The following is a 72,089-nucleotide window of genomic DNA, read 5'->3' as shown; positions in this document are numbered from 1 at the left end:
CTCCTAGACACACAGTCACACACACCCTCCTAGACACACAGTGACAAACACCCTCCTAGACACACAGTCACACACACCCTCCTAGACACACAGTGACACACACCCTCCTAGACACACAGTGACACACACCCTCCTAGACACACAGTCACACACACCCTCCTAGACACACAGTCACACACACCCTCCTAGACACACAGTCACACACACCCTCCTAGACACACAGTCACACACACCCTCCTAGACACACAGTCACACACCCTCCTAGACACACAGTCACACACACCCTCCTGGACACATAGTCACACACACCCTCCTAGACACACAGTCACACACACCCTCCTAGACACACAGTCACACACACCCTCCTAGACACACAGTCACACACACCCTCCTAGACATACAGTCACAAACACCCTTCTAGACACTGTCAAACACACCCTCCTAGACACACAGTCACACACACCCTTCTAGATACAGTCACACACCCCCTCCTAAACACACAGTCACACACCCCCTCCTAGACACACAGTCACACACACCCTCCTAGACACAAAGTCACACACCCTCCTAGACACACAGTCACACACACCCTCCTAGACACACAGTCACACACCCTCCTAGACACATAGTCACACACACCCTCCTAGACACACAGTGACAAACACCCTCCTAGACACACAGTCACACACACCATCCTAGACACTTAATCACACACACCATCCTAGACACACAGTTACACACACCCTCCTAGACACTTAGACACACACACCCTCCTAGACACACACTCACACACACCCTCCTAGACACACAGTCACACACCCTACTAGACACACAGTCAAACACCCTCCTAGACACAGTGTCACACACCCTCCTAGACACACAGTCACAAACACCCTCCTAGACACACAGTCACACACCCTCCTAGACACAAAGTCACACACACCCTCCTAGACACATAGTCACACACACCCTTCTTGACACACAGTCACACACACCCTCCTTGACACAAAGTCACACACCCTCCTAGACACACAGTCACACACCCTCCTAGACACAGTGTCACACACCCTCCTAGACACACAGTCACAATCACCCTCCTAGACACACAGTCACACACCCTCCTAGACACAAAGTCACACACACCCTCCTAGACACATAGTCACACACACCCTTCTTGACACACAGTCAAACACAACCTTCTAGATACAGTCACACACCCCCTCCTAGACACATAGTCACACACACCCTTCTTGACACACAGTCACACACACCCTCCTTGACACAAAGTCACACACCCTCCTAGACACACAGTCACACACCCTCCTAGACACACAGTCACACACACCCTCCTAGACACAAAGTCACACACACCCTTCTAGATACAGTCACACACCCCCTCCTAGACACACAGTCACACAACCTCCTAGACACACAGTCACACACACACTCCTAGACACACAGTGACACACACCCTCCTAGACACACAGTCACACACACCCTCCTAGACACACAGTCACACACCCTCCTAGACACACAGTCACACACACCCTCCTAGACACACAGTGACACACACCCTCCTAGACACAGAGTCAAACACCCTCCTAGACACACAGTCACACACACCCTCCTAGACACACAGTCACACACCCTCCTAGACACACAGTAACAAACACCCTCCTAGACACAGAGTCACACACACCCTCCTAGACGCACAGTCACACACACCCTCCTAGACACACAGTCACACACACCCTCCTAAACACACAGTCACAAACACCCTTCTAGACACTGTCAAACACAACCTCCTAGACACACAGTCACACACACCCTCCTAGACACAGAGTCAAACACCCTCCTAGACACACAGTCAAACACACCCTCCTAGACACACAGTCACACACACCCTCCTAGACACACAGTCACAAACACCCTTCTAGACAATGTCAAACACAACCTCCTAGACACACAGTCACACACACCCTCCTAGACACAGAGTCAAACACCCTCCTAGACACACAGTCAAACACACCCTCCTAGACACACAGTCACACACCCTCCTAGACACACAGTAACAAACACCCTCCTAGACACACAGTCACACACACCCTCCTAGACACACAGTCACACACACCCTCCTAGACACACAGTCACAAACACCCTTCTAGACACTGTCAAACACAACCTCCTAGACACACAGTCACACACACCCTTCTTTACACACAGTCACACACACCCTCCTAGACACACAGTCCCACACACCCTCCTAGACACACAGTCACACACACCCTCCTAGACACACAGTCACAAACACCCTTCTAGACACTGTCAAACACAACCTCCTAGAGACACAGTCACACACACCCTCCTTGACACACAGTCACACACACCCTCATAGACACACAGTCACACACACCCTCATAGACACACAGTCACACACACCCTCCTAGACACACAGTCCCACACACCCTCCTAGACACACAGTCACACACACCCTCCTAGACACACAGTCACAAACACCCTTCTAGACACTGTCAAAAACAACCTCCTAGACACACAGTCACACACACCGTCCTTGACACAGAGTCACACACACCCTCCTAGACACACAGTCACACACCCTCCTAGACACACAGTCCGACACACCCTCCTAGACACACAGTCACACACACCCTCCTAGAAACACAGTCACACATCCTCCTAGACTTACAGTCCCACACACCCTCCTAGACACACAGTCACACACATCCTCCTGGACACACAGTCACAAACACCCTTCTAGACAAACAGTCACACACACCCTCCTAGACACTGTCAAACACAACCTCCTAGACACACAGTCACACACACCTTCCTAGACACACAGTCACACACACCCTCCTAGACACACAGTCACACACACACTCCTAGACACTGTCAAACACAACCTCCTAGACACACAGTCACACACACCTTCCTAGATACACAGTCACACACACCCTCCTAGACACACAGTCACAAACATCCTTCTAGACACTGTCAAACACAACCTCCTAGACACACAGTCACACACACCCTCCTAGACACACAGTCACACACACCCTCCTAGACACACAGTCACACACCCTCCTAGACACACAATCACAAACACCCTCCTAGACACAGTCAAACACACCCTCCTAGACACACAGTCACACACCCTCCTAGACACACAGTAACAAACACCCTCCTAGACAGACAGTCACACACACCCTCCTAGACACACAGTCACACACACCCTCCTAGACACACAGTCACAAACACCCTTCTAGACACTGTCAAACACAACCTCCTAGACACACAGTCACACACACCCTTCTTGACACACAGTCACACACACCCTCCTAGACACACAGTCACACACACCCTCCTAGACACACAGTCACACACACCCTCCTAGACACACAGTCACAAACACCCTTCTAGACACTGTCAAACACAACCTCCTAGACACACAGTCACACACACCCTCCTTGACACACAGTCACACACACCCTCCTAGACACACAGTCACACACACCCTCCTAGACACACAGTCACACACACCCTCTTAGACACACAGTCACACACCCTCCTAGACACACAGTCACACACACCCTCCTAGACACACAGTCACACACACCCTCCTAGACACACAGTCACACACCCTCCTAGACACACAGTCCGACACACCCTCCTAGACACACAGTCACACACAACCTCCTAGACACACAGTCACACACCCTCCTAGACACACAGTCCCACACACCCTCCTAGACACACAGTCACACACACCCTCATAGACACACAGTCACAAACACCCTTCTAGACACACAGTCACACACACCCTCCTAGACACTGTCAAACACAACCTCCTAGACACACAGTCACACACACCTTCCTAGACACACAGTCACACACACCCTCCTATACACACAGTCACATACACCCTCCTAGACACTGTCAAACACAAACTCCTAGACACACAGTCACACACACCTTCCTAGACACACAGTCACACACACCCTCCTAGACACACAGTCACACACACCCTCCTAGACACTGTCAAACACAACCTCCTAGACACACAGTCACACACACCTTCCTAGACACACAGTCACACACACCTTCCTAGACACACAGTCACACACACCCTCCTAGACACACAGTCACACACCCTCCTAGACACACAGTCCAACACACCCTGAAAGACACACAGTCACACACACCCTCCTAGACACACAGTCACAAACACCCTTCTAGACACACAGTCACACACACCCTCCTAGACACTGTCAAACACAACCTCCTAGACACACAGTCACACACACCTTCCTAGACACACAGTCACACACACCCTCCTAGACACACAGTCATACACCCTCCTAGACACTGTCAAACACAACCTCCTAGACACACAGTCACACACACCTTCCTAGACACTGTCAAACACAACCTCCTAGACACACAGTCACACACATCTTCCTAGACACACAGTCACACACACGTTCCTACACACACAGTCACACACCCTCCTAGACACACAGTCACACAAACCCTCCTAGACACACAGTCACACACCCTCCTAGACACACAGCCACACACACCCTCCTAAACACACAGTCACACACCCTCCTAGACACACAGTGACACACACCCTCCTAGACACACAGTCACACACCCTCCTAGACACACAGTGACACACACCCTCCTAAGGACACAATCACACACACCCTCCTAGACACACAGTGACACACACCCTCCTAGACACACAATCACACACACCCTCCTAGACACACAATCACACACACCCTCCTAGACACACAGTCACACACACCCTCCTGGACACACAGTCACACACACCCTCCTAGACACACAGTCACACACACCCTCCTAGACACACAGTCACACACACACTCCTAGACACACAGTCACACACACCTTCCTAGACACACAGTCACATACACCCTCCTAGAAATACAGTCACACACACCCTCCTAGACACACAGTCACACACCCTCCTAGACACTGTCAAACACAACCTCCTAGACACACAGTCACACACACCTTCCTAGACACACAGTCACACACACCCTCCTAGACACACAGTCACTCACCCTCCTAGACACACAGTCACACACACCCTCCTAGACACACAGTCACACACCCTCCTAGACACACAGTGACACACACCCTCCTAGACACACAGTCACACACCCTCCTAGACACACAGTGACACACACCCTCCTAGACACACAATCACACACACCCTCCTAGACACACAATCACACACACCCTCCTAGACACACAATCACACACAACCTCCTAGACACGCAGTCACACACACCCTCCTAGACACACAGTCACACACACCCTCCTAGACACACAGTCACACACACCCTCCTAGACACACAGTCACACACACCCTCCTAGACACACAGTCACACACACCCTCCTAGACACACAGTCACACACACCTTCTTAGACACACAGTCACACACACCCTCCTAGACACACAGTCACACCCCCTCCTAGACACACAGTCACACACCCTCCTAGACACACAGTCACACACCCTCCTAGACACACAGTCACACACACCCTCCTAGACACACAGTCACACACCCTCCTAGACACACAGTCACACACACCCTCCTAGACACACAGTCACACACCCTCCTAGACACACAGTCACACACACCCTCCTAGACACACAGTCACACACACCCTCCTAGACACACAGTCACACACACCCTCCTTGACAATACTCAACTTTTTTCTTTGTCTCTCGCTTTCTGACACATACACTCTGTCTCTCTTTTGCTTTCTCTCTCACACGCACACACACACACACACACACACACACACACACACACACACACACACACACACACACACACACACACACACACACACACACACACACACACACACACACACACACACACAGACACAGACCCCACAGGAATATATTACAGTAACAATCAAATACACAACACCCAGCCACAAACAGGTCCCTACAATGATGAGATATTGGACACTTAAATAATATTAGGCTGTGATATTGAGTTATCGAGGGCCATATTGTGGCCTATCTATCAGAGACACACACACACTTATGTGCACACACACACACACACACAAGCAAACACATGCAAACACACACCCATGCAAACACACAGACACACCACACACACACATATGTACACACACGCACACACACACAAACACACATATGTGCACACACACAAACACACACACACATACACACAATCAAACACATACAACCACACAGACACACCATACACACACACACACACACACACACACACAGACACACACAGACACACAGACACAGACGCAGACACAGACACACACACACGCAGAGTGATGGGAGCCCAGGGCAGTCTCTGGCTAATACACCTCTTCATCACTTTACCTGTCATCTAAGTTGAAATGAGATTCCAGCCATGTAAAGGAGTTCCAGGAACAATCTCCCAGTTTCCCACAATAAGTTACCATTAGGGCCAATACAGGAGTATGACATTGCCAGATACACTGGTGCCTTTTTCATTTCAAACAATACAGTTTATAAGTCCTCCGTTTCTGTTAAAATATGATAGCAGAAGCTTCTAGGATCTGACTTCAAGTTGTATGCTGGAGTGTATTCACAGTAGGAAACAAACAGAAGCAAACGGGACGAAATGGGGAGGGACTTACCTGAATTTGTCCAATCAGAAATGGTTGTTTTTGTTTTTCTACGGTGTGCTGAAATCAATACATGCCAGGTGAATTTAGCCAGTCCAACAATGTTCTGATGATGATTCTCCTGTCCATTAAGTGGTGTAGTTTTAGGGTTATTTAGATGATGGATGGATGACTCTATATGTAGACAACCACATCGATGGAGAGCAATTACTCTTGTGCAGATTTAATGATGAACTGACCACAGTTACAGCCATAACTCAACCACTTCCTGTTTTTGCTCAAACAATTATTAGCAACAAATGAGTTGCTAGGTAGATAATGAATTAACATTACAATTTACAACCATCCCAGTTCTGCAGATTTTGCTGCAAAGAGACAGAATGATTAGATCATTTGTTTTGGTACTGTCCATATGTAGCTTGTTTTTGGTCGCAGGTCCAGGAATGGCTGAAGAATTGCAACATTTACCTGGAGCTAACTCCACAAATAGCACTGCTGGGTGATTTGAAAAGTCAAAGTCAATCGATCAATAATATAATAATACTTTTAGCAGCAATGAAAAAATCTTTAATTTACAAAATGTAGAAACTATGAGAATAGAAAAGGTTCAGAACTTTTGTGAAACATCACAGCTAAAAAATATATAGCAAATAGAAATAAAAAATTGATGGTGTTAAGAGATGGATGGGAGGGGTTGAGTGGAGCTGAAGGGTGGGACTAAAAACAACAAGATAACTAATGTAAGATGTACTGTGTCCGTAAAATGTACATAGTATGTATAAGCTGGAAGAAGAAGGCTAAGTGTTGTTGTCGATTAGTTTACTCCAATTAGGGGAGGGGTGGTAGGGTTATGGGAAAATAATAATGGAAAATATATTTTAACAAGATATATATATACAGTACCAGTTAAAAGTTTGGACACACCTACTCATTCAAGGGTTTTTCTTTATTTTTACTATTTTCTACATTGTAGAATCATAGTGAAGACATCAAAACTATGAAATAACACAAATTGAAAAATGTAGTAACCAAAAAACAAATAAAATATACATTAAACAAATCAAAATATATTTTATATTTGAGATTCTTCAAATAGCCACCCCTTGCCTTGATGACAGCTTTGCACACTCTTGGCATTCTCTCAACCAGCTTCACCTGGAATGCTTTTCCAACAGTCCACATATGCTTAGCACTTGTTGGCTGAGTTTCCTTCACTCTGCCGTCCGACTCAGCCCAAACCATCTCAATTGGGTTGAGGTCGGGGGATTGTGGAGGCCAGGTCATCTGATGCAGCACTCCATCACTCTCCTTCTTGGTAAAATAGCCCTTACACAGCTTGGAGGTGTGTTGGGTCATTGTCCTGTTGAAATACAAATGATAGTCCCACTAAGCACAAACCAGATGGGATGGCGTATCGCTGCAGATTGCTGTGGTAGCCATGCTGGTTAAATGTGCCTTGAATTCTAAATAAATCACAGACAGTGTCACCAGCAAAGCACCCCCACACCATAACACCTCCTCCTCCATGCTTTACGGGGGGAAATACACATGCGGAGATCATCCGTTCACCCACACCGCGTCTCACAAAGACGCAGCGGTTGGAACCAAAAATCTCAAATTTGGACTCCAGACCAAAGGACAAATTTCCACCGGTCTAATGTCCATTGCTCGTGTTTCTTGGCCTAAGCAGCTCTCTTCTTATTATTGGTGTCCTTTAGCAGTGGTTTCTTTGCAGCAATTCGACGATGAAGGCCTGATTCACACAGTCCCTTCTGAACAGTTGATGTTGAGATGTGTCTGTGACTTGAATTCTGTGAAGCGTTTATTTGGGCTGCAATTTCTGAGGCTGGTAAATCTAATGAACTTATCCTCTGCAGCAGAGGTAAGTCTGGGTCTTCCATTCCTGTGGCGGTCCTCATGAGAGCCAGTTTCATCATAGCGCTTGATGGTTTTTGCGACTGCACTTGAAGAAACTTTCAAAGTTCTTGAAATTTTCTGAATTGACTGACCTTCATGTCTTAAAGTAATGATGGACTGCTGTTTCTCTTTGCTTATTTGAGCTGTTCTTGCCATAATATGGGCTTGGTCTTTTACCAAATAGGGCTATCTTCTGTATAGCCCCCCTACCTTGTCTCAACACAACTGATTGGCTCAACACATTAAGAAGAAAAGAAAATCCACAAATTAACTTTTAAGTAGGTACCCCTGCTAATTGAAATGCATTCCAGGTGACTATCTCATGAAGCTGGTTGAGAGAATGCCAACAGTGTGTAAAGCTGTCATCAAGGCAAAGGGTGGCTATTTGAAGAATCTAAAATCTAAAATATATTTTTATTCTACAATGTAAAAAATCGTAAAAATAAAGAAAAACCCTTGAAAGAGTAGGTGTGTCCAAGCTTTTGACTGGTAGTGTATATACACTGCTCAAAAAAATAAAGGGAACACTTAAACAACACATCCTAGATCTGAATGAATGAAATAATCTTATTAAATACTTTTTTCTTTACATAGTTGAATGTGCTGACAACAAAATCACACAAAAATTATCAATGGAAATCAAATGTATCAACCCATGGAGGTCTAGATTTGGAGTCACCCTCAAAATTAAAGTGGAAAACCACACTACAGGCTGATCCAACTTTGATGTAATGTCCTTAAAACAAGTCAAAATGAAGCTCAGTAGTGTGTGTGGCCTCCACGTGCCTGTATGACCTCCCTACAACGCCTGGGCATGCTCCTGATGAGGTGGCGGATGGTCTCCTGAGGGATCTCCTCCCAGACCTGGACTAAAGCATCCACCAACTCCTGGACAGTCTGTGGTGCAACGTGGCGTTGGTGGATGGAGCGAGACATGATGTCCCAGATGTGCTCAATTGGATTCAAGTCTGGGGAACGGGCGGGCCAGTCCATAGCATCAATGCCTTCCTCTTGCAGGAACTGCTGACACACTCCAGCCACATGAGGTCTAGCATTGTCTTGCATTAGGAGGAACCCAGGGCAAACCGCACCAGCATATGGTCTCACAAGGGGTCTGAGGATCTCATCTCGGTACCTAATGGCAGTCAGGCTACCTCTGGCGAGCACATGGAGGGCTGTGCGGCCCCCCAAAGAAATGCCGCCCCACACCATGACTGACCCACCGCCAAACCAGTCATGCTTGAGGATGTTGCAGGCAGCAGAACGTTCTCCACGGTGTCTCCAGACTCTGTCACGTCTGTCACATGTGCTCAGTGTGAACCTGCTTTCATCTGTGAAGAGCACAGGGCGCCAGTGGCGAATTTGCCAATCTTGGTGTTCTCTGGCAAATGCCAAACGTCCTGCACGGTGTTGGGATGTAAAAACAACCCCCACCTGTGGACGTCGGGCCCTCATACCACCCTCATGGAGTCTGTTTTTGACCGTTTGAGCAGACACATGCACATTTGTGGCCTGCTGGAGGTCATTTTGCAGGGCTCTGGCAGTGCTCCACCTGCTCCTCCTTGCACAAAGGCGGAGGTAGCGGTCCTGCTGCTGGGTTGTTGCCCTCCTACGGCCTCCTCCACGTCTCCTGATGTACTGGCCTGTCTCCTGGTAGCGCCTCCATGCTCTGGACACTACGCTGACAGACACAGCAAACCTTCTTGCCACAGCTCGCATTGATGTGCCATCCTGGATGAGCTGCACTACCTGAGCCACTTGTGTGGGTTGTAGACTCCGTCTCATGCTACCACTAGAGTGAAAGCACCGCCAGCATTCAAAAGTGACCTAAACGTCAGCCAGGAAGCATAGGAACTGAGAAGTGGTCTGTGGTCACCACCTGCAGAACCACTTCTTTATTGGGGGTGTCTTGCTAATTGCCTATCATTTCCACCTGTTGTCTATTCCATTTGCACAATAGCATGTGAAATGTATTGTCAATCAGTGTTGCTTCCTAAGTGGACAGTTTGATTTCACAGAAGTGTGATTGACTTGGAGTTATATTGTGTTGTTTAAGTGTTCCCTTTATTTTTTTGAGCAGTGTACATTCACACTAAGAGTGGGGGAAAAAAGTATTTAGTCAGCCACCAATTGTGCAAGTTCTCCCACTTAAAAAGATGAGAGAGGCCTGTAATTTTCCTCATAGGTACACGTCAACTATGAAAGACAAAATGAGGAAAAAAATACAGAAAATCACATTGTAGGATTTTTTATGAATTTATTTGCAAATTATGGTGGAAAATAAGTATTTGGTCACCTACAAACAAGCAAGATTTCTGACTCTCACAGACCTGTAACTTCTTCTTTAAGAGGCTCCTCTGTCCTCCACTCGTTACCTGTATTAATGGCACCTGTTTGAACTTGTTATCAGTATAAAAGGCACCTGTCCACAACCTCAAACAGTCACACTCCAAACTCCACTATGGCCAAGACCAAAGAACTGTCAAAGGACACCAGAAACAAAATTGTAGACCTGCACCAGGCTGGGAAGACTGAATCTGCAATAGGTAAGCAACTGTGGGAGCAATTATTAGGAAATGGAAGACATACAAGACCACTGATAATCTCCCTCGATCTGGGGCTCCACGCAAGATCTCACCCCGTGGGGTCAAAATGATCACAAGAACGGTGAGCAAAAATCCCAGAACCACACGAGGGGACCTAGTGAATGACCTGCAGAGAGTTGGGACCAAAGTAACAAATCCTACCATCAGTAACACACTACGCCGCCAGGGACTCAAATCCTGCAGTGCCAGACGTGTCCCCCTGCTTAAGCCAGTACATGTCCAGGCCCGTCTGAAGTTTGCTAGAGTCCATTTGGATGATCCAGAAGAGGATTGGGAGAATGTCATATGGTCAGATGAAACCAAAATAGAACCTTTTGGTAAAAACTCAACTCGTCGTGTTTGGAGGACAAAGAATGCTGAGTTGCATCCAAAGAACACCATACCTACTGTGAAGCATGGGGGTGGAAACATCATGCTTTGGGGCAGTTTTTCTGCAAAGGGACCAGGACAACTGATCCGTGTAAAGGAAAGAATGAATGGGGCCATGTATCGTGAGATTTTGAGTGAAAACCTCCTTCCATCAGCAAGGGCATTGAAGATGAAACGTGGCTGGGTCTTTCAGCATGACAATGATCCCAAACACACCGCCCGGGCAACGAAGGAGTGGCTTCGTAAGAAGCATTTCAAGGTCCTGGAGTGGCCTAGCCAGTCTCCAGATCTCAACCCCATAGAAAATCTTTGGAGGGAGTTGAAAGTCTGTGTTGCCCAGCGACAGCCCCAAAACATCACTGCTCTAGAGGAGATCTGCATGGAGGAATGGGCCAAAATACCAGCAACAGTGTGTGAAAACCTTGTGAAGACTTACAGAAAACATTTGACCTGTGTCATTGCCAACAAAGGGTATATAACAAAGTATTGAGAAACTTTTGTTATTGACCAAATACTTATTTTCCACCATAATTTGCAAATAAATTCATAAAAAATCCTACAATGTGATTTCATGGATTTTTTTTCCTCATTTTGTCTGTCATAGTTGACGTGTACCTATGATGAAAATTACAGGCCTCTCTCATCTTTTTAAGTGGGAGAACTTGCACAATTGGTGGCTGACTAAATACTTTTTTTCCCCACTGTAAGTATTCAGACCCTTTACTCAGTACTTTGTTGAAGCACCTTTAGCAGCGATTACAGCCTTGAGTGTTCTTGGGTATGACGCTACAAGCTTGGCACACCTGTATTTTGGGGAGTTTCTCCCATTCTTCTCTTTGCAGATACCCTCAAACTCTGTCAGTTTGGATGAGGAGCGTCGCTGAACAGCTATTTTCAGGTCTCTCCAGAGATGTTCGATCGGGTTCAAGTCCGGGCTCTGGCTGGGCCACTCAAGGACATTCAGACTTGTCCCGAAGCCACTCGTGCATTGTCTTGGCTGTGTGCTTAGGGTCGTTGTCCTGTTGGAAGGTGAACCTTCATCCCAGTCTGAGGTCCTGAGTGCTCTGGAGCAGGTTTTCATCAAGGATCTCTCTGTACTTTGCTCCGTTCATCTTTCCCTCGATCCTGACTAGTATCCCAGTCCCTGTCGCTGAAAAACATCCCCACAGCATGATGCTGCCACCACCATGCTTCACCGTAGGGATGGTGCCAGGTTTCCTCCAGACGTGACGCTTGGCATTCAGGCCAAAGAATTCAATCTTGGTTTCATCAGACTAGAGAATGTTGTTTCTCATGGTCTGAGAGTCTTTTAGGTGCCTTTTGGCAAACTCCAAGCGGGCTGTCATGTGCCTTTTACTGAGGAGTGACTTCCGTCTGGCCACTCTACCATAAAGGCCTGTTTGGTGGAGTGCTGCAGAGATGGTTGTCCTTCTGGAAGATTCTCCCATCTCCACAGAGGAACTCTGGAGCTCTGTCAGAGTGACCATCGGGTTCTTGGTCACCTCCCTGACCATGGCCCTTCTCCCCCGATTGCTCAGTTTGGCCAGGCAGCCAGCTCTAGGAAGAGTCTTGGTGGTTCCAAACTTCTTCCATTTAAGAATGATGGAGGCCACTGTGTTCTTGGGGACCTTCAATGCTGCAGAAATTTTTTTGTTCCCTTCCCCAGATCTGTGCCTAACACACTCCTGTCTCAGAGCTCTAAGTATTTTATTTTATTTTATTATATTTTGGGTAAAATTTCTAAAAACCTGTTTTGGCGTTGTCAATATGGAGTATTGTGTGTAGATTGATGAGGGAACAATCTATTTCATCCATTCTAGAAAAAGGCTGTAACGTAACAAAATGTGGAAAAAGTGAAGGGGTCTGAATACTTTCCAAATGCACTGTATATACAAAAAATATATATGGGGGATTGGAAATGATGCAGACAATTACATTGATGGAAGCTACAATCTGTCAGCAATTTTAAAGCTGATCTACCCCTTAAAAAATTTAATAATAATAATAATAATAATAATAATAATAATAATAATTACAATTCACAACAACTGATTCTCCACATTTTAGAACAAGTGATTTAGTAAATAATAACACCTGTCATAAAAGAATCATACAGTAGTTGGAGTTGTCTTACACTGCACCAAATCAAATCAAGCTATATTTAGACATGGAATGCAACGCAATGTGCTTCACAGGAAAAAACGAATAAAAACAATGAAAATAAAAACTTAAATATTTACTACACAACAAAAATAAGAGGATAAAAAACATAAGAATAGCAATAAAAACTGAATGACTAAAAAGCACCCTAAGGAAAAGCAAAGCTAAAAAGGTCTGTTAAAAGATCTCTTTTAAATATGTACACAGTTTCGGCCCCCCTCAGGTTCTCTTGCAGGCTATTCCAGAGGCTGGGGGCATAATAACTAAAGGCTGTCTCTCCATGCCTCTTTGTCCTAGGCTTTGGGATAGTTAAAAGGCCAGTGCGAGAGGACCTGAGGGACCTACTGGGTACATAACTTAAAAGCATGTCTGACATGTATTCGGTTGCACAATCATGGATTGATTTAAAAACCAATAGAAGAATCTTAAAGTTAATTCTAAACCTACAGGCAGCCAGTGCAGAAACCTTAAAAACGTTGTGTGCTCTCCACAATATTCCTAGAGAAGATATTCATATTATATAGTTTAATTCCTGTTTAATTGGTTTTCTCTGACTGTGCAGGTTGTCTGACATTTTGGACGTGTTCCTCTGCTCAGACGTTGCTGACGCATGCCAGATCTTACGCTTAGATAAGTATTTAACGTATCAGCTAACCACATCATATGTTATAGCAATCTGGTGTCCGACAGCACAGTCGATGATGTGGCACGAAACCCTTGGTTGATGCATCCAACATCTGAGCAGGGGAACTCAATCATTGATGTGGTTCATGAGATCTTAAAGGGGTAGTTCTCTCGAAAGCTATATTTTAGTGTTTTGTTCATTAGTCCACTGTTAATACAATCCCCCAAAATTGTGAAAGTCAGCAGTCATGTTTTCAGTACAGAGCGGAAACTGTGATGATGCATTTTGCATCATTGAGTGAACTATCCCTTTAAACACTTCTCCAGGCATTGATAACCTGAGTAGAATCTCTTTCTGTCTAGAACATACCGAATATGTCTTGTGTCTATATACAGTGGGGGAAAAAAGTATTTAGTCAGCCACCAATTGTGCAAGTTCTCCCACTTAAAAAGATGAGAGTGGCCTGTAATTTTCATCATAGGTACAAGTCAATTATGACAGACAAATTGAGAATTTTTTTATCCAGACAATCACATTGTAGGATTTTTAATGAATTTATTTACAAATTATGGTGGAAAATAAGTATCTGGTCACCTACAAACAAGCAAGATTTCTGACTCTCACAGACCTGTAACTTCTTCTTTAAGAGGCTCCTCTGTCCTCCACTCGTTACCTGTATTAATGGCACCTGTTTGAACTTGTTATCAGTATAAAAGACACCTGTCCACAACCTCAAACAGTCACACTCCGAACTCCACTATGGCCAAGACCAAAGAGCTGTCAAAGGACACCAGAAACAAAATTGTAGACCTGCACCAGGCTGGGAAGACTGAATCTGCAATAGGTAAGCAGCTTGGTTTGAAGAAATAAACTGTGGGAGCAATTATTAGGAAATGGAAGACATACAAGACCACTGATAATCTCCCTCGATCTGGGGCTCACCCCGTGGGGTCAAAATGATCACAAGAACGGTGAGCAAAAATCCCAGAACCACACGGGGGGACCTAGTGAATGACCTGCAGAGAGCTGGGACCAAAGTAACAAAGCCTACCATCGGTAACACACTACGCCGCCAGGGACTCAAATCCTGCAGTGCGAGACGTGTCCCCCTGCTTAAGCCAGTACATGTCCAGGCCCGTCTGAAGTTTGCTAGAGTGCATTTGGATGATCCAGAAGAGGATTGGGAGAATGTCATATGGTCCGATGAAACCAAAATATAACTTTTTGGTAAAAACTCAACTCGTCGTGTTTGGAGGACAAAGAATGCTGAGTTGCACCCAAAGAACACCATACCTACTGTGAAGCATGGGGGTGGAAACATCATGCTTTGGGGCAGTTTTTCTGCAAAGGGACCAGGACGACTGATCCGTGTAAAGGAAAGAATGAAGGGGCCATGTATCGTGAGATTTTGAGTGAAAACCTCCTTCCATCAGCAAGGGCATTGAAGATGAAACGTGGCTGGGTCTTTCAGCATGACAATGATCCCAAACACACCGCCCGGGCAACGAAGGAGTGGCTTCGTAAGAAGCATTTCAAGGTCCTGGAGTGGCCTAGCCAGTCTCCAGATCTCAACCCCATAGAAAATCTTTGTTGGGAGTTGAAAGTCTGTGTTGCCCAGCGACAGCCCCAAAACATCACTGCTCTAGAGGAGATCTGCATGGAGGAATGGGCCAAAATACCAGCAACAGTGTGTGAAAACCTTGTGAAGACTTACAGAAAATGTTTGACCTGTGTCATTGCCAACAAAGGGTATATAACAAAGTATTGAGAAACTTTTGTTATTGACCAAATACTTATTTTCCACCATCATTTGCAAATAAATTCATTAAAAATCCTACAATGTGATTTTCTGGATTTTTTTCCCTCATTTTGTCTGTCATAGTTGACGTGTACCTATGATGAAAATTACAGGCCTCTCTCATCTTTTTAAGTGGGAGAACTTGCACAATTGGTGGCTGACTAAATACTTTTTTTCCCCACTGTAACTGTACCCCCTGTACAGCAGTGGAGGCTCATCAGAAGAGGAAGGGGAGAACCCCCTTAAAAAAAGTTATTATTTTTAGATAAAACTATACTTATATATTCACGTCACAAAAGTACCTGATTAAAACACATTGTTTTGCAATGAAGGTCTACAGTAGTCTCACCAGCACCCTCTAGGGTAACAACATGGTTTAGCCGGAGGGCTGCTATTTTCCGTCCTCATTTGGCAACATTGATCTCAATATAAAACCTAGGAGGCTCGTGCTCCTCACCCCCTTCCATAGACCTACATGGTAATTATGAAGACTTCCGGAGGACGTCCTCCAACAAGTATGAACTGACATGTTGTCCATCCAATCAAAGGATCAGAGAATGAACCTTGTACTACGCATGTGTGATTTAGAAGCTTGATGAGTTGGTGACATTGTTGGATAGATTGAGATAGTGAATAGTGATAACTGAGCATTTTTAGAATAGTATTACATTCAAATTAGTTCATTAAAACTACAGGAAACGGAGGAAGTAGATTATATATTGTTTTCTTGGTTTTAGAACTATCTCAACACTTACATCACAAGAAAGAGAAGAAAGATTTTTTTAATGGGTGTTCATTTTTTGTGGAATTGAAAAAAGTAATAATTTAATACAGTTGAAATGTTTACAAATTAGATGAGTGGGAATGAAAGCAACTTCCGAAAATGAAAACTCGGATTATAGTGATATTATGTCTGATCTTGCAAACAATGTAAAGTATGTTTAGAAAGGTTTAATCTAGAGCCAAACATGTTGATTTTTCATCCAAGGATATCCTGCTATTGCCACAATTGTTGAATTATGCAAGAAAACGTGACAACAAAATTGTCCGTGCCAGAAAAAATGTTTTACGTGCTAAAATTCATTTAATACCTGATGGATTATAAAAATGCAAAATGTTTGGAGTATTTTCAACCATTGTCCAATGTTGCATTTATAAAAATTGTTTTGAATTTTCTTTAACAATTTCGATGACCGTTGCTACTACCAGAGTGCCGTTTTCTCCGCCAGAATGGACAGCTAATGCTAATGACAATGTAGTGGATTTTTTTGTTGAATAACCCATTTCATTGCCCACATCAGATTCAAGGTTCTGAGAAGAAACTAAATCAATCAAGAAATTGACCACGGTCTGCGTATTCAATCTGCGCAACACAATGAGAAGGTAAGAAGAAACAGGGATGTTCTCAAGCAGCTGAGTGTGTCAGTCGGAGAGGAGATTCATTCGGTTATTGCCTTCTGCATTTTTGGGCATGTACAGTGGGGAAAAAAAGTGTTTAGTCAGCCACCAATTGTGCAAGTTCTCCCACTTAAAAAGATGAGAGAGGCCTGTAATTTTCATCATAGGTACACGTCAACTATGACAGACAAAATGAGAAAATGTTTTTCCAGAAAATCACATTATAGGATTTTTAATGAATTTATTTGCAAATTATGGTGGAAAATAAGTATTTGGTCAATAACAAAAGTTTCTCAATACTTTGTTATATACCCTTTGTTGGCAATGACACAGGTCAAACGTTTTCTGTAAGTCTTCACAAGGTTTTCACACACTGTTGCTGGTATTTTGGCCCATTCCTCCATGCAGATCTCCTCTAGAGCAGTGATGTTTTGGGGCTGTCGCTGGGCAACACGGACTTTCAACTCCCCTCCAAAGATTTTCTATGGGGTTGAGATCTGGAGACTGGCTAGGCCACTCCAGGACCTTGAAATGCTTCTTACGAAGCCACTCCTTCGTTGCCCGGGCGGTGTGTTTGGGATCATTGTCATGCTGAAAGACCCAGCCACGTTTCATCTTCAATGCCCTTGCTGATGGAAGGAGGTTTTCACTCAAAATCTCACGATACATGGCCCCATTCATTCTTTCCTTTACACGGATCAGTCGTCCTGGTCCTTTTGCAGAAAAACAGCCCCAAAGCATGATGTTTCCACCCCCATGCTTCACAGTAGGTATGGTGTTCTTTGGATGCAACTCAGCATTCTTTGTCCTCCAAACACGACGAGTTGAGTTTTTACCAAAAAGTTCTATTTTGGTTTCATCTGACCATATGACATTCTCCCAATCCTCTTCTGGATCATCCAAATGCACTCTAGCAAACTTCAGACGGGCCTGGACATGTACTGGCTTAAGCAGGGGGACACGTCTGGCACTGCAGGATTTGAGTCCCTGGCGGCGTAGTGTGTTACTGATGGTAGGCTTTGTTACTTTGGTCCCAGCTCTCTGCAGGTCATTCACTAGGTCCCCCCGTGTGGTTCTGGGATTTTTGCTCACCGTTCTTGTGATCATTTTGACCCCACAGGGTGAGATCTTGCATGGAGCCCCAGATCGAGGGAGATTATCAGTGGTCTTATATGTCTTCCATTTCCTAATAATTGCTCCCACAGTTGATTTCTTCAAACCAAGCTGCTTACCTATTGCAGATTCAGTCTTCCCAGCCTGGTGCAGGTCTACAATTTTGCTTCTGGTGTCCTTTGACAGCTCTTTGGTCTTGGCCATAGTGGAGTTTGGAGTGTGACTGTTTGAGGTTGTGGACAGGTGTCTTTTATACTGATAACAAGTTCAAACAGGTGCCATTAATACAGGTAACGAGTGGAGGACAGAGGAGCCTCTTAAAAAAAGAAGTTACAGGTCTGTGAGAGCCAGAAATCTTGCTTGTTTGTAGGTGACCAAATACTTATTTTCCACCATAATTTGCAAATAAATTCATAAAAAATCCTACAATGTTGTTTTCTGGAATTTCTTTTCTCAATTTGTCTGTCATAGTTGACGTGTACCTATGATGAAAATTACAGGCCTCTCTCATCTTTTTAAGTGGGAGAACTTGCACAATTGGTGGCTGACTAAATACTTTTTTTTTTTTTACTGTAAGAGTTGTCTTTTAGGGGGCACGATGAGAGGGAAAGTTCCGCTAACAAGGGCAACTACAAAGAGCTTGCAGAGGTAATTGCACATTACGATGCTTTACTTGTTGAGCATATGGAAGTTTCTACTGTCTTCTTCGGGATGTCGAAATCAATTTAGAATGATTTGATAGCTTCCATTTCATCATCCATTAATGGAGATGTTGACGCATAATTTTTTTCCGCATGGCAAATGGATGAAACCACAGACATCAGCTGTCGCTAGCGGTTGTCCGTTATCAACAGGTATGTGGATGATCAGGGCTTTATTCAGGAACGTTTCGTGAATCTTGGGCTACTTTGATGTGTCAAGTGGGCGAGATGCACAGTCTGTATTTGACTGGAGATGTCTGAGTTTAACTTCATGGAAAAAAAATTGTTGCCCAAACCTATGATGGCCTATGATCCCCTCCTGTTCCCTGATTAAGAGGTGATGACCACTCCACTCCACTACCAGTATCAACTCTCTCCTGACATGAACTGAAGCCATGTCTGATGTGCCCTCTCATCCACTGACACGTTGAATGTTTCCTCTGCAAGCACTGTGAGTAGCCCATGTCAATTTTCTCTCATTAGTGTATGTAGAGTCAATCACACACACACAAACACAATCCCATTATTGTTACATTTACATCAATGTGATTTTAATCCTTGCTTGGACTAACTTGTTCTTAGCTCCTTTGACTAACTGTGTTGTGTTATTGTTTTGTGTCTTCCCAGTCAAATCCTGTCCTGCCCTCATGGTGAGCCTGTCCTGCACTGAAGCCTCTGAACACCTCAACCCCTGTCCTGCACTGAAGTCAAGCCTCTGAACACCGCAACTCATGCCTCATACCTTCATTCAATCACTGCTGTGATCCCTTCCCAGCACTGTGTAAGTAGTCCTCTCATTCCCATTCCCCATAATGTTTGACCTTAAATGTCTTTATTAAATGTTTTATGTTAAAATAATTTGTCTTTGATGATTTTTTAAAACACTGTCGTCTATACCGTTGGTCTCCCATCCTCCTCAATTTTCCAAGTCACCAGCCTCCACTGCTGAACAGTATACGTAAGAGACAGGCATTGATTAGCTAGCTGTGTCTTCTGTAAGTGAGAAAAAGACAGTGATTGGCGAGCACGGCCTTCTCTTTGTGGGGTAGAGGTTCTGGTTGGGTGAACCCTCTCTGTTCAAATCTGTTAAGGTGTAAAGTTGCCTCTACTCTTTCATTCAAAATGTGTGTGTGTGTGTGTGTGAATTATCAGCTATAGAGGTCATCAGGGGCAGAGGGGGAGAGATAAGTGTTATAAGCCAAGCCCCCCCTCTCTCTCCCCCTCTCTCTCTTGGTCTCTCTTTCTCTCTCTATCTCCCTCTCTCAATCCCCCCCCCCTCTCTCTGTCTCTCTGTTTCTCTGTCACACACTCAGACATCTCGCCTTCCTGAGCTCTCTCAGAGACCCGTATGAGTGTGTCAGTCGGAGAGCAGACTCAAGCGGTTATTGCCTGTGTTTTTATCAGCCCAGCTGGTATCTGCAGTGCTGTGTAACTGCAGAGTGGTGCTCGTCACTGCATCGTAATATCCCCCTGCAACCCTCTCTCTGCCTCTCTAACTGCTCTCTGAAGCCTAACCAGACCAGACCTGGGTTCAAATACTATTCAAAATAATTTGAAATACTTTATCTGTGCTCGATTGAGCTTGCCTGGCTAAATGGACCAATAGAACCATCCCAGAACTGCAAACCCTGCCCATCATGGCACTCCAGGCAGGCTAGAGCAAACGCTCAAAGTATTTGAAGGATTTTGAATATAATTTGAACCCAGGGGTGCAGTCCCACAGCTCTGCAGTCTACCCACGGTGAGCGAGAGGGGGTTGGTACTGTACTGTTTTAGTGGCTGACGGGTTAGAGGGTAAAAGTGATGGACTGATCATTCGTTCCCCAGAGGCTGCGATCAGTGTCACGGATCATCAGTCAAATGTCACATTACCTCCTGAGTGTTGCTGTTGGCGATCAATACGATATGTACAATTACAGCAGAATTCATCCAGAAGAGCGTGTGTGTGTGTCTGAGCGTTTGTCTGTGTGTGTGTGTGTGTGTGTGTGTGTGTGTGTGTGTGTGTGTGTGTGTGTGTGTGTGTTTGTAGGTGGATTGTGTTAAATGGCTGTGCGGTTGGTAATTACAGAGGTGTAACCTGTAGAACCTTAACTGTGTGATAATCACCAACGAGTGGCAAATTAAATGTCACCATGACTGTCAACCGCAGCAGGAACACTCTGTACCTCATTGCCCTGTACACATTAGGGGTGAACATTCTCTGAGTCGCTATTCCCCCCAGGGGTGTGTGCTTAGCCCCCTCCTGAACTCCCTGTTCACCCATGGCTGTGTGGCCACGCACGACTGCAACACCATCATCAAGTTTGCTGACGACACAATGGTGGTCAGCCTGATCACCAACGTCCAACAGGGAGGAGGTCAGAGACCTGGCAGTGTGGTGCCAGGACAACAACCTCTCCCTCAACGTCAGCAAGACCAAGAAGCTGATCGTGGACTTCAGGAAACAGGGGCGGGTGCACACCTATAGCCATATCAAGGGGGCCGCAGTGGAGAGGGTCAAGAGCTTCCAGTTCCTCGGAGTCCACATCACTGAGGACTTATCATGGTCTTCTCACACCAGCACAATCGTGAAGAAGGCTCAGCAGTGTGTTTTCTCCCTCAGGAGGCTGAAACTATTTGGCATGGTCCCTCAGATCCTCAGGAACTTTTACAGCTGCTCCATCGAGAGCATCCTGACTGGTTGTATCACCATCTGGTATGGCAACTGCACTGCCCTCAACCAGAAGGCCCTACAGAGGATGGTGCGGACGGTCCAGCACATCACTGGGGGTGATCTCCCAGCCATCCAGGACAAACATGCCAGGCGTCGTCTAAGAAAGGCCTGAAAGATTGCTCTAGGATGCCCACAGGCCTCACAAGACTCGTCTGAAGGTCCCCCGGTACCAGTTGAAAAATGAATGGAAGTATATATGTGACTCGTTTCAGGAAACTAGGCATATGTCGAACGTCACTACTTCACAGGAGAGGCATTTGAATGTAAACATGTATTTTTTTATCAAAATGTTTTTTGTGTGTCAGAAATGCCTTCTGGAACATGTGAACTTTCATGTGCCTTAATAATAAACTTGTATGCCATCTGTAAACACGAATACAATTATTAAATTACGAGCCTAGTTGGTTTAGCCACGGAAAACAGGAACCTTCCCGCTAGCCATGACTGGCTGAGATAAAGGATGGGCTGGACATGCCGAGAGATGAGTTCGGATTGGTCTGCCATGTAGCAGGCTTCTGTCTATAACATGAGCTGCTCAGTATGTGTAGGTAATCCTTTCTAACACAGCTTTTTTGAAAGATATCACGAAGCACTGCAAAAGTGTTGCTAATGCTCTCCACTTTCTGGAGGACGATCGTGCCATGCTGACTCTCTCTGACTCTGAAAATGAATCAGACGATGAGGAAATCCCTGATTTAGGTAAAATCATTTTCAGTGAACCAGACATTGTAGAGTCTTCTGAAATGGCGATCAACAGTGTTGTCACGGAAGAAGTTGACCGAGTTTTGAAATCAATGGAATGTCCGGTGGAAGCAGAGTATGATAGCTAAGGAGATGGAGAAAATTCTGGCATTTGATTGGAAATATGCAGAGGGAGTCGAAAAGAGAACACAAAGAAGGATGTTGTATAAAACACCTGTCTCCGGATTACATCTTCAAACTAAGGGCAACCATGGCATCAGTGACAAAGAGGGAGAAGCGTTCATCCATGTATACGGGTAAGAGATTCTAGCTAGTTACATTTTCAGATATTATACGTTTCTTATTTTGTCAGAAGGTTGTTTTCATTGCAAGTTAAAGCGTACTGTTAGCTAGCTAGCTAATGTTAGCTGGCTGGCTCGCTAGCTAATGTTACATGTATGATCTGTGTAGTAATGTTATGTGTATCTCAGAAAGCCATTTGCATTGCTAGTCATAGCCTAATGTTAGCTAGCTAGCTACCATTGAACCTAGTTGGTTAGCTTTAGCTACCTGTAGATTCATGCATGGTAATAATGTTACGAGTTGGGATTATGGTTAATTGTTTAGTGTTGGGTTCTATTTTTCTCATAATTGGATCTGTATGTGATGAATAACTTAGAAGGAATGCATTAATGATAAGCATAGGTTTGTACTATACTGATATAAATTGTTTCACATAACAGGCTGTGATTCATGTAAGGAACGTTAGGGGGTAGGACAGATAAGACTTGTATTTCTTACAGATACGAACACTCTCTCTTTGTTGTCTGTGAAACCGTCCTTGAACGTAGGTACATAGAGTACAGATTGGAAGGGTGTCTTTTGGGTGCTGACTCTACAGGTTATTATGATAGCAACTTATGCCTGGGAACGGTGGAGCGCCAAGGGGTGGAGCGCCAAGGGGTTGGGACCAACCCGTGCGCCAACGGATTGGCTGAGTAAAGTCTAAACCACACTCAGTCCTTTACTCTGATTGGCCAACAGAAGAGGTGGGAACTCTCTGTCAGAGTATTTGAGAAAGAACCTGTAAACAATGGTTTAGTTCTCTGAGTGCCCTGCGTGGTATTTCAGCGGACCCGTATATACGAACCTTCATACTTATCATACATACATTTTGCATATAATAAATTAAGCTTGGATTGAAGATCTCTTGATTCTTATTCCAATACCAGATTTGAATTACGCAATTTCTAACATTAGCTAGCTAGCTAGCTACATGTCTAAACAAAAAACTCCACTATACAAGTAACCATTTCACAGTACCATTTACACCTTCTGTATCCTGTGCATATGACAAATAAACATTGATTTTATTTGATATAGTATGTGTTTACCAGAGACGGTAATATGAAGAACAACATGACCTGCACCAAAGTCAAATTAGGATATAACGTTAGGCAAAGAAGAAAGTGTCCAAGTTCTAAAATTCTCCGGTAGAATGCCTTGCTTTCATTTCGTCACACTCACAACCATAAGCTAGTTTCTGTAATTAGCTCGCCATTAACTTGTAAATAATGATCAAATTAGCTAAAGTTAAGACGTTGTCGGGTATATGATATGGTCATTATTTGAACTGGCTAGCTAGCTAACAAGCTAGAAATGAACCAAGACATGGTTTAGAAAGTTGCTTTTAGTTGCCTGGTTTGCTACATTGACATATACTAAATTCATTTTTAAACAGATGGGTTTATTTGTGTTAAAATACACCAGTTATGCTATTTTGGACCACCAGAATGCTGATGTCATGCAGCCTGTTGTTTTTGTGTTTATACTTTTTCATAATGACAACAGAATGTTCATGATGTCACTGCGACAACTGTCTACAGACATGTAGATAGACGTAGTATAAACCAGCCTTTAGTCTTGAAATCTTTGGTTGTTTAGTACACTACCGTACACACTCTGTTTAGCACATGACCTCACATGTGAATCTTTAAAGAGATGGGTGGGGCTAAGGCTTAAGGGTGTAGACAAAGAAGAGCTCTACAGTAGGTGTACCAAAATATTCAAGGGACATTTTCTCAAAAGTGGGTTTACAAGTGTATCAACTTTCAAAGCAGAATTACTTTCTCATTGTTCCTCAACTGTAGCGTATGATATACCATTTTCTAGCTCTGAGTCTCTACTTTTATCCAATGTAAAAAAAAAAAAACATTTCAAATTGTGCTACATAAGACCGAATCGAGCCAGTCGGTCACATATGGAGACTGTTTAGGGACATAAATAAGGGGTTAAATACATGTAAAAAAAAATACATATATCCCTCAGATATAGGATAGACACTTCAGAACAAACATCCTTTATTTTTTTTGGGGGGGGGACTATCTGTGCAATGTAGTGAATCTCTTATTCAATGCGTTTGTATGGGTTAATAGCAGTAAGGCCAAATAAAATGTTTAATCAAATTATTTTTTCATATAATTTTTTTATACTTCAAGGGGTCTTAAAATTAAAAAACAAATAGCAAAATTATCCTTGGTATGACCTTAAAACAATTCCAGTATGGCTTAGTAGTTAATTCATTAATTCAAGTTACTGCACTGTTGGGTAGAGCATGCAATAACTTTTCACAATTTCCCCACCGTGGGGAAAAACACAGGGGAGTTCTCATAGATCGCCAGCAAAAAAGCCTCCATTTACAGTTGAAGTCGGAAGTTTACATACACCTTAGCCAAATACATTTAAACTCAGTTTTTCACAATTCCTGACAATTCATCCTAGTAAAAATTCCTTGTCTCAGGTCAGTTAGGATCACCACTTTATTTTAAGAATGTGAAATGTCAGAATAATAGTAGAGATAATTATTTATTTCAGCTGAGTGGTGACAGTGGGTGAATGTCACCCAATTCCCTACATAGTGCATTACGTTTTACCAGAACTTTATGGGCCCTGGTCAAAAGTAGTGCACTGTATTGACGCCTTGATAAGTTCCTTTCCTGAGGATGGCTTACCCTTCTCAGTTTTGGGGGATTTCAACCTCCCTACGTCTACATTTGACTCATTTCTCTCTGCCTCCTTCTTTCCACTCCTCTCCTCTTTTGACCTCACCCTCTCACCGTCCCCCCCTACTCACAAGGCAGGCAATACGCTTGACTTCATCTTTACTAGATGTTGCTCTTCTACTAATCTCATTGCAACTCCCCTCCATGTCTCCGACCACTACTTTGTATCCTTTTCTCTCTCGCTCTCCTCCAACACTACTCACTCTGCCCCTACACAGATGGTAACGTGCCGCCGCAACCTTCGCTCTCTCTCCCACTACTCTCTCCTCTTCCATCCTATCATCTCTTCCCTCTGCTCAATCCTTCTCCCTCCAATCTCCTGATTCTGCCTCCTCAACCCTCCTCTCCTCCCTTTCTGCATCCTTTGACTCCCTGTGTCCCCTATCCTCCCGGCCGGCTCGGTCCTCCCCTCCAGCTCCGTGGCTTGATGACTCATTGCGAGCTCACAGAACAGAGCTCCGGGCAGCTGAGCAGAAATGGAAGAAAACTATACTCCCTGCCGACCTGGCATCTTTTCACTCCCTCCTCTCTACATTTTCTTCATCTGTTTCTGCTGCTAAGGCCACTTTCTACCACTCTAAATTCCAAGCATCTGCCTCTAACCCTAGGAAGCTCTTTGCCACATTCTCCTCACTGCTGAATCCTCCCCCCTCCTCCCTCTCTGTGGATGACTTCGTCAACCACTTTGAAAAAGAAGGTTGACGACATCCGATCCTCGTTTGTTAAGTCTAATGACACTGCTGGTCCTGCTCACACTGCCCTACCCTATGCTTTGACTTCTTTCTCCCCTCTCTCTCCAGATAAAATCTTGCGACTAGTGACTGCAGGCCGCCCAACAACCTGCCCGCTTGACCCCATCCCCTCCTCTCTTCTCCAGACCATCTCCGGTGACCTTCTCCCTTACCTCACCTCGCTGATCAACTCATCCTTGACCGCTGGCTATGTCCCTTCCGTCTTCAAGAGAGCGAGAGTTGCACCCCTTCTCAAAAAACCAACACTCGATCCCACTGATGTCAACAACTACAGACCAGTATCCCTTCTTTTTTTTCTTTCCAAAACTATTGAGCGTGCCGTCTTTAGCCAACTCTCTTGCTATCTCTCTCAGAATGACCTTCTTGATCCAAACCAGTCAGGTTTCAGGACTGGTCATTCAACTGAGACTGCTCTTCTCTGTGTCACGGAGGCTCTCCGCACTGCTAAAGCTAACTCTCTCTCCTCTGCTCTTGTCCTTCTAGACCTGTCTGCTGCCTTTGATACTGTGAACCATCAGATCCTCCTCTCCACCCTCTCCGAGCTGGGCATCTCCGGCGCGGCTCACTCCTGGATTGCGTCCTACCTGACCGGTCGCTCCTACCAAGTGGCGTGGCGAGAAGCTGTCTCCGCACCACGTGCTCTCACCACTGGTGTCCCCCAGGGCTCAGTTCTAGGCCCTCTCCTTTTCTCCCTATACACCAAGTCACTTGGCTCTGTCATATCCTCACATGGCCTCTCCTATCATTGCTACGCTGACGATACACAACTAATCTTCTCCTTTCCCCCTTCTGATAACCAGGTGGTGAATCGCATCTCTGCATGTCTGGCAGACATATCAGTATGGATGACGGATCACCACCTCAAGCTGAACCCTGGCAAGACGGAGCTGCTCTTCCTCCCGGGGAAGGACTGCCCGTTCCATGATCTCGCCATCACGGTTGACAACTCCGTTGTGTCCTCCTCCCAGAGTGCGAAGAGCCTTGGCGTGACTCTGGACAACACCCTGTCGTTCTCCGCTAACATCAAGGCGGTGACCTGATCCTGCAGGTTCATGCTCTACAACATTCGGAGAGTACGACCCTGCCTTACACAGGAAGCGGCACAGGTCCTAATCCAGGCACTTGTCATCTCCCGTCTGGATTACTGCAACTCGCTGTTGGCTGGGCTCCCTGCCTGTGCCATTAAACCCCTACAACTCATCCAGAATGCCGCAGCCCGTCTGGTGTTCAACCTTCCCAAGTTCTCTCACGTCACCCCCCTCCTCCGCACACTCCACTGGCTTCCAGTTGAAGCTCGCATCCGTTACAAGACCATGGTGCTTGCCTATGGAGCAGTGAGGGGAATTGCACCTCCGTACCTTCAGGCTCTGATCAGTCCCTACACCCAAACGAGGGCATTGCGTTCATCCACCTCTGGCCTGCTGGCTCCCCTTCCTCTGCGGAAGCATAGTTCCCGCTCAGCCCAGTCAAAACTGTTCGCTGCTCTGGCACCCCAATGGTGGAACAAGCTCCCTCACGACGCCAGGACAGCGGAGTCACTCACCACCTTCCGGAGACATTTGAAACCCCACCTCTTTAAGGAATACCTGGGATAGGATAAAGTAATCCTTCTACCCCCAAAAAAAAATATATATATATATATATATATATATTGTAAAGTGGTTATCCCACTGGCTATAGGGTGAATGCACCAATTTGTAAGTCGCTCTGGATAAGAGCGTCTGCTAAATGACGTAAATGTGCCCTTGAGCAAGGCACTTAACCCTAATTGCTCCTGTAAGTCGCTCTGGATAAGAGCGTCTGCTAAATGACTTAAATGTAAATGTAAATGTATTGAGAGTAGGGTGTCATTTGGGACACATTCAGTGAGTGTCTTTGACCTCCTTGTTTGAAGTATCATGCGATAGTTGAACCATGAACAATCAGATTCATTTAGGATATGACAACTCTTTGAGGATTCTGGTATGTACTTTGTGATATTGTGATATTAATTGGGTGTTACAACACCTTGAAAACATCTTGATTTGCACAATACGCAGATAAGTGCCAAGAACAGACTGAATTTGTGCACTTTATGATACAACCATGAACCTTGGTACACTTATTCTATTCATCATTAGGAACATTATAAAATAAAAAATAAGGATCAGGATTTGACTTTACACATGTATCACAATATATTAGTGAAAATTAATACAACTTCTACTGTGTTCTTTTGTATAAAGTGTGAACGTGTGAAGAAAATTGACAGAGACGAACAAGACCAAACAGACATCTTTGATTATTAGAGGATATCTTTATCTTATTCTCAGTAATAAAATATCAGAGGGGAATAAACCTTCTCAACATGCCTTCTCACAGGAAATCACCAAATACATACATTACATTCATTTAAATTCATTAGTTAAAGCTGCAATATGTAACTTTTTGGGTGACCCGACCAAATTCACATAGAAATCTAAGTTATAGATCTGTCATTGTCATTGAACGCAAGTCTGAGAAGCTGTAGATCTGTTTTATATGCACTATTTCTATGCTTCCCGTTCTTAAGATTCATTTTTGCTTGTTTCACCTTCGGTTCTGTACACCAGCTTCAAACAGCTAAAAATACAATATTTTTTGGTTATGGAAAGTATATTTCACAGCGGTTTAGATGGGACAATGACTCTCTACATAATGACTGCTTGTTTTGTCACATAAACTGACATTAGGCGAACTATTCAAATTTTTGTGAACAGGAAATGGCAGAGTGATTTCCGCATATTGCACCTTCAATACATTACATTCAATCAATACACTTCTTATGAAGCGCTGCCATGGAGAAATGGTAGCCTGGTCTCAGATCTGTTTATGCTGTCTTGACAACTCCTATGGTCATTGGTTTGAGTTGGCAATACAGCACCAACAGATCTGGTAACAGGCTACGAGATCAGCTGATTTTAAAAAGAGCCTGACATGTAGAAAACACACAATGGAAAAGCTATCAGTAGACAGCCATACTGTAAGCAGAGTGAAATACATTCTCAGATATGCAACTTTAGTAATACTGTTCTGTATATGCACTTGTCATCAACATCAAGGAGTATAAATAAGCTATTTAATAATTTAGAGTACAGAGATATTTTGCTTTATTTACTATACAGATTTTTTGTCTTAACTGACTTGATATTTTATGCACTTTTGAATGCTCTTGCACTTGGACAGATGCGTACTCACGTGGATGCACACAAAGACTTACGCACGCATACAAACACACATGCAAACGCACACACACAAACATACCCACATACCCTGAGAGAGAGAATTAAAGAGTAGAGGAAAATAAAATATTATATTCTTTCATGATATTTTTGTACAGTGGGGGGAAAAAAGTATTTAGTCAGCCACCAATTGTGCAAGTTCTCCCACTTAAAAAGATGAGAGAGGCCTGTAATTTTCATCATAGGTACACGTCAACTATGACAGACAAATTGAGAAAAGAAATTCCAGAAAACAACATTGTAGGATTTTTTATGAATTTATTTGCAAATTATGGTGGAAAATAAGTATTTGGTCACCTACAAACAAGCAAGATTTCTGGCTCTCACAGACCTGTAACTTCTTCTTTAAGAGGCTCCTCTGTCCTCCACTCGTTACCTGTATTAATGGCACCTGTTTGAACTTGTTATCAGTATAAAAGACACCTGTCCACAACCTCAAACAGTCACACTCCAAACTCCACTATGGCCAAGACCAAAGAGCTGTCAAAGGACACCAGAAACAAAATTGTAGACCTGCACCAGGCTGGGAAGACTGAATCTGCAATAGGTAAGCAGCTTGGTTTGAAGAAATCAACTGTGGGAGCAATTATTAGGAAATGGAAGACATACAAGACCACTGATAATCTCCCTCGATCTGGGGCTCCACGCAAGATCTCACCCTGTGGGGTCAAAATGATCACAAGAACGGTGAGCAAAAATCCCAGAACCACACGGGGGGACCTAGTGAATGACCTGCAGAGAGCTGGGACCAAAGTAACAAAGCCTACCATCAGTAACACACTACGCCGTCAGGGACTCAAATCCTGCAGTGCCAGACGTGTCCCCCTGCTTAAGCCAGTACATGTCCAGGCCCGTCTGAAGTTTGCTAGAGTCCATTTGGATGATCCAGAAGAGGATTGGGAGAATGTCATATGGTCAGATGAAACCAAAATTGAACTTTTTGGTAAAAACTCAACTCATCGTGTTTGGAGGACAAAGAATGCTGAGTTGCATCCAAAGAACACCATACCTACTGTGAAGCATGGGGGTGGAAACATCATGCTTTGGGGCTGTTTTTCTGCAAAGGGACCAGGACGACTGATCCGTGTAAAGGAAAGAATGAATGGGTCCATGTATCGTGAGATTCTGAGTGAAAACCTCCTTCCATCAGCAAGGGCATTGAAGATGAAACGTGGCTGGGTCTTTCAGCATGACAATGATCCCAAACACACCGCCCGGGCAACGAAGGAGTGGCTTCGTAAGAAGCATTTCAAGGTCCTCGAGTGGCCTAGCCAGTCTCCAGATCTCAACCCCATATAAAATCTTGAGTTGAAAGTCTGTGTTGCCCAGCGACAGCCCCAAAACATCACTGCTCTAGAGGAGATCTGCATGGAGGAATGGGCCAAAATACCAGCAACAGTGTGTGAAAACCTTGTGAAGACTTACAGAAAACGTTTGACCTGTGTCATTGCCAACAAAGGGTATATATATTGAGAAACTTTTGTTATTGACCAAATACTTATTTTCCACCATAATTAGCAAATAAATTCATTAAAAATCCTACAATGTGATTTTCTGGATTTATTTCCTCATTTTGTCTGTCATAGTTGACGTGTACCTATGATGAAAATTACAGGCCTCTCTCATCTTTTTAAGTGGGAGAACTTGCACAATTGGTGGCTGACTAAATACTTTTTTCCCCCACTGTATTTGCCCTTTTTTTATACACAGGTTTACAGTATCTGTGTGAGAAAAGCATGAAGCCTCCAGAGATGAGTTTCCTATTATGGTTAGCCGGTTATGAGTTATTGGTGTCACCAACAGTGGGCATACCACAGCAACTACCACTCCCTCCCACCTGCTTCAGAGTCTCTCACTTGGCAAATGGAAAGGACACCTGGGTCGTATTCATTGGGGCATTTTAAAACAAAGTCAAAGTAGTCTCAACCTGTTTCAGTCTGTTTTCTTCCATTTGAAATTAATAAGATCCTGCATATGACTCGTATCCTGAATCTGTTTTCCAACCACAGCTCAGACAAGGACTGCACCCCTCTGGGTGTTTTCAGTAGTAGCTTACTAATTCAAAAATCAAATTACTGTAATCAGTCTAATTAACGTTGGTGGGAACATTTGACGAGGGTTATAAATTAATGTCACACTAACAATGTTGGGATGCTTTCAATAAAGAAAATCCATTATTGCTTAGATATACTCCCATTGCATTTTCTGGGATAGTTATGAAGTCCTGTTTGACATTTTATTACTGATTGTCACTTGACATTCAGTGACATAAGCTGTCAGGATATCTTATATAATTTGTTATGTCATGTTTATGACAATATGACAATGTTATGACACGGTAACTGGTCAAATAAAATGGTACTGCACTGTCTGTTGTGGTATTGATGCATATTGCTCATCATGACCAATGGACAACCAAAAAATAGCATTAACATGACCAATGGACAACCACAAAACAACATTAACATGACCAATGGACAACCACAAATCAACATTACCATGACCAATGGACAACCACCAAAAAACAACATTAACATGACCAATGGACAACCAAAAAACAACGTTAACATGACTAACCAAAAAAACAACATTAACATGGACAACCACCAAAAAACAACATTAATATGACCAATGAAAAACCAACATTTTTGTTTATTAATTAACATGACCAATGGACAACCACAAAAAAATAAACATTAATTAACATGACCAATAGACAACCAAAAAAAAAAACATTAACAACTTCAGATGGGATACGTTGCCCCCAGAGACACAGCATTACAGTGATGAACTGAGAGGTGATTGGCCAGGGTTCAAGTCAAGGCAGAGCGCATGCTGGGTCATTATTGACTATTGACAGTGTCTCAGCTGAGGTCACCTATCTTCATTGTATAGCTCTAATAACCTACCTCCCTTCCATACTCTGAAGGTTCCTTACTGGGGAGTAGTTATTTTTAATGAATGTGTGTGTGTGTGTGTGTGTGTGTGTGTGTGTGTGTGTGTGTGTGTGTGTGTGTGTGTGTGTGTGTGTGTGTGTGTGTGTGTGTGTGTGTGTGTGTGTGTGTGTGTGTGTGTGTGTGTGTGTGTGTGTGTGTGTGTGTGTGTGTGTGTGTGTGTGTGTGTGTGTGTGTGTGTGTGTGTGTGTGTGTGTGTGTGTGCGTGTGTCTGTGTGTGTGTGTGTGTAATTGTAAAGATAATTGCTAAAGCCTGTAATAAGAGTGATGTTGACAGGTTAACAGGTTAGTAAACAACCTGTTTTTGATGGTTGTTTAGATGGGGGTGTGAAGCTCTGGCCCTCTATGGGGGTTAGTGTGCCCAGAAAGCTCTCACAGTCTCACGTCAGAATTAGATGTTCATCCATGTTTCTCAAACGTCAAATTTTGAAGTGTTTATTGTTCCAAGGTTAAGTCTAGGCATTAACTTAAGGATTCTTAAGGTTAGGCATTAATTCCGAATGGTTAAGGTAAGGTTTAAGGTTTGGGATAGGCTTATTTTTTAAAATCAAAAACAACTTTCTATCCCTGGATTCGAACATGCAACCTTTGGAACCGGAGGCAGATGCTTGAAGGTAACAGAGCTCATTGTTGCCCCTAGTGGCCGGTTTCCATGTCATCTCCCGACATCCTCAGACATGGATGAATGTCAAATACTGACTTGTATCACGGGTGACCTGCCTGAGTGTGCCGCCGCCCAGAGGCCAGTGGACAACTTTGAGAGGGTAACAGCCTACAATGAGATATCAAATATGAGAGATGGAGCTATATTTCTACCATTCATCAGATATAGAATGCATTTAATACACGATTTATGAAGCCAGGTCATGCTGATTCCCTCAAGGGAGATGTTATGTGTATTTTGCCCTCTGGCTTAGTTTCACCCAATGTGGATAGATGAATACACGTTTTGCCTGAGGACTAAGGTCCACAAAGTGTTTGTGCATTGATCTGTGTGTGTGTGTGTGCGCGTGTGCGCGTGTGTGGATGTTCAGTGGACAAAAAAAGAACAGAGATGTGTTTTATACAACAAGCTCTCACAGTCTTACTGCAGAATCCAACGATTATCCATAAACATCAGATTTAGAAAGTTACGTTTATGCATTAATTCCAAATGGTTAAGTTTAGGGTTAAGGTTGGGATAGGGTTAAAACAAAAATAACTCCACTGTTAAGTTTAGGCATTAATTCTGAATGGTTAAGGTAATTGTTAAGGTTTGGGATAAGCTTAAAACCTAGCAGTTGGATTAAACACGCGACTCCCGGAGCTCGAGTTTATGGCCATCCGCCATCCCCATCCACAATGCCCTAGCAAAACCCAAGCCTACATGATGGTAATAGCGCTCACCATTGCCCCTAGCGGATGGTTTTGAAGTCTTCTACCGACTTCCTGCTTACCTGGACAGACATCGAATTATGCAGTGAATCGTGAGCAACCTGGCTGGTTTTATAGGTTGTTGTTTCTGGGCAGGACAGAACACAGTTGAATGAGTTATCATGGCTTCATAGATTCATAGTTCCTCAGTCATCTGGTTTCTCACCCTCGTGCCAGGCAGACAGAGGAGGGTAGAAGAGAGAATAGGAGAATACAGCCTTGAGTGTGACAGCGAGAATAAACTGGCTTTTTACTGTTCTAATTACATTGTTAACCCGTTTATAATACCAATAAGGCACCTCAGGGCTTTGTGGTATATGGCCAATATACCATGGCTAAGGGGCTAAGGGCTGTGTCCAGGCACTCCACGTTGCGTCATGCGTAAGAACAGCCCTTTAGCCGTGATATATTGGCCATATACCACACCTCCTCTGGCGTTATTGATTAATTAACTCTCTCGTTTACTCTCTATCTCTCTCTTTCTAGCTGCCTGTCTTTCTCTCCCTCTCTTTCTCTCTCACATACATACAGACAGACAGACAGAGAGAGAGAGAGAGAGAGAGGGAGAGAGAGAGAGAGAGAGAGAGATGCACACACGCATGCACACACACACACACACACACACACAGACACAAACACACACACACACACAAACTTTATCTAGTCAGTAATATAAAGTTAAGGGGCTTTGGAGCTACACAAGTACATTAATTCTGATATGACTAAGACAGTCATCAAAGACAACCAACACTTCATTGAAGACTCTTTAAATGGTAGAAATGTCCTCCTTCTAAGATTTTGGAATCCATGGCTACAAGATTACCGATCCTATGGAACTACTACGACAAAGTATTGTAATTTTTTTGCATCTACAACTGTCTCCTTCAATCCTGGTCCTGGAGACATACAAAGTGTGCAGGTTTTTATTTTAACCCAGCACTAACACACCACTCAAATTGCTTGATGATCAGTTGATTCGCAGAATCAAGTGTGTTAGTACTGGGCTAGAACAAAAATCGGCACACCATGTGTGTCTTCAAGATCGGTATTAAGGAACACTGATCTAACAGTAACAGTCAAGTCTACCATAATCCTTCACCATGACAACAACAAGCAGCTCCTACTTATCCTTAACAACACCTGTGAGACTGCTCCTGACTGGATGGTTATCTTTCCCAATCCCTTCCATCTCTGATGAATTCACTCACTGAGAACATCTTAACATCCACAGATCAGTTTTTTAATAAAAATACCCTTGTAATATCTAACGCACCTCTGAGACCCACTATATATTAACAGGAAATGTCAGCTGTGTTTCAAAATGCGTCAGGGTACAGGGTAGTGATTGCGAACCAAATCAGCTAAGGCCACCACTAAGGACAAGGACGTCTGATACTTGAGAGTCAATGCCTAGGATGCCTCTTCAAAGATGAGGGGTTTCTCTCGCTGAGAGTCTCTGTGATGAACTCTTTGACTGGAGAGGGCTCCCCTTGGATGATGGCCATCTGTTCAGATTCAGAGCCTCCCTTATCCTCCCACCGTCCCTCCCCCATCACCTCCTCCCCATCCGTCGACAGCAGTACAACAGAGACGGTACTAAAAACATCCCAATGTCAAAGTGAGGTTGATATGTCACAGAGGAATTCTTCAGTTGTCACTCTCTATTCCCATTTACAAATGGCTGGCTATAAAACCCGGTAATAAGCAGCCGCCATGATGCTCGTTTATCAGGCCCTGATCAAAGTCAAAGCGCATCGTCAGACACTGTCTGAGCAGTAATACAGTCAAAGAGACAGGCAGTTATCCAAGCTGAATGATCAGTCTGTTAGATTGCTTTTCCGCATGAACGAGTGGAGAGATGGTTCTCAACACTGTCGCTGGGTTGTGAGTTCTGTTCTGCTGTTGGAGCTCAGCAACATTCCTACTTGATTTCTTGACTTTTCTTCTTCTTCTTGTTCTCGAACATTCATTCTCTCACTTTAGATAGATAGATTGTTGCGTATCCATAAACCAACCACATACCTTTCTGTCTCCTCTTCTCAGACACTCCTCTAACTCTTCTCTCCTCCACCTCTCCTCTCCTCCACCTCTCCTCTCCTCCACCTCTCGTCACCTCTCCTCTAACTCTCATTTCCTCTCCTCCACCTCTCCAGTCCTCCACTCTAAATGTCTGTTGACATTTGAAAAGCTCAAAGAGTCCCAGAACCGGGTCGTCATCAAGGCCGGTCATCAGGGAAACCCTCCACCCTTCCCCCCTCACGAGGAGATGCAGATGGGCTTGCCGTTCTTATCGTACTGGTAGACCAGCATCTTGATGCAGTGGGAGTTGGCTGGGGAGATCCAGGGGCTACTGGTGATAGAGAAGTTGTGGCCAGCATAGAATGGCGGCGGCTGCTTCCGGCATCGGAACAGCGTCCGGAGAACCGTGGCCGCCATGGTCCGGAAACGCTTGCTGATGAAACAGTAGAGAAAGAAGTTGACCCCGGTGTTGAGGAGAGCTAGCATGTTCGCCACATCGGTTAGGAGGTGCAGGAGGCGGGCAGGACCTGGGGACGCCGGCGGTGCCGTGTACAGGTGGTAGAGGATCATGACGGTGCGTGGTGCCCAGAGGACGGCGAACACGGAGGTGATGGCGAGCAGGATGGCGGTGGTCTTGCCCGTGGAGTAGCCGCGCAGGCGGAAGCAGCTGCGACGGCGCTGGAGCTTCCTGACGATCATGGCATTGAGGGAGAAGAAGACGGAGCAGGGGAGGAGATAGACGGTCGCGCAGTGCACCCAGACTAGCACATGCTGCGCAGCACTACTACTACTCCCCCCTCCTCCACTTCCTGTACCACCTCCAGGTAAACCATGCCACAGCTCAGGCCACCAGTAGTAAGGCGCCGCAGACACCAAACACCCCATATAGACTCCCATGATGACCCGCCGTGTGCGGGCCGGGTAGGAAACGCTATGATACTTCAACGGGTGACAGACTGCAATGTAACGGTCAACGGTCAAGGGGACCGTGATCCAGATCGAGGTGTGGATGGAGGAGAACTCCAGGACCTGGACCGCCTTGTTGAGGGAGGGGGGGAGGGGCACGCCCAAAATGAAGTCCTCCAAAATGAAGTCGACGAAGACGATGAGCAGGAGGACCAGGATGTCAGCGGCGGCGAGCGCCAGGAGGTAGTTATAGGAGGACTTCTGACGCCGTAACACCAGCTGGGAGAGGATGATGACTGTGAGTATGTTGGCTGGATGAGGGGGAAGGTTATGACGCAAGGGAACAGGTTGGGGAGATGAGGGAGGGAGGGGGGGAAGTGGGAGGGGTGAGGGGATGAAGGTGACACAAGGGAATAGGTTGGGGAGATGAGGGAGGGAGGGGGAGGAAGTGGGCGGGGTGAGGGGATGAAGGTGACACAAGGGAATAGGTTGAGGAGATGAGGGAGGGAGGAAGTGGGATGGGTGAGGTGATGAAGGTAGCACAAGGGAATAGGTTGGGGAGATGAGGGAGGGAGGGAGGGGGAGGAAGTGGGAGGGGTGAGGTGATGAAGGTGACACAAGGGAATAGGTTGGGGAGATGAGGGAGGGAGGAAGTGGGAGGGGTGAGGTGATGAAGGTAGCACAAGGGAATAGGTTGGGGAGATGAGGGAGGGAGGGAAGGGGAGGAAGTGGGAGGGGTGAGGTGATGAAGGAACGGATGTGAGGGGGGAGAGTATGAACCAAGGGTCAGATATATGGGGAGATGAATGGAGACAGAGAGAGAAAGGAGAGGAAAGTGATTGGGAAATTACATAAGAGGAAAAGCATGGAAGTGGAGAAGAAAGCATGATGAGAGGTTGAGATTGAAAGTGGTGGGAAAACAGGTTATGACAAAGGAAAATGAAAGAGAGAGGAAGGAAGAGAGTTAGTTTTACTTGGGAGGCCATTGACAAGGAGAAACACTCATTCAGCCAATCATAAACAACACACACTCTACCTACATAGAACACACCCACACACACCCACACGTGTACATGCACATACACGCACACACATACACACACACACACACACTTTTTGCACCTGTCTACACAAAGTTTAATTTTCACTTCCTTCTACTGGCATAAAGAGAACCAAATAACAACCCTTTACATAACCCTAACAAGTGTTGTGTTCGAGACCACTTAAAGCGAGATCGATTCAAGACCAAGACTGGAGCAAATTGAGTCAGAGTCCGAGCGAGACCGAGTCAAGACCGAGACCGGGAGGAAAATAAGGGGTCCGCGACCGAGTCAAGACTGAGACCAGAAAAATGTGAGTCCAATTCAAGGCTATGATTGTAATTTTGACAAATCACAACCATAATAAGAGTTCAAAATGTCCAGTATTTCTGTGTTCATTTTTCAGAACAACATATGGATTATTTAGACATTCAGAATAGTGAAAAAAACTAAAATGGTCTAAGTCCACAACAATGTTTGAACCACATCAATCTGATTGTGTGGACCTGTCAGGGCTTGGCTCCCCAGTGGGTGGGCCTCTGCCAACCATGCCGATCCATGTCTACACCCCTGATGCAAACAGCACATTATGAAAATTGCGCATCACAAATAGCCTACTGACCAACACTTTTTCAATATCTGGTTTGCATAACCATTGTTGCCTTAGTTCCCATTTACTGGTAGATATCATACATTCAAACGTCTTTCCTACCCTACTGGCTACTGGCTACTGATGTCATTCTTCTCTGAGCTGCTCCATGCCAAAACCAGTCGAGAGCTGCACACTCTTGTTGCCTGCAGATGATATTCCACAGAAACTAGGCTATGTGTGCAGCACGCATGTGAATATATTTCACATGCTTTGCAATTGTGTAGACTACTTTGTGCATGATTTCTCCATTGTACTACATAATTGATCAGTCGTATCAGTAGGGATTTAGAAGCTTATACCTGCATATAGCCTCCACTACACCACTGGCCCTTTGTGTTTTACAAAAAAGTGCGATCTCCTACATGAGTGCGCTGGTATTACAGTTGCTGTCCTTTCAGAATCACAAACCTGTCACACACTGAAGGCCTATAGGTTCGCCACTGCGCAAACATGTCTATAATAGATATAAAGGCTGTTAAGATATTCATGTTTCAAGAAAATACTGTATATATTTGGCCTGGCGAAGAGGTTTTATGACTGAATGGAAGCTGATAATTATGAGTTTTTTACTCTGCTGGTCTCGGCTGGTCTCTGGAAGAAATTACGAGTCCTCACTCTCCGAGACCGAGTCAAGACCGAGTACAAATGTTTCAGACACCAAGACAAGACCAAGACACTCAATATGTGGTCTCGAGACCGGACTCGGGTACTACAACACTGACCCTAACCCCTTTCTAAAGACTAATAATTTGCTCAGTAGAATATTTCCTGTAACAATATTTCCCTCCCCCTCTCCTATCCTGTCTCCTCTCTCTCTCTCTCTCTCTCTCTCTCGCTCTCTCTCTCTCTCTCTCTCTCTCTCTCTCTCTCTCTCTCTCTCTGTCATCTCCTCCCCCCTTCCCTCCCTCCTCCCTTCAACCTCATCCCTCTCTCCCTCCCTCAATCCATCTCTCCGCCCATCCTTCCCTCCTCCCCTCTACCTGCTGAGTTGCACGGTGGCACTTGCCTCTGCCTCGGGTCCATTAGTTAGCTCGATTAAATAATAATATACGGCGCCACAACAAAACCAGGGAACAATGACAGCGCACCGTCATGGCCTTGCTGAGTCGTTGAGGCTCCGGCTGGCCCAGATAAACAGTCCAAGGACACCATCCTCTCTGTCTCTCTCAATCTCTCTCTCTCTCTCTCTCTCTCTATCTCTCTCTCTCTCTCTCTCTCTCTCTCTCTCTCTCTCTCTCTCTCTCTCTCTCTCTCTCTCTCTCTCTCTCTCTCTCTCTCTCTCTCTCTCTCTCTACCCCACTGCCTTTTCCTCCCCCTCTTGATTCTTCCTCCTCTCCTCATGCCTTCACTTTTTTTTTTATCTTCCTTGCTTCTTCCTCCATCTTTTATCTCCCTTTTCACTCCTCCTTCCCTCCCCATTCGCCTCTTTCTCCTCTCTCTACCTCCCTCTCTCACATTCCTTCTTTCCTCTCTCCTTCCATCCCTCCCTCCTGGCCTTGCTGGAGCATGGGGAATGACTCAGGGGACATAGAGGGACCACCACAGTTTTCTATCATTTCCTCCCAGTCTCCCTCTTAAGGGTCGTGCTGGGCCATGGTGAATTGCTCATGAGCAAGATGTGGGGGATAATCACAGTTTTCTATAACTTCGGCCCCCTCCCTCTCTACCTCTCTCCCTCCATCCATCCATCCCTCCCCTCTTCCAGAAGGGGGACGTGGTGGTGACAATCACAGTACCACTGCCAGTAGTAGGAGAAACGTGTACACAAAGGGGTCTATGTGATTTAGCCTGCTGTTACCCAGGCAAAACCAACTGTGTGTATGTGTATGTCCATGTGTGTGATTGCTTGTGTGTCAACAAGTTCAATGGTCATGCATGTATACATGTGTAAGTACATGTGTTGTGTGCATGTGTGGGTGTGGGGAAACTGCAATGTACCTCATGATGGTGAGTATAAAAGTGTACACTTTTAGGAGAAAAGTGGAGATTTGGGAAGTAGCCTTAGTCGTAAAGAAAACATGTGCAAGCACAGCTGTCAAGATCTGTGCTTTTGTAACCAAGCGAAATCTGTTGATTAAATCACGTTTCCCTTTAGAGCCAAAATGGCTGATTCCTATGATGTGAGTTGAAGGCAACCAGGTGACATTCATCCCTCTTTGTTCTCTTGCTGTAGATAAAGCTGCTGTGTCTGTCTATGACATTTCTGACAATGATTTGCATTGTTATGTCACAGAGACATCAATGCACTTAGCACCTGTCACAGGGAATCCAGCTAGATGAAAGGGGTCTGTGGTGCCACCATCGCCTCCTCTCTCTCTGTCTCTCTTTCTTCCTCCTCCCCCCACCTCTCTCTCTCTCTCTCTCTCTATCTCTCTCTCTCTCTCTCTCTCTCTCTCTCTCTCTCCGCTCTCTCTCTCTCAATTCAATTCAATTTCAATTTAAGGGCTTTATTGGCATGGGAAACGTGTGTTAACATTGCCAAAGCAAGTGAAGTAGATAGTAAACAAAAGTGAAATAAACAATAAATATTAACAGTAAACATTACACTCAGAAGTTTCAAAAGAATAAAGACATTTCAAATGTCATATTATGTATATATACAGTGTTGTAACAATGTGCAAATAGTTAAAGTACAAATGGGAAAATAAATAAACATAAATATGGGTTGTATTTACAATGGTGTTTGTTCTTCACTGGTTGCCCTTTTCTTGTGGCAACAGGTCACAAATCTTGCAGCTGTGATGGCACACTGTGGTTTTTCACCCAGTAGATAAGGGAGTTTATCAAAATTGGGTTTGTTTTCGAATTCTTTGTGGATCGCTGTAATCTGAGGGAAATATGTGTCTCTAATATGGTCATACATTTGGCAGGAGGTTAGGAAGTGCAGCTCAGTTTCCACCTCATTTTGTGGGCAGTGTGCACATAGCCTGTCTTCTCTTGAGAGCCAGGTCTGCCTACGGCGGCCTTTCTCAATAGCAAGGCTATGCTCACTGAGTCTGTACATAGTCAAAGCTTTCCTTAAGTTTGGGTCAGTCACAGTGGTCAGGTATTCTGCCACTGTGCACTCTCTGTTTAGGACCAAATAGCATTCTAGTTTGCTCTGTTTTTTTGTTTGTTCTTTCCAATGTGTCAAGTAATTCTCTTTTTGTTTTCTCATGATTTGGTTGGGTCTAGTTGTGTTGTTGTTGTTGTTTTCCTGGGGCTGTGTGGGGTCTGTTTGTGTTTGTGAACAGAGCCCCAGGACAAGCTTACTTAGTGGACTCTTCTCCAAGTTCATCTCTCTGTAGGTGATGGCTTTGTTATGGAAGGTTTGGGAATCGCTTCCTTTTAAGTGGTTATAGAATTTAACGTCTCTTTTCTGGATTTTGATAATTAGCGGGTATTGGCCTAATACTGCTCTGCATGCATTATTTGATGTTTTACATTGTACACGGAGGATGTTTTTGCAGAATTCTGCATGCAGAGTCTCAATTTGGTGTTTGTCCCATTTTGTGAATTCTTGGTTGGTGAGCGGACCCCAGACCCCAATGGGTTCTATAACTGATTCAAGTATTTTTAGCCAGATCCTAATTGGTATGTCACATTTTATGTTCCTTTTGATGGCATAGAAGGCCCTTCTTGCCTTGTCTCTCAGATCGTTCACAGCTTTGTGGAAGTTACCTGTGGCGCTGATGTTTAGGCCGAGGTATGTATTGTTTTTTGTGTGCTCTAGGGCAACGGTGTCTAGATGGAATTTGTATTTGTGGTCCTGGCAACTGGACCTTTTTTGGAACACCATCATTTTTGTCTTACTGAGATTTACTGTCAGGGCCCAGGTCTGACAGAATCTGTGCAGAAGATCTAGGTGCTGCTGTAGGCCCTCCTTGGTTGGTGACAGAAGCACCAGATCGTCAGCAAACAGAAGACATTTGACTTCAGATTCTAGTAGGGTGAGGCCGGGTGCTGCAGACTGTTCTCTCTCTCTCTCTCCTCTCTCTCTCCCCCTCTTTCTTTCTCCCAGTCTGTCTGGTAATAGATGTGGGATTAGATTAAAGATGGCAGCTCAGAGTCTGGTCCATCACACTTCACACCTCTCTGCTATCAGCTGATTACTAATGACAAAGCAGGCTCCAGATAATGACTAAAGATGTCCTTGTCAGACGCAGGCGGAGATGCCCAGGCTCACGGGCGTGCGGGCACACTTACGCGCACACTCACACACACACAACAATAGTAGGCTTGATTACCAACTATGACGAGACAGCCTACAGGGAAGACGTGAGGGCTCTGGGAGTGTGGTGCCAGGAAAATAACCTCTCACTCAACGTCAACAAAACAAAGGAGATGATCATGCACTTCAGGAAACAGCAGAGGGTGCACCCCAGTGGAGAAGGTGGAAAGCTTCAAGTTCCTTGGCGTACACATCACTGACAAACTGAAATGGACCACCCACACAGACAGTGTGGTGAATAAGGCGCAACAGAGCCTCTTCAACCTCAGGAGGCTAAATACATTTGGCTTGGCACCTACAACCCTCACAAACTTTTACAGATTCACAATTGAGAGCATCCTGTCGGGCTGTATCACCGCCTGGTACGGCAACTGCACCGCCCGCAATCGCAAGGCTCTCCAGAGGGTGGTGCGGTCTGCCCAACGCATTACCGGGGACAGGTAATGGTGGATCAAAGCTGGGAAAGAGAAACTGAAAAACAGCTTCTATCTCAAGGCCATCAGACTGTTAAACAGCCATCACTAGCACATTAGAGGCTGCTGCCTATAGACATAGACTAGAAATCACTGGCCACTTTAAGAAATGGAACACTAGCCACTTTAATAATGTTTACATATCTTGAATTACTCATCTCATCTGTATATACTGTATTCTATACTATTCTACTGTATCTTAATCGATGCCGCTCTGACATCGCTCATCCATATATGTATATATTCTTAATTAATTCCTTACTTAGATTTGTGTGTATTGGGTATATGTTGTGAAATTGTTAGATATTACTTGTTAGATATTGTAGGCGGCAGGTAGCTTAGTGGTTAAGAGCATTGTGCCAGTAACCGAAAGGTCGCTGGTTCAAATCCCAGAGCCAACTAGGTGAAAAATCTGTCGATGTGCCCTTGAGCAAGGCACTTAACCCTATTTGCTCCTGTAAGTCGCTCTGGATAAGAGCGTCTGCTAAATGACCTATTATTATTATTATATTACTGCACTGTCGGAGCTAGAAGCACAAGCATTTCGCTTCACCCGCAATAACATCTGCTAAACACATGTATGTGACCAATAAAATTTGATTTGATTTGACACACACACAAACAGTTTGCTTTGCAGCATTTCAGGTTTTCTCTCCTCTCTCAGTGTAACGGGATAATCCAGTAGACGATCCCATCCTGTGTGCTGCTGGTCACTCACCACTGAGCCTCCCGGACACTCAGCTAGCAGCTCAATTGGTTTGTTATTGAACTTTACTTGATTGTGCTATTGATTGTTGTTCGTCCCTTTCCACTTACAGAGTGAAAAGTTAACTTTGTGAGTGTCTCTCGCTCTACTATTACATTTACATTTACGTAATTTAGCAGACACTCTTATCCAGAGCGACTTACAAATTGGTGCATTCACCTTATAGCCAGTGGGATAACCACTTTACAATATGTTTTTTTTGTGTTTTTTTTCTTTGGGGTGGGGTAAGGGGGGGTAGAAGGATTACTTTATCCTATCCCAGGTATTCCTTAAAGAGGTGGGGTTTCAAGTATCTCCGGAAGGTGGTGAGTGACTCCGCTGTCCTGGCGTCGTGAGGGAGCTTGTTCCACCATAGGGGTGCCAGAGCAGCGAACAGTTTTGACTGGGCTGAGCGGGAACTGTGCTTCCGCAGAGGTAGGGGGGCCAGCAGGCCAGAGGTGGATGAACGCAATGCCCTCGTTTGGGTGTAGGGACTGATCAGAGCCTGAAGGTACGGAGGTGCTGTTCCCTTCACAGCTCCGTAGGCAAGCACCATGGTCTTGTAGCAGATCCGAGCTTCAACTGGAAGCCAGTGGAGTGTGCGGAGGAGCGGGGTGACGTGAGAGAACTTGGGAAGGTTGAACACCAGACGGGCTGCGGCATTCTAGATGAGTTGTAGGGGTTTAATGGCACAGGCAGGGAGCCCAGCCAACAGCGAGTTGCAGTAATCCAGACGGGAGATGACAAGTGCCTGGATTAGGACCTGTGCTGCTTCTGTGTAAAGCAGGGTCGTACTCTCCGAATGTTGTAGAGCATGAACCTACAGGATCGGGTCACCGCCTTAATGTTAGCGGAGAACGACAGGGTGTTGTCCAGGGTCACTCCAAGGCTCTTCACACTCTGGAAGGAGGACACAATGGAGTTGTCAACCGTGATGGCGAGATCATGGAACGGGCAGTCCTTCCCCGGGAGGAAGAGCAGCTCCATCTTGCCGAGGTTCAGCTTGAGGTGGTGATCCATCATCCACACTGATATGTCTGCCAGACATGCAGAGATGCGATTCGCCACCTGGTTATCAGAAGGGGGAAAGGAGAAGATTAGTTGTGTGTCGTCTGCGTAGCAATGATAGGAGAGGCCATGTGAGGATATGACAGAGCCAAGTGACTTGGTGTATAGCGAGAACAAGAGAGGGCCTAGAACTGAGCCCTGGGGGACACCAGTGGTGAGAGCACGTGGTGCGGAGACAGATTCTCGCCATGCCACTTGGTAGGAGCGACCAGTCAGGTAGGACGCAATCCAAGAGTGAGCCGCGCCGGAGATGCCCAGCTCGGAGAGGGTGGAGAGGAAAATCTGATGGTTCACAGTATCAAAGGCAGCAGACAGGTCTAGAAGGACAAGAGCAGAGGAGAGAGAGTTAGCTTTAGCAGTGCGGAGAGCCTCCGTGACACAGAGAAGAGCAGTCTCAGTTGAATGACCAGTCTTGAAACCTGACTGGTTTGGATCATGAAGGTCATTCTGTGAGAGATAGCAAGAGAGTTGGCTAAAGATGGCACGCTCAAGAGTTTTGGAGAGAAAAGAAAGAAGGGATACTAGTCTGTAGTTGTTGACATCAGAGGGATCGAGTGTTGGTTTTTTGAGAAGGGGTGCAACTCTCGCTCTCTTGAAGACGGAAGGGACATAGCCAGCGGTCAAGGATGAGTTGATGAGCGAGGTGAGGTAAGGGAGAAGGTCACCGGAGATGGTCTGGAGAAGAGAGGAGGGGATAGGGTCAAGCGGGCAGGTTGTTGGGCGGCCGGCCGTCACAAGTCGCAAGATTTCATCTGGATCCAAGATTACTATCTCATCCTATCACTCTGTGTATGTGTGTGTACTGTAGATCAGTTGGTAGAGCATGGCGCTTGCAACGCCAGGGTTGTGGGTTCGTTTCCCACGGGGGGCCAGTATGAAAATGTATGCACTCACTAACTGTAAGTCGCTCTGGATAAGAGCGTCTGCTAAATGACTAAAATGTAAATGTACTGTATAAAATGTATGTCTCTCTCTTTGTCTGTCTGTCTCTCTCTCTCTCTCTCTCTCTCTCTGTACATCTGCAGGTGTACCTGAGAGCATAACCAAGTGTTTTCTCTCTCTGCTCGTTTATGTTTATCAAAGTGTGTCGCTAAGCCTTGAGCCACCTGGGGAGAGACATTAGAAGAGCGCAGCAAATCCCACACAATGGATTCCTCACATAATAATCCTCTAACCTCTCCATCTATCTCCTTCTCTTCCTCTCTCTCTCTATCCAGCCCTCTTTCTCTTTCTCCATCCACCTCTAAAGAGGGATGACCATATGTGGAATTGAAATGGGGTGTTTATCTGTATTCAGTTTTTCAGTGGTCGTGGTATTATTCAGTGAAAAGCTTTGCACTCCCTAGTGAGACAGGGCCTTGAAGGGACGGACAAAGGGAATCCGATGTGCGCTTGACATTTCCATTTAGCCACAGCAAGCCTCCACTGGACGGTCCATTCATTTCAATTGACTGCTGCTCTCTGTCTCTGTCTGTGGTTGCGTCCCAAATGGCACCCTATTCCCTGTATAGTGCACTACTTTTGAATGGGGCCCTGATCAAAATAAGTTCCCTATGTAGGGAATAGGGTGCCATTTGGGATGCAGCTGTGTCTGTGGAGCTGGTTCTGGGCAGCAGGGTTAGGCAGGCAGGCTGGTTCTACTCGACATGAAGCTCGGATGGTCCAGGAGGGACCCATCTCTACCAGGGGAGGACTGGATGATGACGGACTGAAAATAAAACAGACAACAACCACAAAATGATTCCCCTGTGCTTTCTTTCTCTCTCTCTCTCCCACTGTGTCTCTTTCTGTGGTGCTCTCTCTCTCTCTCTCTCTTTCTCTCTCTCTGTCTCAAATTCATATTTAAAAAGCTTTATTGGTATAATTGCCTCTCTCTCTCTCCCCCCTCTGCCCCCCTCTCTCCCATCTCCCCTGATGTGTAACCATGACGTGAGGAGGAATAGGCTGGAGAGGAGGAGGAGGGCAGAATGACCTGTGGGGGAGAGAGAGAGAGAGAGAGAGAGAGAGAGAGAGAGAGAGAGAGAGAGAGAGAGAGAGAGAGGAGAGAGAGAGAGAGAGAGCGAGAGAGAGGGGAGGGATGGGGTAGAGAGAGAGCAAGGGCACACTAGAGGAGTGAGTAAGGAGAAGTGAGTGAGTCGAAAGAGGGAAAAGCAGACAGGAAGGAGGAGGTGAGGGGAGAGGGAGAAAGAATGAGCATAGATTATTTGGATGTGAGGAGAAGACAGGAAGGCAGTGAGAGTGAGGGAGCGGAGGAAGGAGGAGGGAGGAGGAGTGGTTATGTTTCCCTTGTGTGAACAGACTATAGTCTACACAAAGAAAATATCAAATTGGGGGGAAGACGAGATGACAGGTGGGAGTAGTGTGTGTGTGTGTGTGTGTGTGTGTGTGTGTGTGTGTTTTTTTGTACTCTGCTACTTCTCCAATATAACAGGGGTCGAGGCCAATGACATTGTTGTGGGGGGGACGACAAACACACACGCTCTAATACACACACATACATTGATGCACACACTGACATGCACACACACACACACACACTGAGACACATCGTGCTCCCCGAGGTGTGTAATGACGCTGAGTCATCCCCCCTAAAAAAGGAGGTGTAGAAACAAGCCCCCTTGCTCCGCTGGAGGAGAAGACAGGAGAGGCACAGTTTAACCCCATAGAAAGAAGAGGTAAACACATTAGGTGCTGCGACACTATGACTGTGTCCCAAATAGCACCCTATTTCATGCAGAGTCTTCCGTCAGACAGATGCCACAATCTACACCCCGGGCCTGGTATTACTATACAGAAAAACAGGGTAAAAATTAGAAAGGAAAAAGGAACGATGAAAAGAAGAGAAATTAAATGAGAGAAAAGACTTGCAATTATGTTTTTTGGGGGATGAGGAAATTGAAGTTGGACTCAGGCTGCATATCTGAGGGAGTCAGCTTAATCAGTCTCGTGGACGTGTTGTGAGAGAGAGAGCGAGAGAGAGAGAGAGATTGAGAGAGAGAGAGAGAGAGAGAGAGAGAAGGAGAGAGAAAGTGAGAAGGAGAGGGAGAGAGAGAAGGAGAGGGAGAGAGAGGAATATAGGAGGACAGAGAGAGAAATAAGAGAGGGAGAGAGAGAAATAGGAAGTAGATAGTGATAAATAGAGGACGATAGAGAGAGAGGACTAGGAAGTAGATAGTAATAAATAGAGGACGATAGAGAGAGAGGACTAGGAAGTAGATAGTGATAAATAGAGGACGATAGAGAGAGAGGACTAGGAAGTAGATAGTGATAAATAGAGGACAATAGAGAGAGAGGACTAGGAAGTAGATAGTGATAAATAGAGGACGATAGAGAGAGAGGACTAGGAAGTAGATAGTGATAAATAGAGGACGATAGAGAGAGAGGACTAGGAAGTAGATAGTGATAAATAGAGGACGATAGAGACAAGGGGAGGGGCAGAATAGAGAGAAGGTTAGAAAGAAAGTACGAGAGAAAGTTGAAGGAGTCTAAGATCAGGTAGGGAAAGGTTTGGTGAGAGGTTGATTGAGAGCGAAGGGAAGAGGAGAGGCGGAGAGAGTTAAATGGAGAGAGAGAAGGCGTGAATGAAAAAGAGAGTTAGTGATGGAGGAGGTATGGGAGTGGGAGGAAAAGGGAGGCATGGTTGAAATATCAAAAGGCAGTTTCAAAGGTCACACTCACTTTGTACCTTATGACAAACATTTGCCCTTTTGTCTTCTCAAAGAGTCTGATTAGACCGAGCAACCAATCCATTCACACTATTTAAGTTGTACATCTACGATCCAATCTTGGCTATACACTTAGACAGAAAGGGGCTACCTAGAACCATAAAGGGTTCTGCGGTTCTTCGGCTGTCCCTATAGAAGAAACACTTTTTGCTTCCAGGTACAACCCTTTTTCTAAGAATATTCTTTGTACCCGCTCTACAAAGACAGATTTTGAGTTTATTTATTTATTTATCTTATCTCCTGTGAACTAAAACTTAATCATACAATGTTGTGTGCTTTCATAGATCAATACATTCGTAAAGGGAGATATGGAGGGGGAGAATATAAACATTTTAGAGTAGAAGAGAGAGGGTGAAGACAGTTAGAGATGCTGAATGAAAAAGAGAGAGTGTAAACTAGAATGAGAGAGAGAGCTAGGATAGTGAGAGAGAGAGAGAGAGAGAGAGAGAGAGAGAGAGAGAGCCTCACCCTACTAGAATCTGAAGTCAAATGTCTTCTGTTTGCTGATGATCTGGTGCTTCTGTCACCAACCAAGGAGGGCCTACAGCAGCACCTAGATCTTCTGCACAGATTCTGTCAGACCTGGGCCCTGACAGTAAATCTCAGTAAGACAAAAATAATGGTGTTCCAAAAAAGGTCCAGTTGCCAGGACCACAAATACAAATTCCATCTAGACACCGTTGCCCTAGAGCACACAAAAAACTATACATACCTCGGCCTAAACATCAGCGCCACAGGTAACTTCCACAAAGCTGTGAACGATCTGAGAGACAAGGCAAGAAGGGCCTTCTATGCCATCAAAAGGAACATAAAATGTGACATACCAATTAGGATCTGGCTAAAAATACTTGAATCAGTTATAGAACCCATTGCCCTTTATGGTTCTGAGGTCTGGGGTCCGCTCACCAACCAAGAATTCACAAAATGGGACAAACACCAAATTGAGACTCTGCATGCAGAATTCTGCAAAAACATCCTCCGTGTACAACGTAAAACACCAAATAATGCATGCAGAGCAGAATTAGGCCAATACCCGCTAATTATCAAAATCCAGAAAAGAGACGTTAAATTCTATAACCACTTAAAAGGAAGCGATTCCCAAACCTTCCATAACAAAGCCATCACCTACAGAGAGATGAACTTGGAGAAGAGTCCCCTAAGTAAGCTTGTCCTGGGCCTATGTTCACAAACACAAACAGACCCCACACAGCCCCAAGACAACAACAACAGCAACAACAACACAATTAGACCCAACCAAATCATGAGAAAACAAAAAGAGAATTACTTGACACATTGGAAAGAACAAACAAAAAAACAGAGCAAACTAGAATGCTATTTGGCCCTAAACAGAGACTACACAGTGGCAGAATACCTGACCACTGTGACTGACCCAAACTTAAGGAAAGCTTTGACTATGTACAGACTCAGTGAGCATAGCCTTGCTATTGAGAAAGGCCGCCGTAGGCAGACCTGGCTCTCAAGAGAAGACAGGCTATGTGCACACTGCCCACAAAATGAGGTGGAAACTGAGCTGCACTTCCTAACCTCCTGCCAAATGTATGACCATATTAGAGACACATATTTCCCTCAGATTACAGCGATCCACAAAGAATTCGAAAACAAACCCAATTTTGATAAACTCCCTTATCTACTGGGTGAAAAACCACAGTGTGCCATCACAGCTGCAAGATTTGTGACCTGTTGCCACAAGAAAAGGGCAACCAGTGAAGAACAAACACCATTGTAAATACAACCCATATTTATGTTTATTTATTTTCCCATTTGTACTTTAACTATTTGCACATTGTTACAACACTGTATATATACATAATATGACATTTGAAATGTCTTTATTCTTTTGAAACTTCTGAGTGTAATGTTTACTGTTAATATTTATTGTTTATTTCACTTTTGTTTACTGTCTACTTCCCTTGCTTTGGCAATGTTAACACACGTTTCCCATGCCAATAAAGCCCTTAAATTGAAATTGAATTGAGAGAGAGAGAGAGAGAGAGAGAGAGAGAGAGAGAGAGAGAGAGAGAGAGAGAGAGAGAGAGAGAGAGAGAGAGAGAGAGAGAGAGATAGAGAGAGAGAGAGAGAGAGAGAGAGAGAGCTCAAAGACATTGCTCCTGCATTTTTAACAAAAAATATAGATTTAGAGTTAGATAAAGTAGGATTTTTTGGCAGGGACATATACAGGATGCTACCCTCCACAACATAACCTTCATTCCAAACCAAAACTCCAAACCTAGAACCTGATTTTGGACGGAATTACCTGGAAATCTTTCTACTACCAAGGATTACTATTCTCAAACTATACAGCAAATGCTCTGGCAAACAAACAGAAACCTGAAAACACCATCCAACCTGGAACTGAGTGAGTAATGTTTAGTATGAAGCTATTTTTCACTTTCAAAAACCAAGAAGAAAAATACATTACAATGATATATTTTATTTTATAAGGACTGAATGCTAAGGCTACCAAGCTTAAGATTGCTACAAAGAGATACAATTTCAATTAGCACTGACGTGTGAAGTCAGAGGTGTCAAAGCCCTTGAGACCAACAATGGCAGGAGAGTCGTACAGTCTACCCCAACTAAATGGAGAGGCCTTAGAAGCACCCCCCACTGTTCAGAGGTCATTAAAATACAGTACCCTCTGAATGTAAAAAACGACAAGACACGAAAAGAGTACAAATTGAAACTTCTTTTGGGGAAGCACGAGACACTTTTTGCTGATTTGTATAAAAATGGGAACATAAGCAACCTTATCTTCCACACAGACCATCCCCTGGCATGGCACAGTGCTAAACTAGCACACTACCCATCTGTTAAGAGGGGGGGTGTTAGTGACGGGTGGAAACTCAGGATACTGGACAAAGAGGACTCTGAGTCGTCTAATATTAATCTCTATAAATCTGGAACCGTTTTGGTTCAAGGCAACACCAAACAGTTCCAGCTGGACTTTCACCTAATCAAAGAAATAGCTCAGCAGGAGAAGCTCTCCCTTGAGAAAGATACCCCTACCCCGAGCGGGTCAGACCAGACCTCTTCATTAAATAACCCCACAGAGCAACCCCAAGCAGAAAGTCAACTTCCCAGCACAGAGTACTACTCCCTCATTGAAATGAAGGATAAATTCACCCAGCTGGAGGTAAGGCAGGTGGAGCTGGAACAGCAGGTGAACACACTCCAGTCAGCACAGACCCAGACAACAGTCCAGCACAACAACACCCCCTTAACTAGACCTGGAGAGCTGCAGGTAGAGAGAGACATGTCTGCACTCTGGATTGTGGTGAGACAACATCAACAGGAGAAAGAGCAGGAGCAGGAGAAGAACAGAGCACTAGAGGAGAGGATCAGAGTGATGGAGGAGAAGGTGAGAATGATGACGGGTGACATAGAACAACCCATTAGAGAGCTGGCCACCCCCGCAGAGAAGCCAGCAGAACAGCCCACCTCAGATCCTGGCCAAAGTCTCGACACCGCAGCAGAACAGTACACCCAAGACCCTGACCATAGCCTCGACATCACACCCAGACAAACAAATGAAGAACCCCAAGCCCAGGGGATCCCAACCCCTCTGAGCAACCCCCCAGTCAGACACCCTGATAGCCCTCATGACAACCCCCCCACACCCACTGAGGACATACACAAGCCACAGATTGTACTCCTTATGGACTCAAACGGGAAATACATACAAGAAAATAAACTTTTCCCAAAACACACAGTGTCTAAACTCTGGTGTCCAAACACCCAGCGCGCCCTAGACCTTCTGTCTGAGGACCGACTAGGATCACCCAGTCACATAATAATACACACAGGCACAAATGACCTGAGAACACAGCAGGAAAGGGTGGCCACATCACTCAAGGGAGTGATAGAAAAAGCTTCTTCTACTTTCCCCAACGCACAAGTGGTTATCTCAACCCTGTTACCACGAAAAGACTTCCACCCTGCTACCATACAGCGGGTAAACGCAAGTATTTCCCGTGACTGTGCATCCAGACCAAAGCACCATCAACCACATCTACACCCACACCCCCACCAATTAACTCCCCCCCCCCAAGTCAACCATGCCCACACCCCATTTAGGCCCCCTCAGATCAGACCTATGCCCCTCCTACCCACCCCAAGCCCCCCACTCCCACAAAGAGGGCCTCAACATGAAAGTCACACATACGCCCAGGCCGTGAGCAGGCAAACAGGCCCAACACCCACTCTTACACTAGCCCAAGCCAATGGCATGTACCAGATGCTCAGCAGGCTCTGCTCACAATTACTGGCCTGAGGCCAAACCACACAACCAACAACATTAGACACTTTATGGAACACAAAGCCTTCACTCTTTCATCCTGGAATATCCAAGGCCTGAGGTCATCTGCCTTTGGCCTAAAGAGCAGGAATCTGGACTTCACCAAAGAAATCGGAAATACAGACATTGTCATCCTACAAGAAACATGGTATAGAGGAGACGGACCCACTGGTTGCCCTCTAGGTTACAGAAAGCTGGTAGTCCCATCCACCAAACTACCAGGTGTGAAACAGGGAAGGGACTCCGGGGGTATGCTAATTTGGTATAGAGCAGACCTAACTCACTCTATTAAATTAATCAAAACAGGAACATTTTACATTTGGTTAGAAATTCAAAAGGAAATTATCTCAACTGAGAAAAATGTCCTCCTGTATGCTACCTATATCCCCCCACTAGAATCCCCATACTTTAATGAAGACAGTTTCTCCATCCTGGAGGGGGAAATCAATCATTTCCAGACCCAGGGACATGTACTAGTCTGTGGCGACCTAAATGCCAGAACTGGACAAGAACCTGACACCCTCAGCACACAGGGGGACAAACACCTACCTGGAGGTGACAGCATTCCCTCCCCCATATGCCCCCCTAGGCACAACTACGACAACATAACCAACAAAAACGGGTCACGACTACTGCAGCTCTGTCGCACACTGGGTATGTACATAGTCAATGGTAGGCTTCGAGGGGACTCCTATGGTAGGTACACCTATAGCTCATCTCTTGGCAGTAGTACTGTAGACTACTTTATCACTGACCTCAACCCAGAGTCTCTCAGAGCGTTCACAGTCAGCCCACTGACACCCCTATCAGACCACAGCAAAATCACAGTCTACTTGAACAGAGCAATACTCAATCATGAGGAATCAAAGCCAAAGGAACTGAATAATATTAAGAAATGCTATAGATGGAAGGAAAGTAGTGTTGAAACCTACCAAAAAACAATTAGGAAACAACAAATTCAATCCATTCTAGACAACTTCCTGGACAAAATGTTCCACTGTAATAGTGAAGGTGTAAACTTGGCAGTAGAAAACCTAAACAGTATATTTGACCTCTCAGCTTCCCTATCAAATCTAAAAATCTCTAACAGAAAACCAAATAAAAGTAATAACAGTGATAAATGGTTTGATGAAGAATGCAAAAACCTAAGAAAGAAATTGAGAAACCTATCCAACCAAAAACATAGAGACCCAGAAAACCTGAGCCTACGCCTTCACTATGGTGAATCACTAAAACAATACAGAAATACACTACGGAAAAAGAAGGAACAGCATGTCAGAAATCAGCTCAATGTAATTGAAGAATCCATAGACTCTAACCACTTCTGGGAAAATTGGAAAACAATAAACAAACAACAACACGAAGAGCTATCTATCCAAAACGGAGAAGTATGGGTAAACCACTTCTCCAATCTTTTTGGCCCTATAACAGAGAACAAACAGCAAAAAAATATACATGATCAAATGCAAATCTTAGAATCAACTATTAAAGACTACCAGAACCCACTGGATTCTCCAATTACATTGAATGAACTACAGGACAAAATACAAACCCTCCAACCCAAAAAGTCCTGTGGTGTTGATGGTATCCTCAATGAAATGATAAAATATACAGACCACAAATTTCAATTAGCTATACTTAAACTCTTTAACATCATCCTTAGCTCTGGCATCTTACCCAATATTTGGAACCAAGGACTGATCACCCCAATCCACAAAAGTGGAGACAAATTTGACCCCAATAACTACCGTGGGATATGCGTCAACAGCAACCTTGGGAAAATCCTCTGCATTATCATTAACAGCAGACTAGTTCATTTCCTCAGTGAAAACAATGTACTGAGCAAATGTCAAATTGGCTTTTACCAAATTACCGTACAACAGACCACGTATTCACCCTGCACACCCTAATTGACAAACAAACAAACCAAAACAAAGGCAAAGTCTTCTCATGCTTTGTTGATTTCAAAAAAGCTTTTGACTCAATTTGGCATGAGGGTCTGCTATACAAATTGATGGAAAGTGGGGTTGGGGGAAAAACATACGACATTATAAAATCCATGTACACAAACAACAAGTGTGCGGTTAAAATTGACAAAAAACACACACATTTCTTTCCACAGGGCCGTGGGGTGAGACAGGGATGCAGTTTAAGCCCCACCCTCTTCAACATATATATCAACGAATTGGCGAGGGCACTAGAACAGTCTGCAGCACCCGGCCTCACCCTACTAGAATCTGTTGTCAAATGTCTTCTGTTTGCTGATGATCTGGTGCTTCTGTCACCAACCAAGGAGGGCCTACAGCAGCACTTAGATCTTCTGCACAGATTCTGTCAGACCTGGGCCCTGACAGTAAATCTCAGTAAGACAAAAATAATGGTGTTCCAAAAAAGGTCCAGTTGCCAGGACCACAAATACAAATTCCATCTAGACACCGTTGCCCTAGAGCACACAAAAAACTATACATACCTCGGCCTAAACATCAGCGCCACAGGTAACTTCCACAAAGCTGTGAATGATCTGAGAGACAAGGCAAGAAGGGCCTTCTATGCCATCAAAAGGAACATAAAATTTGACATACCAATTAGGATCTGGCTAAAAATACTTGAATCAGTTATAGAACCCATTGCCCTTTATGGTTCTGAGGTCTGGGGTCCGCTCACCAACCAAGAATTCACAAAATGGGACAAACACCAAATTGAGACTCTGCATGCAGAATTCTGCAAAAACATCCTCCGTGTACAACGTAAAACACCAAATAATGCATGCAGAGCAGAATTAGGCCAATACCCGCTAATTATCAAAATCCAGAAAAGAGACGTTAAATTCTATAACCACTTAAAAGGAAGCAATTCCCAAACCTTCCATAACAAAGCCATCACCTACAGAGAGATGAACTTGGAGAAGAGTCCCCTAAGTAAGCTTGTCCTGGGCCTATGTTCACAAACACAAACAGACCCCACACAGCCCCAAGACAACAACAACAGCAACAACAACACAATTAGATCCAACCAAATCATGAGAAAACAAAAAGAGAATTACTTGACACATTGGAAAGAACAAACAAAAAAACAGAGCAAACTAGAATGCTATTTGGCCCTAAACAGAGAGTACACAGTGGCAGAATACCTGACCACTGTGACTGATCCAAACTTAAGGAAAGCTTTGACTATGTACAGACTCAGTGAGCATAGCCTTGCTATTGAGAAAGGCCGCCGTAGGCAGACCTGGCTCTCAAGAGAAGACAGGCTATGTGCACACTGCCCACAAAATGAGGTGGAAACTGAGCTGCACTTCCTAACCTCCTGCCAAATGTATGACCATATTAGAGACACATATTTCCCTCAGATTACAGCGATCCACAAAGAATTCGAAAACAAACCCAATTTTGATAAACTCCCTTATCTACTGGGTGAAAAACCACAGTGTGCCATCACAGCTGCAAGATTTGTGACCTGTTGCCACAAGAAAAGGGCAACCAGTGAAGAACAAACACCATTGTAAATACAACCCATATTTATGTTTATTTATTTTCCCATTTGTACTTTAACTATTTGCACATTGTTACAACACTGTATATTTACATAATATGACATTTGAAATGTATTTATTCTTTTGAAACTTCTGAGTGTAATGTTTACTGTTAATATTTATTGTTTATTTCACTTTTGTTTACTATCTACTTCACTTGCTTTGGCAATGTTAACACACGTTTCCCATGCCAATAAAGCCCTTAAATTGAAATTGATTTGAATTGAGAGAGAGAGAGAGGGGCTAGGATAGTTAGAGAGAAAGAGAGAGAGAGAGAGAGGACTAGGAAGTAGATAGTGATAAATAGAGGACGATAGAGAGAGAGGACTAGGAAGTAGATAGTGATAAATAGAGGACGATAGAGAGAGAGGACTAGGAAGTAGATAGTGATAAATAGAGGACAATAGAGAGAGAGGACTAGGAAGTAGATAGTGATAAATAGAGGACGATAGAGAGAGAGGACTAGGAAGTAGATAGTGATAAATAGAGGACGATAGAGAGAGAGGACTAGGAAGTAGATAGTGATAAATAGAGGGACGATAGAGAGAGAGGACTAGGAAGTAGATAGTGATAAATAGAGGACGATAGAGAGAGAGGACTAGGAAGTAGATAGTGATAAATAGAGGACGATAGAGAGAGAGGACTAGGAAGTAGATAGTGATAAATAGAGGACGATAGAGAGAGAGGACTAGGAAGTAGATAGTGATAAATAGAGGACGATAGAGAGAGAGGACTAGGAAGTAGATAGTGATAAATAGAGGACGATAGAGACAGGGGGAGGGGCAGAATAGAGAGAAGGTTAGAAAGAAAGTACGAGAGAAAGTTGAAGGAGTCTAAGATCAGGTAGGGAAAGGTTTGGTGAGAGGTTGATTGAGAGCGAAGGGAAGAGGAGAGGCGGAGAGAGTTAAATGGAGAGAGAGAAGGCGTGAATGAAAAAGAGAGGTAGTGATGGAGGAGGTATGGGAGTGGGAGGAAAAGGGAGGCATGGTTGAAATATCAAAAGGCAGTTTCAAAGGTCACACTCACTTTGTACCTTATGACAAACATTTGCCATTTTGTCTTCTCAAAGAGTCTGATTAGACCGAGCAACCAATCCATTCACACTATTTAAGTTGTACATCTACGATCCAATCTTGGCTATACACTTAGAAAGAAAGGGGCTACCTAGAACCATAAAGGGTTCTGCGGTTCTTCGGCTGTCCCTATAGAAGAAACACTTTTTGCTTCCAGGTACAACCCTTTTTCTAAGAATATTCTTTGTACCCGCTCTACAAAGACAGATTTTGAGTTTATTTATTTATTTATCTTATCTCCTGTGAACTAAAACTTAATCATACACTGTTGTGTGCTTTCATAGATCAATACATTCGTAAAGGGAGATATGGAGGGGGAGAATATAAACATTTTAGAGTAGGAGAGAGAGGGTGAAGACAGTTAGAGATGCTGAATGAAAAAGAGAGAGTGTAAACTAGAATGAGAGAGAGAGCTAGGATAGTGAGAGAGAGAGAGAGAGAGAGAGAGAGATAGAGAGAAAGAGAGAGAGAGAGAGAGAGAGGGGGGGGGGCTAGGATAGTTAGAGAGAAAGAGAGAGAGAGAGGACTAGGATAGTCAGAGAGAGAGAAAAAGGGAGGGTGGGAATAGAGGCAGAGAGAGTGAGAAAAGAGAGAGAATAGTAGAAAGAAGCTAAGGATAATTGTAGAGTGAGAGAAACAGAGAGAAAGCAAATAAGAGAGAATATATAGATAGAGCGAGAAATAGAGGTCAGGCCAGGTTTGTAGGTAATGTATTGATGACACTGCAGTGTTGTGCTACTGCCTGATGAGACCTTTTGATTCCTCAGATCACACAGTCTATTGAACCAAACCTTGTTGTTCAACTCCTGCTTTGCTCTCACTGTCTATAGAAGCTCTATAGCAACCTGGAGATGAGGGTATTTTTTACAAACTAATGGAAGGTGGTATTGGAGGGAAAACATATGATGTTATTAAATCAATGTACACTAAAAACAAATGTGCGATTAAAATCGGCAACAAGCAAACAGACTTCTTCTCTCAGAGACGTGGAGTGAAACAGGGCTGCCCAATAAGTCCAACACTATTTAACATCTACATTAATGAATTGGCAAAAACATTAGAAGAATCGGCAGCACCTGGTCTCACCCTACACAACACTAAAATCAAGTGTCTGCTGTACGCAGATGACCTGGTGCTACTGTCTCCCACTAAGGAGGGGTTACAGCAGCATCTAGATCATCTGCACAGGTTCTGTCAGACCTGGGCTCTGACCGTTAATCTAAAATAATAATATAATAATAATATGCCATTTAGCAGACGCTTTTATCCAAAGCGACTTACAGTCATGTGTGCATACATTTTTACGTTTGGGTGGTCCCAGGGATCGAACCCACTACCCTGGCATTATAAGCGCCATGCTCTACCAATTGAGCTACAGAGGACCAAAAAAAATGAATATAATGATATTCCAAAAAAGGTCCGGAAATCAGGATGACAAATATAAATTCTATTTGGACACAGTTCTATTAGAACACACCAAAAATGACACGTATCTAGGACTAAATATCAGCAACACAGGTAGCTTTCACATGGCTGTGAATGAGCTGAGAGACAAAGCAAGAAGAGCATTCTATGCCATTAAAAGGAATATTAAAATCGAAATTCCAATTAGAATCTGGCTCAAAACTTTCCAATCAGTTATATAACCAATTGCTCTATATTGCAGCGAAGTATGGGGTACGCTCTGTAATACTGAATTTACCAAATGGGACAAACATCCAATCTAAATACTGCATGCAGAGTTTTGCAAGACTGTATTGCAAGTGCAAAGAAAAACTCAAAATAACGCATGTAGAGCAGAATTGAGCCAATACCCCCTCCTTTTTAGAATAGAAAAAAGAGCCATCAAATTTTACAACCATCTAAAAACAAGTGACCCCAAAACATTCCATCACACAGCTATACTATGTCAAGAGATGAAACAAGAGAAGAGTCCCCTCAGCCAGCTGGTTCTGAGGCTCAGTTCACTAACCAAAACCAAGACCAAGACAGCACTCAGAAAATCTGGCCCAACCAAATCATCACAAAGCAAAAATAAAAATATATCACCTATTGGAAAGACACCACAGAAAATAAAAAAGTAAACGTCAATGCTATTTGGCTCTAAACAGACAGTACATGGTGGCAGACTATCTGACCACTGTGACTGATAGAAAACTGAGGAAAACAATGACTAGGTACAGACTCAGTGAGCACAGTCTGGCTATAGAGACCGGTCGTCACAGGCAAACCTGGCTGTCCAGAGAGGACAGGTTGTGCTTACTCTGCCCCTGGGGAGAGGTAGAGACAGAGCTGCATTTCCTATTACACTGTGACAAATACTCAGACCTAAGAGAATCTTTCTTTCCCAAAATTATCATTCAGTACAAAGAATTGAAACTATAAAAGAGGAACAAAAAATCCAATATTTATTGGGTGAAAAGTCAAAATGTGCAATTTTGTCAGCCAAATATGTGTCCTCCTGCCACAACCCGAGGGACAGCCAGTGAAAAGTGTAATGTAATGTCAATAATATTTCCTGTTTTGTTTTGGCTTTCATACCATGTACTATTGCTTTAATGTATTGTTGTTCTCATTAATATTGTTGTTGTAGTTGCTGTTAATGGTAATCCCATTTCCACTACTACTATTACTATTATTGCTGTTGGTCCCACCATTTTTGTTATATCTATACTTTGACAATGTAAGTACATTTACTTGCCATGTCAATAAAGTCTATTGAATTGAATTGAATTGAATTGAGAGACAAAGAGAGAGAGAGCGCGAGAGAGAGGGAGAAAGGGGGGGAGAAAGAGAGAAAAAGAAAGAGGGATAGAGAGAGAGGGAGAGGGAGAGGGAGAGGGAGAGGGAGAGGGAGAGGGAGAGGGAGAGTGAGAGGGAGAGGGAGTGGACAGGGGAGAGACCAAGAAGATGGATAGGAGATGACAGAACCAGAGAGGGAGGATGAGGGTGAGACCAGGAAGTAAACAACAAGAAGAGGAAGGAAGAGGATGTAAAGAGAGTATAATAAGGGGAGGAGTAGGATGAGAGGAGGGGTATGGCCAGCAGATTGGGAGATTAATGTAAATTCCTGACAACTTTACCATAATTGCCTAATGATTGGTTCTAAGTCATAAACATTGACAAAATGAGATCTAAGTCCTCCTTTAAACAGTGCTGTGCTGTATTGAGCGAGCCATAAGGATACTGTACACCTTTCCCAGTGTTTTCTCACAACTTAACACTGCCAAGTTGGTTTTTATGTGGGTAACGGATCCACTTTCGACACCAGTCAGAACTGTCACTGTGTCAACAGCTTTTAAAACACCCTTTATCTTCCCATCTCTCGCCCTCCCTCTCTCTTCCTTCTCTCCCCCCTCCCTCCTCTCTCTTCCCTCTCTCTTCCCTATCTCCCCCCTCCCTCCTCTCTCCTTCCCTGTCCTCTCTGGCTCATCTCCTCCCTGATCATCTCCTCCCTGACAGGCCGCTGCCTGGTGGATATAACACTTGTCTTTTCCTCCTCATCTTCCTCCCACCATCATTTCCCCAGATGATGCCTCACTTTAGGAGGACAAGCGCATCCTCCTCTTTCCCTCCCTTCCTGAGACTTTCCCCAAAGCCACTGTCCCTTCCCTCTGTCAACTCCTGTCCCTTCCCTCTGTCAACTGCGGTCCTTTCTTTCTATCAACGCCTGTCCCTTCCCTCTGTCAACGCCTGTCCCTTCCCTCTGTCAACTCCTGTCCCTTTACTCTGTCAACTGATGTCCCTTCCCTATATCAACTCCTGTCCCTTTCCTCTGTCAACTGCTGTCCCTTCCCTCTGTCAACTCCTGTCCCTTTCCTCTGTCAACTGCTGTCCCTTCCCTCTATCAACTCCTGTCCCTTCCCTCTATCAACTCCTGTCCCTACATCCTCCTTCCCTCCTTCCCTCCATTTCAGCAGTACACAAGAGAATCTTCTCCCTCCCTACTGTCACTTTCCCCTTCCCTTCGCTCTTCCTCCGCTATGACCGTCGCTTCCCTCCATCCTGTCTTCTCTTCCTCCATCCTATCCTCCTCTCTCCCTCCATCCTATCCTCCTCTCTCCCTCCATCCTATCCTCCTCTCTCTCTCCCTCCATCCTATCCTCATCTTTCCCTCCATCCTATCCTCCTCTCTCCCTCCATCCTATCCTCCTCTCTCCCTCCATCCTATCCTCCTCTCTATCCCTCCATCCTATCCTCCTCTCTCCCTCCATCCTATCCTCAATCTCTCCCTCCATCCTATCCTCATCTCTCTCTCTCCCTCCATCCTATCCTCCTCTCTCCCTCCATCCTATCCTCCTCCTCTCTCCCTCCATCCTATCCTCCTCTCTCTCCCTCCATCCTATCCTCCTCTCTCCCTCCATCCTATCCTCCTCTCTCTCCCTCCATCCTATCCTCCCCTCTATCCCCCCATCCTATCCTCCTCTCTCCCTCCATCCTATCCTCATTCTCTCCCTCCATCCTATCCTCATCTCTCTCTCCCTCCATCCTATCCTCCTCTCTCCCTCCATCCTATCCTCCTCTCTCCCTCCATCCTATCCTCATCTCTCTCTCCCTCCATCCTATCCTCCTCTCTCCCTCCATCCTATCCTCCTCTCTCCCTCCATCCTATCCTCCTCCTCTCTCCCTCCATCCTATCCTCCTCTCTCTCCCTCCATCCTATCCTCCTCTCTCCCTCCATCCTATCCTCCTCTCTCCCTCCATCCTATCCTCCTCTCTCCCTCCATCCTATCCTCCTCTCTCTCACTCCATCCTATCCTCCTCTCTCTCCCTCCATCCTATCCTCCTCTCTCCCTCCATCCTATCCTCCTCTCTCCCTCCATCCTATCCTCCTATCTCTCTCTCCCTCCATCCTATCCTCCTTTCTCCCTCCATCCTATCCTCCTCTCTCCCTCCATCCTATCCTCCTCTCTCTCGCCATCCTATCCTCCTCTCTCTCCCTCCATCCTATCCTCCTCTCTCTCTGTCCCTCCATCCTATCCTCATCTCTCTCTCCTCCATCCTATCCTCCTCTCTCCCTCCTTCCTTCCATCCTATCCTCCTGTCTCCTTCCATCCTCCCCTGACGTCAGACTAACATCTCTTTAACAACCCTTCCCTTCCCTCCTCTCCTTCTTTCCCTCCTTTCCTCCTTCCATCCCTCCCGTTCTACTCCACATCTAAACCACCTGTCACCACCACTAAACCTATAAACCCCTCACTATCCCTTTTACAATCATCCACCTCCTGCTCTTGTCCTTCTAGACCTGTCTGCTGCCTTTGACACTGTGAACCATCAGATCCTCCTCTCCACCCTCTCCGAGCTGGGCATCTCCGGCGCGGCTCACTCCTGGATTGCGTCCTACCTGACCGGTCGCTCCTACCAAGTGGCGTGGCGAGAAGCTGTCTCCGCACCACGTGCTCTCACCACTGGTGTCCCCCAAGGCTCAGTTCTAGGCCCTCTCCTTTTCTCCCTATACACCAAGTCACTTGGCTCTGTCATATCCTCACATGGTCTCTCCTATCATTGCTACGCTGACGATACACAACTAATCTTCTCCTTTCCCCCTTCTGATAACCAGGTGGCGAATCGCATCTCTGCATGTCTGGCAGACATATCAGTATGGATGACGGATCACCACCTCAAGCTGAACCCTGGCAAGACGGAGCTGCTCTTCCTCCCGGGGAAGGACTGCCCGTTCCATGATCTCGCCATCACGGTTGACAACTCCGCTGTGTCCTCCTCCCAGAGTGCGAAGAGCCTAGGCGTGACCCTGGACAACACCCTGTCGTTCTCCGCCAACATCAAGGCGGTGACCCGCTCCTGCAGGTTCATGCTCTACAACATTCGGAGAGTACGACCCTGCCTTACACAGGAAGCGGCACAGGTCCTAATCCAGGCACTTGTCATCTCCCGTCTGGACTACTGCAACTCGCTGTTGGCTGGCCTCCCTGCCTGTGCCATTAAAACCCCTACAACTCATCCAGAATGCCGCAGCCCGTCTGGTGTTCAACCTTCCCAAGTTCTCTCACGTCACCCCCCTCCTCCGCACACTCCACTGGCTTCCAGTTGAAGCTCGCATCCGCTACAAGACCATGGTGCTTGCCTATGGAGCAGTGAGGGGAACGGCACCTCTGTACCTTCAGGCTCTGATCAGTCCCTACACCCAAACGAGGGCATTGCGCTCATCCACCTCTGGCCTGCTGGCTCCCTTCCTCTGCGGAAGCATAGTTCCCGCTCAGCCCAGTCAAAACTGTTCGCTGCCCTGGCACCCCAATGGTGGAACAAGCTCCCTCACGACGCCAGGACAGCGGAGTCACTCACCACCTTCCGGAGACATTTGAAACCCCCACCTCTTTAAGGAATACCTGGGATAGGATAAAGGAATCCTTCTACCCCCCAATTGTAAAGTGGTTATCCCACTGGCTATAGGGTGAACGCACCAATTTGTGAGTCGCTCTGGCTAAGAGCGTCTGCTAAATGACGTTAATGTGCCCTTGAGCAAGGCACTTAACCCTAATTGCTCCTGTAAGTCGCTCTGGATAAGAGCGTCTGCTAAATGACTAAAATGTAAATGTAAATGTTCACCCTCCACTCCTCTATCCCACTCTTCTGTAACCCCTACACACACATCCTGACACACACACAGTCACGCACGCATACACACGCACACAGACAAACACATACATACATACACACGCACACACATACACACACACAACACACACCTCCCCAGTGGGGGCCAGCAGATCAATGACCCAAATATAAAATATCTTCATTAGGTGTGGGCTGACAGTAGGCCGACACTGGGCTGACACCGGGCTGACACTGGGCTGACACCGGCCCACTGGAGTCCCCAGTTAGAGAGGTCCTTAGTGCTTTATCCTCCTGACCTTCACTCTGAATCACACACAGAGTCTGAGAGGAGAGAAGCTTTGAGAGCCTTGAAGAGAGGTCTTAACATTGCTCCCAGCATGTGCACCAAACTCCCTAGTGACTACACACAGTATGCATACACCAAGACTGTAGGCAACCTATCTAGTGACTACACACAGTATGCATACACCAAGACTGTAGGCAACATATCTAGTGACTACACACAGTATGCATACACCAAGACTGTAGTTAACATATCTAGTGACTACACACAGTATGCATACACCAAGACTGTAGGCAACATATCCAGTAGCACAGGTGCAATGGTGCATGCATACACTCTTTAAAAAAAATGCTATCTAGAACCTTAAAGGGTTCACCAGCTGTCCCCATATGAGAACCCTTTGAATAACACTTTTTGGTTGCAGGTAGAACCCTTTTGGGTTCCATGTAGAACCCTTTCTACAGATGGTTCTACATGTAACCAAAAGGGTTGTACCTGGAACCAAAAAGGGTTGTACCTGGAACCAAAACGAGTTCTCCTATGGGGACAGCTGAAGAACCCTTTTGGAACCCTTTCTTCTAAGAGTGTATAGCTGTATGACCTAGTGTAGCACTATTTCAGATATTCCTCATGGTATGACCTAGCCTGGCTACTCCATGACTGAACACTGTTTCAGATATTCCTCATGGTATGACCTAGCCTGGCTACACCAGGACTGAACATTGTGCTTTTGTGTGGTCTAGCCAGGCTAGGTAACACCAACCATATACAAGAATCCCCCAAAAATGATGTCCTCTCAATAGCATGCAGTATATAAACCACCATATAAAAGTCCTCAATCATTTTGATGACACCTACCTATGCTGTAACACAACCAATACCAAAAATTATGCTTGTGCTTCTTTGCTTTGCCTAGGCTACAAACCATACTTCAATACAACAACAGCAAAGTGAATTTCCTGTTAGTCAGCCTCACACATAAGCATAGACACAGACTATAACACATCCTCGGCCCAGTGTTGTGGTACTGTAGGGTGCTGTGATGTTTGCTGTTGCCTGAACACGACAGCCTGAACACGCTGGTTTTGTTCCCATAGTGCATCAGCCTCGTGAGGCAGAGAGAGAGCACCCGTTAAGAGCGGGTGAGCGATTAATTAAAAAGGTGGCAATTCGTCATAGCTCCGCGTCTGGCTTCCTCACACAGGTCTCAGGGTGCCACTTCACCGACTCCGCTGTTATTAATCTCTCTCCCTCGTTCTCTCTCTTCACCTTTCTCTTTCTCTTGTGATTTCTCTATCAATTTTTTTTACATTGACATTTTAGTCATTTAGCAGACGCTCTTTTTTATGTACAGGTCCCACGTGGGAATTGAACCCACAACCCTGGCATTGCGAGCACCATGCTCTACCAACTGAGCCTCACTTCTCTCTTTTAGCTCTTCATGTACACCTCTCTCACTCTGTCGTTCTCTCTCTCCCTCTTCACCCCTTTCTCTCTCTTTCCCTCCCTCTTCACCTCTCTCCTTCTTCATATCTCTTTCTCTTTCTCTCTCTGTTTCTCTGCCTCTTCACCTCTCGCTCCTGATCTACCTCTCTCTCCCTTCTCACCTCTCTTTCTCTCCTGATCTTTCTCTCTATTTACACTTCTTCTTCTTCGATATCGCTCTTATTCTCAGTTTCACACTTCATCCTCAAGTCTCTTGCACATCCTTTTCTCAACATGTCTTCTCGTTGTCCCAGAAATAACATTCTCTTTCTCACAACCTCTCATCATCCACTCTCTCTACCTCCATCTTCAAATCGAACCATCCCTCTCTCTTGTTGTTCTGTCACTCTCTCTCTCTCTCTGTATGTCTTTCTTTCATCTACATCGAGGTCACTGTAAGTAACCTAAAGACAAGATGATTTACATACGTACCCAAAGTCCACAGCAGTCTCAGAACAGACTAATGGCACAGTGTGTTAATTACATCCCACTGGGCACACACTGGTTGAGTCAACATTGTTTCCATGTCATTTTAACTAAATGATGTTGAACCAACGTGGAATAGACGTTGAATTGAAGTCTGCGTCCAGTGGGAGTATGACTAACCCCAAGCTATATCACAGACAAATAGGTATCAAGGCAGCAATACTATTACTCCAAATGAACATTACAGTCAAGCTATCAGTCCGGGTCAGGTGGAACGATATGTCAGCAAAACTACTGTAGTGGAAATCAACCATTAAAAATCAGCAGATTCAATCTCAGTCCAACCCTAAGGATTCAGCATGCCGAGCTGCAAACAGAATTGATTGTGGTCAGCTACTATAGCATAGATTTACCTTCCAACAGAAACATTTAGCCTGAGGAGGTAAAAGGGGCTTTCTTTCTTCAAGAGAGCAGGCGACATGCAGGAAACATTTTGATGGTATTATTCTCTGGTAGTTTGGCATACAAAGCACTACTATTACTTGGAATTGTAGATTCCCTTATTGAGAACAGAGTGAACATCTTGAAATCTCTTACTCCTGATCCATTGTAATAGAAAGTAGGACATCCCTTATGAAACTCTTATCAAACACAGATATAACAGTATTACTGTTCAGAATGAGGGCCAGTCAATTCACTCCACACTCTACTTAAAACTAACACTGAGTGCAATAACCTCTTTTAGTGGAAGCATATAAAACATACAATGTAAAATAGAGGGTTGAAATTAAAACTGGAAAAAAATACATTAAAGAACGTAGGGTATTAGCATTAGAATTGAGGGTTAACATATTTTTTCCCTCTTGAAACAAATTGACGTGAAGTTCTGGTCTGGAGCTAAAGCATAGTGAATATATCTGCTATAGCCTCAAGGGCAGAACATAGACTTTAATCATAGATTGGACATCAGCATTTGTCCTGACCCCTAGCCTCTCTCTCCCTCTTGCTCTCTATCCGCCACAACACATAGAACCAGACCAGAGGTACTATGTGACATATACAGTGCATTCGGAAAGTATTCAGCCCCCTTTACTTTTTCCACATTCTGTTACGTTACAGCCTTATTCTAAAATGGATTAAATAAAAAATTTTCCTCATCAATCTACACACAATACCCCATAATGATCAAGCGAAAACTGGTTTTTAGAAATGTTGCAAATGTATAAAAAATAAAAAACAGAAATACCTTATTTACATAAGTATTCAGACCCTTTGCTATGAGACTCGAAATTGAGCTCAGGTGCATCCTGTTTCCATCCTGTTCTACAACTTGATGGGAGTCCACCTGTGGTAAATTAAATTGATTGGACATGATTTGGAAAGGCACACACCTGCCTATATAAGGCCCCACAGTTGACAGTGCATGTCAGAGCAAAAACCAAGCCATGAGGTCGAAGGAATTGTCCGTAGAGCTCAGAGACAGGATTGTGTCGAGGCACAGATCTGGGGAAGGGTACCAAAAATGTCTGCAGCATTGAAGGTCCCCAAGAACACAGTGACCTCCATCATTCTTAAATGGAAGAAGTTTGGAACCACCAAGACTCTTCCTAGAACTGGTCACCTGGCCAAACTGAGCAATCGGGGGGAAAGGGCCTTGGTCACTCTGACAGAGCTCTAGAGTTCCTCTGTGGAGATGGCAGAACCTTCCAGAAGGACAACCATCTCTGCAGCACTCCACCAATCAGGCCTTTATGACAGAGTGGCCAGAAGGAGGCCAGTCCTCAGTAAAAGCCACTTGGAGTTTGCCAAAAGGCACCTAAAGGACTCTCAGACCATGAGAAACAAGATTCTCTGATCTGATGAAACCAAGTTTGAACTCTTTGGCCTGAATGCCAAGCGTCACGTCTGGAGGAAACCTGGCACCATCCCTACGGTGAAGCATGGTGGTGGCAGCATCATGCTGTGGGGATCATTTTCAGTGGAAGGGACTGGGAGACTAGTCAGGATCGAGGGAAAGATGAACGGTGCAAAGTACATAGAGATCTTTGATGAAAACCTGCTCCAGTACGCTCAGGACCTCAGACTGGGGTGAAGTTTCACCTTCCAACAGGACAACGACCCTGAGCACACAGCCAAGACAACGCAGGAGTGGCTTTGGGACAAGTCTCTGAATGTCCTTGAGTGGCCCAGCCAGAGCCTGGACTTGAACCCGATCGAACATCTCTGGAGAGACCTGAAAATAGCTGTGCAGCGACGCTACACATCCAACCTGACAGAGCTTGAGAGGATCTGCAGAGAAGAATGGGAGAAACTCCCCAAATACAGGTGTGCTTGAAGCTGTATTCGCTGCCAAAGGTGCTTCAACAAAGTACTGAGTAAAGGGTCTGAATACTCATATACATTTGATATTTCAGTTGTTGTTTTTTTATACATTTGCAACAATTTCTAAAAACCTGTTTTTGCTTTTTCATTATGGTGTATTGTGAGTAGATTGATGAGGGGGAAAAAAACATTTAATCAATTTTAAAATAAGGATATAACGGATCTGAATACTTTCCGAATGCACTGTAAATACAGTGGTTAAATGTCACTATTTTGACACATTCTAATGAGACCATGTTGCCCAGACTGGGTAAGTGTCCATCCATAGACCACACAGTAGGGAAGCAGACATATAAAATAGTCCTATCTGTCTTGGGAATGGGTCTAAACTCACCAATAAGTCTTTACAGAGATGATGATGTACTGTAAGTAACCCAACAACATAGCTTGTAGGCTATGTACCTGAAACCCACAGCAGTCTCAGTACAGACTATTGGTCCAGTGTGTTCATTTAAGTGTGTCTACCCAAAGCTATAACACAGACAAGTAGTTCTCTAGGCAGCAATGTTTTTTACTCCAAATACATATTACAGTCAAGCTATCTGGCCAGGTCTGAACTGCGATAAGTCTTTGGATCAGACATGACTGGGATGCATCAATATCTTTCAGAGGTCAGAGAGCTGTGTCTGTGTAGGAAAGACAGTCCCAAACTATGTCCTAGAGGTCACGTCTATGTAGGAAAGACAGTCCCAAACTATGTCCTAGAGGTCACGTCTATGTAGGAAAGACAGTCCCAAACTATGTCCTAAAGGTGATGTCTATGTAGGAAAGACAGTCTCACATTATGTCCTAGAGGTCACGTCTATGTAGGAAAGACACAGTCAAATTTCAGGAGCAGTCATCGACTGGCTAAATCCTACAGGTCTCTCTTTCTGCTTCACGTCATTGTAATTCACTGGGTGAATAGAAGCCGGATGATTTACAAAGAGGTGAAATCTGAGCTGAGAAATAGAAAATAAAGTTTCATCCCTTTTTTCATTTGTCTGGCTTTTTATCTCTGTTGATCCAACAGACCGACGTGTGGGCGCACTCACACTCACACAGGCACACACACACACACACACACACACTGGCATGGACACACACACACACTGGCACAGGCACATGCACACACACACACTCGAGCACACAGATAGGACAAGGTCAATGTGAGATATCAATTCATGACTCTAGAGCAGCTGAGCACAAAACACAGACTTCAAACACACACACTCACTCAGTTAGAGTATACCAAACACACACACGCTCACTTAGAGTATAACAAACACACACTCTGTCATACAAACACAAACAAACACAGATATTCACAAAAAACACACACACACACACAACGCACACACACACACACGCTCTCTCTCTAATCCATCCTCTCCCCCCTCTCTCTCTTACCGGGCAGGCCGAGGCAGAGCAGGGCACTGTAGTAGATGACGGGCAGTGGTCCGAGAGGGCAACCCTGGGGAGTGTCGGCCGGTTGCTGCCCCGGGCTCCAGGCACTGCTGTTGGGGTGGGGCAAGAGGGTGAAGATGTGGCTGTGCTCCATGGCCCTCCTCTTCCTCCTGGTCCTCGTACTCAGATGCTCAGGAGTGAGCTGGAAGTGTGTGAGCTCAGCTCGGCTCGGCGTCAGGAAAGCCCAGAAACACACACACACACTCTCACAGACCCAGACTCAGCAGCCTGGCAGCAGGACTGAGACAGAGAGAGGGAGAGAGAGGGAGAAAGAGGGAGAGAGCGATATAGAGGGAGGGAGAGAGGGAGAGGGAGAGAGAGAGAGCTAGAGAGGGAGGGAGAGAGGGGGTGCTCTGTCCTTGGGTGCCAGTCGGCATGAGTGTGTGGTGTGTGTTAGAGCGGGGGTTGCGCAAGCATTTGTGCATGTCTGAGTGAGAGGGAGAAGAAGAGAGAGGGAGAAAGAGAGGGGAGAAGAGGCTGTAAGTGTGTGTGAGAGAGACAGAGGTTGAGACACAGACGACACAGACAGGAAGATGAGAGAGGTGATATGTGTTTGTGACAGAGGGAGAAAGGAGGAGGAGAGTTGAGAGTGAAAGTAAGTGGAGAGGGGAGATGCTGCATGCATGTGTGACTGAGAGAGAATGAGAATGAACCGAGAGAAAGATGGAGACAGAGAGAAGGGTGGAGAGAAGATTTAGAGAGGGATGGGGTAGAGAGAGAGAGTGATAGAGAGAGAGAGATAGAGATAGAGAGAGAGAGAGAGAGAGAGAGAGAGAGAGAGAGAGAGAGAGAGAGAGAGAGAGAGAGAGAGAGAGAGAGAGAGAGAGAGGGGAGGGATGGGGTAGAGAGAGAGCAAGGGCACACTAGAGGAGTGAGTAAGGAGAAGTGAGGGAGTCGAAAGAGGGAAAAGCAGACAGGAAGGAGGAGGTGAGGGGAGAGGGAGAAAGAATGAGCATAGATGATTTGGATGTGAGGAGAAGACAGGAAGGCAGTGAGAGTGAGGGAACGGAGGAAGGAGGAGCGAGGAGGAGTGGTTATGTTTCCCTTGTGAGAACAGACTATAGTCTACACAAAGAAAATATCAAATTGGGGGGAAGACGAGATGACAGGTGGGAGTAGTGTGTGTGTGTGTGTGTGTGTGTGTGTGTGTGTGTGTGTGTGTGTGTGTGTGTGTGTGTGTGTGTGTGTGTGTGTGTGTGTGTGTGTGTGTGTGTGCGTCTGTGTGATTATGTGTGATTGCTTGTGTGTCAACAAGTTCAATGGTCATGCGTGTGTACATGTGTTGTGTACGTGTGTGGGTGTGTGGGAACACCTGTGCGCACGGTTAACTAGATTTGAACATGTTGTATCCTAATTGCCGTACAGTGTAAACTGTGAGATGATCTGAGTGTTATAGTTGAAGTGTGCTAGTGAGTGAATCAGTGAATCTGTGAATCAGTGAGTCAGTGAATCAGTGTCAGTATGACACATACAAAGTGTTCACCCCTCGGCATCTGTTCCTGTTAATCC

At 45.0% G+C, this 72,089-nt stretch overlaps 1 protein-coding gene across 2 annotated transcripts; it reads right to left on the bottom strand.

The window, feature by feature from the left end:
- Positions 1-36,340: 36,340 nt before the first annotated feature.
- On the bottom strand, positions 36,341-71,274 carry LOC121551554 (probable G-protein coupled receptor 139). 2 transcript variants are annotated; one of them, XM_045210947.1, is made up of 3 exons: positions 70,524-71,274; positions 37,074-37,460; positions 36,341-37,040 (listed from the first exon to the last, which is right to left on the bottom strand). In XM_045210947.1, exons 1-3 carry the CDS (start codon positions 70,672-70,674, stop codon positions 36,481-36,483), a joined length of 1,098 nt encoding a protein of 365 aa, XP_045066882.1. In that variant the 5' UTR covers positions 70,675-71,274; the 3' UTR covers positions 36,341-36,480. The 2 variants fall into 2 exon arrangements, with proteins under 2 accessions (XP_045066882.1, XP_041720191.1); XM_041864257.1 differs by having other exon boundaries at positions 36,341-37,460.
- Between the last annotated feature and the right edge of the window lie 815 nt (positions 71,275-72,089).

This window comes from Coregonus clupeaformis, chromosome 35, assembly GCF_020615455.1.
Source record: "Coregonus clupeaformis isolate EN_2021a chromosome 35, ASM2061545v1, whole genome shotgun sequence".
NCBI lineage: Eukaryota > Metazoa > Chordata > Actinopteri > Salmoniformes > Salmonidae > Coregonus > Coregonus clupeaformis.
The sequence above is the reverse complement of the archived record's forward strand: the minus strand, read 5'-3'. Positions and strand labels throughout refer to the sequence as shown.

Bases quoted from the DNA above. Each gene is read 5' to 3' on its own strand.
- LOC121551554 (XM_041864257.1), bottom strand. From the start codon at position 70,674: ATGGAGCACAGCCACATCTTCACCCTCTTGCCCCACCCCAACAGCAGT. The intron at 37,461-70,523 runs GTAAGAGAGAGA...CCCCTCATCCAG, and splicing joins GCTCTGCCTCGGCCTGCCCG to CCAACATACTCACAGTCATC.